Source organism: Gymnoscopelus braueri (assembly GCF_963280865.1).
Source record: "Gymnoscopelus braueri genome assembly, chromosome: 2".
NCBI classification, from domain to species: domain Eukaryota; kingdom Metazoa; phylum Chordata; class Actinopteri; order Myctophiformes; family Myctophidae; genus Gymnoscopelus; species Gymnoscopelus braueri.
The window spans coordinates 32,513,491-32,585,579 of NC_137604.1; the positions used below are offsets into that span (position 1 = coordinate 32,513,491).

The 72,089-nt window shown below is 43.1% G+C and overlaps 1 protein-coding gene across 1 annotated transcript; it reads right to left on the reverse strand.

Moving 5' to 3' along the window:
• Positions 1-22,924: 22,924 nt before the first annotated feature.
• Positions 22,925-43,347, reverse strand: pcdh10a (protocadherin 10a; the record flags this gene model as incomplete). The annotated part of the gene is given in 8 exon segments (XM_080448888.1): positions 22,925-23,403; positions 36,058-36,164; positions 37,701-37,756; positions 40,408-40,914; positions 40,916-41,091; positions 41,094-41,316; positions 41,318-42,001; positions 42,003-43,347. Coding segments are annotated over 8 exon segments (3,183 nt in total). The 5' UTR covers positions 42,954-43,347.
• Positions 43,348-72,089: the final 28,742 nt, after the last annotated feature.

The window sequence follows — 72,089 nt, forward strand, 5'->3', positions numbered from 1 at the left end:
AATTTTTTCCTTGGCCTTAGTGGGAATGTACTGTATGTGCAAAGTTTCACGGCAAGCGGACACGATGCGTTCGTGATTTGTTGCATTTTGTGCAAAACGGGCTACTCCCGCAAACTTTGGAAGTCAATTGGTTGCCAATCAGAATGGAATATGAAAAAATCTCACAGATACGTCTTGGTCACATGACTATAGAGATAATGTTGTGTACCTATTGTGCGAGTTAGATCATGTCCTGAAAGCAAGGGGGGTCACATGCCTTTGATTGCCTTCTAGGCCATCACCAGTGTTTTGTACTGGGTGTGGGCAACAACTGGAAGCCAGTGAAGAAAACGCATGAAGGACGTTGAAGACGAGGCATGCTGCTGGACCATTTCGAGGGGCTTCAGTTAGCATGCGGGAGACCAATAAGGAGTGCTAGCCAGGAGACAACTAAAGCCTGAATAAAGGGGCTGGGCAGACTCCTTGGTGAGGAAGGGCCTGACCCTTCGGATGTTGTTGTAAAGTATAAATCAACAGGATTGAGTGAACACCGCAACACTGCTGTCTATCCAGGACAACACCCTAGGCTCCTTTCTTGATCGAAATGGAAAGACCTTGCAGGGGGAATAAGGACTTACCCGGGAAGGAGAGAAGTTGTCTTGTTTCCATTGAGCTTGAGGTGGTGCGAAGACATCCACACTGTCAGATGTCAGCCAGACACGCAGCGATGTGCTCTTCTACCTGTGTGGCAAAGAGAGGGAAGGAGAAATGACCCGTCGTAAGAGTAAGTCCACTAAAAACATTTTGGCATAGCTCAGCTTTAGCTTTGGTTGACTGCTAACTGACTAAGTCCCACTAATGATTACTTAGTTATCTAGCACTCAAGTAACATGCTGACACCACAGAACGAGCTGCTTTTGGGAAGCTCACAATATTCAGTTGAGTAACTGGAGTGAAACTTCAGTTACTTGTGAGAGCATCGTTACCTAATAATGGCCTCATGTAAAAATATCATTTAAATTATGCACAGTCCACTCAACTATCAAGTTCACAGAGAAATATACAGTGCCCCCCCCTACACACACACACACACACACACACACACACACACACACACACACACACACACACACACACACACACACACACACACACACACACATATTTGGCTCCTCTTTCCCAGAGCTTCTCTCCTTTATCTAATCTGTGCTTTATTGAATATGGTAATTATAATGAAAGGCCTATGTGGTGCTTGGTTTAATTTGTTTTTGTGCCTTTCCCCCGCTCTCTCTTGCTCTCTCCCTCTGGTGCATGTATATGTGTGTGGGTGTGTGTATCTGTGTGTGACCAAGTGTGTGTGTGTGTGTGTGTGTGTGTGTGTGTGTGTGTGTGTGTGTGTGTGTGTGTGTGTGTGTGTGTGTGTGTGTGTGTGTGTGTGCGTGTGTGTGTGTGTGTGTGTGTGTGTGTGCGTGCGTGTGTGTGGGGTTGTGTGTGTTTGTGTGTGTCTCCATAATGAGACAGTAGTCCCCTGCTCTGACACTGTGCCTTAGAGTGGGGCTTCTCTAATAGGGAAATAAGACATGGCTGCCGATGTCACAAGGGTTTAACTGTGGCTCCCGGGAAAAGCACACTCTCACACGCCACGGGTGCGCACACACACACTCACACACACACACACACACACACACACACACACACACACACACACACACACACACACACACACACACACACACACACACACACACACACTTGCACGTTTGGCGCGGAATAACTTACACACATGCATGCACACATACAGAGTGCAGAACAGCCGATACGTCAACAGCGTTAGGCCTTTGGGGTTAGGGGGATTAAACACAACATGTAACCCTGGAGAGACTCCCGTGGTTGGTTGGCTGAAAGGGTTCAGCCCCTCAGTGCTGCTGTGGCCCCGGTCTGTTGTTCGCGTTCCATCGATAACGGCTAGCGTGTTTGATTACCGTGTGGGCTGGAGGCTGAACCACACACACCTCTGGTTCTCACACCCAGAGAAGAGATAGCATCACTGTCGAGCAGACACCTTGTATCTCCATATTAAATATGGAGATACAAGGTGTATGAATTAATTAATTAATGCCCTACTACGTTACACTACAGTGTAGTTGACACTAGTGTAACGAAGTAGGGCATTAATTAATGGAAAATAAAACTGTTGGGCAGACACCTTGTATCTCCATATTTGATATGGAGATACAAGGTGTCTGCCCGACAGTGATGCTATCTTTCTCTGGGTGTGAGAACCAGAGGTGTGTGCAAAGTAGCTAAAATTACCGTTCTACAAGCTCACACAGTGTTGAGATGCGATGCGTTCTGAGCTTGTAGAGCGGCTATAGCATTTTTTTAAAACATTTTGGAAAGTTAAATTGAAAGTGTTTGTGAGATTTATAAATATTAATGAAAAGTATTAACAAGAGCGTGTGACTAAATAATATTGGATAAATTGGAATAAAGTCTAATTAAAGTCTAAATATTTTTTTCAACGTTTTGGACATACAAGGTTTCCACCTGACAGCAACGATATGTCATGCACACACACGCACGCACACACTCACACACACGCACACGCAGTGTAGTGCATGTCCTCAAAACGGGAAATCAAGTTTCTATAAATGTAACAAAATCATTTCTTAACTTGGAAAGCGGACTGAAGAGTGCTTATAGGGCCAATTCTTTCAAGATGATCAATCCTCCCTCTCTCTCTCTCTCTCTTGAACCCTCTGTTAGAGTGACAACCTGTGAGTCTAATCAACAGAACTGCTTCTCCCCAGTAGGTAAAAGACCAGCTTTCACAATTCAATCACTGGTAAGCTGGCAGTCTGCTGTTCCCCGCCAAGATAATTCCTTCCTGGTTGTTCTAGTCTCTTTTAAGTGACTAATACGCAGTGGGAGATGTATAGTTTCTGTAATGTGTGGAGCCTTTGGTATAATGATTCCATTTCAGCAGGGCCCTGGAGAGCCCTGTTTGAGAGAGGAGGCATTAGCTTAAATGCTAAGGTATACCTATACTCATCACCTTGGATGTGAGCCAGCTGTGCACAGTAAAATCCAGGGTGTTGGTTTAACCCATTAAGAACTGAGGCTGATTCTACAAAATGTCTTCTAAATCCTAACAGTTTTCTGAAAAAAAACGTATGTTTCTTGTCAAGGACCCCCAAAATGTATTTGGCCGCGGGTCCCCATCTTAAAATATTTTGTAATATATTATATCATAATATATATTCAAAGATTTGCACAAATGTTCAGGATATTATTTTTCTTAGCAGATCTACAAGCTCATAGCGTTGGCACGAAGTGATGCGCTATGAGCTTGTATATCTGTATACAATGACAGATGCTTTCCCGGTTTTAATGGGTTAACTCTGGACCTTAAAGGGATAGTTCACCCATTTATTTATTTTTCTCTATCGATTAGTCACCCCATGGAGACTTGAATTCATGGATATATTTTTTTTGGCACATTCCTAAGCCAATAATTTGATGACCTGCTGACCGGTAGGTTGTGGTTCTCTTTTTGTCTCCTACCGGAACCTGCTGCCGCTGTTCATCAAATTATTGCCTTAGGAATACGACAAAAAAAAAAAAAAAAGTCTCCATGGGGTGACTAATCGATAGAAAAAAAGTCATTTTGGGGGTGAACTATCCCTTTAACAGGTCTATTTTACTGTATGGTACTGTAAGTATAGGAACCAGCTTTCATTCATAACAATTCTGTTTCACACTGTATACATCATTCTGTATGGGAGTCATTCTAGATAGATGAAACAGCACAACCTGCAAAATGCAAATATAATATCTGTGTGTGTGTGTGTGTGTGTGTGCGTGTGTGTGTGTGTGTGTGTATGTGTGTGTGTGTGTGTGTGTGTGTGTGTGTGTGTGTGTGTGTGTGTGTGTGTGTGTGTGTGTGTGTGTGTGTGTGTGTGTGTGTGTGTGTGTGTGTGTGTGCGTGTGTGTGTGTGTGCGTGCGTGCGTGCGTGCGTGCGTGCGTGCGTGCGTGCGTGCATATACGTACGTGGCTGTGCCTGGTTGGGTGTGCTGTAGGAAACTGGCTGCAGGGCCATCCATTAGCAAAGCCCTGATTCACTTCATCTGTTCCCAAGGGACCTTGAGTTGAAAACATACAGTAGCGCGCGCGCGCGCGTGTGTGTGTGTGTGTGTGTATGTGTGTGTGTGTGTGTGTGTGTGTGTGTGTGTGTGTGTGTGTGTGTGTGTGTGTGTGTGTGTGTGTGTGTGTGTGTGTGTGTGTGTGTGTGCGTGTGCGTGTGCGTGTGTGTTCGTGTGCACGTTGCAGAGGGTGAGCGGGGTGCGATGTCAGTGTAATGTACTGTAGCTGTACACAGCCTTCGCCTTTCAGTAAAATATTACGAGTTCTGTAGTGCTGCAGATTAAGCACTGCTCAGGCACGCACGCAGACACACAAACACACTTATCTTTGTTGGGAAAATCTCTCACCGCAAGAGTAGACCTTAGATACGGTGGGTCCCTGTGATTCATTCAGCATGTTGGTATTTTTTTGTATATGTGCAGGATGTTTCCCTGCAAATAAGAACCTGTGTGTTGGCTCGTGCACTCATTTTCTCTCACAGGATGTGGCCGATATCACCCCATTAGTAAAACAGGGCAGGGCGGCGTATGTGATGCGTGTGTGTGTCTGTGTTCTTGTATTACTATACTTGTACTATGCTTGAAATGTTCCCACAAGTATAGTAGAACTCGAGAAACTGACATTGTGAGGAAAAATTACCTGTTTCTCAAAAGATAAATTGTTGTTTAGTTTATGATTCAAAACAACTATTTGGGTTAGTTAGGCTTACAATGAGGAAAGTATTCAGGTTGAGGTTTGGATTAGGATTAGACATAATAGAGAGGTTAGGTTCAGAAATTAGGGTTGGCGTTATACCTGATTTATACTTGCGTGTGAGAGTCACGCACTGAAAATAGCTGATCTATTGTGAAACAATTTATTGCAATTGCAATATTTCAGTCATAGACCCTTCTTCAGGCGTCCTGAGGAAGGTCTCTGACCAAAACATTGCAATTTAATCAAACAAATACAAAATCTTTATTGAGCAAGCGAAGACAGAGTGCGGGTGTCTATCCTTCTCTTGTTGTGGCTGCTCCACCAACGCAGCTGTTGCTGAGCTTTTAATCAGGTGTGCAAAAGACCTTGATTTACTAATAATGGCATTCATAAAAAAAATGTATGCCCTCAAGTATAGTAATACAAATGTGCAGTGGTGGAAAGTAACTAAGTACATTTACTTAAGTACTGTACTTAAGTACAATTTGGAGGTATTTGTACTTTACTTGAGTATTTCCAATTTCCAATACTTTTACTTCTACTCCACTACATCTCAGAGGCAAATATTGTACTTTTACTCCACTACAATTATTTGAGAACTTTAGTTACTAGTTACTTTGCAGATATAAATTATGATATTATGAAACATACATTAACCACTTTAGCCCTGTTTTATACATAGGCTATTTGAAAATAGCAGATCTACAAGCTCACAACGCGTCGCGAAGCGACGCGTTGTGAGCTTGTAGATCTGCTATTTTGAAACATTTTAGTACTTTTACTTTTGGTACTTTAAGTACATTTTGATGCCAATACTTATGTACTTTTACTCTAGTAAATGTTTTATTCTGGACTTTTACTTGTAACAGAGTATTTTTATTTTGCAGTATTGGTACTTTTACTTAAGTAAAGAATTTGAGTACTTTTTTCACCACTGCAAATGTGTGTGCGTGCGTGAATATGCCTGCCTGCGTGTGTGTGTGTGTGTGTGCGTGCGTGGCGTGCATGTACGTGTGCGTGGTGATCGCTTCTGTTCTCCAGGCTACTGTTCCTCACAGTAGGGTGCTAGCTGCTCTACTTCTGGTATGCAGATGTATCTCACATTCAACAATGATGTAATGCCACGCAACAGATGAGCAGAAACAACTGATGTGTGCACACTCAATATTTCATATCTACGTGCATGTTATGTTGCGCATATCGTGTATTTGTGTTTTGGCGCGTTGTTGCTGTAGCTGTTGTTGTTGTTTTTTTTGCTCCAACACACCGCTGACGCCAGGGTCTTTCAGCTGAGGAGGACAGGCTGTTTCTGTCTGTTTTTCCCCCTAGTGCAGATATGACTTGTTTCCTCTTGTCTGCTCAAGCTATATGGAATAAGAGACCCAAGGGGTGTCACACAAGGGATTTGTCTCGCTTTGTGAATGACAGCATAACATTTCAATCTCTCCACCATATCCCCAACCTTCCTCCTTCTTTCTCTGCATGTCTCTCAAATCGGCTCCTATCTTATGTGTACTGTCATATATTCATGCACATCTTGTTATATTATCCGCTTAAAAACCTTTCTTTTTTTTACAACAAATTGCTAAAATATCAGATCTACAAGCTCACAATGCACCATGTGATGCATTTGTGAGCTTGTGGGTCTGCTATTTTAGCAATTTATGAAAATAAAAAACGATTTATTTATTTGTTTAAATATTTGTTGGTTTGTTTTGTATGTTTCTGAAAGCTTTCGTCTATAATGACACGCCCAAAACAGGGACACCAGTGTTAATGTTGTTAATGTGTAGGCTACAAATAACTACAAATAAATATCTATTTATAACAGTATTTTGTTGCCACTGTACCTACATTTGCTTTAGTAGACAAGTGTTACGACGCTCAGACAGATACCGATTTTAGAGATGTACGTCTATTGTGTCTCCGGCAATAACAAGCGTGTGAAGAAGTAACGGCTCGGCTTTGATCTCCCATTGGCATTTGTTAAACATCACAACGTTTGTCGGAAGTTAAAGAAAAATAATAATGTGCCCGTTTGTATACACTCCCTCCCAATTACCCATCTTTCTGCAAACAGTTTTCCATCCAAGGCCCCACTGACAATTCCTCGGGAAGGAAGGAAAGGAAGGAGAGAATGAGAGAGAGCGCACAGTGCCTTTAACCAAAACACCCAGGAGCCCAGGAGGAATTGCAGATTGCTGTTTAACACTCACTGTCTTATGGTGTAATCCAAGAGGTGCCGATGAAGACTCACTGCTAACTGTGCTGCAATAACGGGGGAGGATTTAATTAAGCGTGTAAAAAGACCGGTCTTCCGTTTTGTGTTTGTTGTTTTTGTCTCTGCAGCACCTTGAATGGTTTGTCGGTGTGTGCACGTGTTTTTGGACATAATCCAAGCGAGACACAAAAATAGACTCTGTGAAAGTGTGAAAATGGGACACTATGGACTTTACTGTGTGCGAAGACCTAGATCGTCTAGACTCAGAGCATGGGTCTTCAACAAGGGGTTCAGGACCCCTAGAGGTCCTCAGAGTTACTACAGAGGGGCCGCCAAATCGATGATTTTCTTCTTTTTTTTTTCAGTTCTTTTTACATTCACCGCTTTAACCCTATAGCATCCTTATTCTGGGGGGAATATTCATCAAAAATAAAATAGCTCATCTACAAGCTCACAACGCGTCTATTTCCAGCAAAGAGCTTTGGGTGTAGAGGGAAAAAAGAGAGTTTACAAACTACAGAAGTTTACAAAGTACAGGAAAATAATACACTGATGAAACAAGTCTATTTATGAAATGTATGAAAAGGTTTCATCTGAAGCGGTTCAGGCCGCCATGCGGCCCTCACACCTACGTCACACCGCCGATCCGACCGATATGCCCATGGAGATCTCTGTATCTGTCAGTCCTTGTCCCCTTTATGCCCATATATGGAGATCCCTGATGTCATCTGTATGCCCATATATGGGCATGCCCCCTTTTGTGCCCATATATGGAGTTAACTATTTGTTTGTGCCTGATGCCATGACGACACATTGAGATTAGACAAAACACTCCTTATTTGGACGTAGCTGCATTGGGAACTCCTTAAATGGGTATGGCCGAGTCATATTGACCTGAGCGCGACGACGTGGTCCGCCGGCCCGCCAGTCCTCCCTTAAGCCAATCTTAATATAGGATATATAGGGGTTGATAGATTGATTGATTCATTGAAAATAGTCAGACAGTCAGACATTAAGGCTAAAAGGATAACACAAAAAAGGACTTCCATTGTGTTCAATTCATCAACATCAGGCTAAAAATAACACAATAATACGTGTCATCAACAAATACAAAACACTATTATGTACAAAGGAGAAAAAGGAAAAAACGGCGGCAGTGAATGACACCTCCTTTCTATGGGAAAGGGTCTATGGGGTTCCTTCTTCATCTCTCTGTCAGCCAAAGGGGTTCTTGGCCTGAAAAGCTGTGTGTGTCACTGTGTGAGCTGTGTGTGTGTGTGTGTGTGTGTGTGTGTGTAAGGAGGGTTTTATATTCCACCTTTAGGAATTCCAGGCCACTTCAATGGCGGAGCATGCAGGCGTCGGGGGGGATTTCAGAGGGCCACGACGCACAGAGCCTCTCTGCGCTTTGGATCCGCTGATACGTGTTATCACAACCCGTCACTCATATGTTAAGCCCCCAGGTGTGTGTGTGTGTGTGTGTGTGTGTGTGTGTGCGTGCGCGTGTGTGCGTGCGTGCGCGTGTGCAGCGTGAGATATATTCTGGTTGCACTGAGGCTACACACACCTAAATACAACCACAGCCTTTTGCAGTGTGTATAAATAGGTACATTCAAACACACGTGCACAACAAGGTCATGTATGTGTTGGGTGCATGTGCACTGTATGTGGCGGTTGTGTGTGTGTGTGTGTGTGTGTGTGTGTGTGTGTGTGTGTGTGTGTGTGTGTGTGTGTGTGTGTGTGTGTGTGTGTGTGTGTGTGTGTGTGTGTGTGTGTGTGTGTGTGTGTGTGTGTGTGTGTGTGAAGGCCTCTGTTCTCCCCTTCCCTGCTCCCCAGGCAGAAGACCCCTGTCTCGCCTGCCATTTCTCACCCTGACAGCTGAGAGCTAGACAGCGGAACGAGAGAAGAAGGAGGAGGGGTGGGCAGGGAGGGAGGGAGGGAGGGAGGGGGGAGAGAAGATTGAGAGTTACAGGAGGGCCGAAAGTGGAGAGGGAGAGAGAGAGAGAGAGAGAGAGAGAGAGAGAGAGAGAGAGAGAGAGAGAGAGAGAGAGACAGAGAGAGAGAGAGAGAGAGGGAGAGCAGGCGCGATGACAAAATGAAAGGGGGCTATCATAAGATAACACACACACACACACACACACACGCACACGCACACGCACGCACACGCACACGCACACGCACACGCACACACGCACACACTCACCCTCCTCCCTTTGGGGACCAGGTGTTCTCCTTCTGAGAGGGCGCGACTGTGGGGAGAAGAAAAAGAAGCTTGCCATCGTGTTTCACTTAACATTTCTGCACCTGCAGCTGGTGGGGGGGGGGTGGTGGGGTGGTGTCGTGGGGGGTTGAGGGGTGCAAAGACAAGGCACCAGATAAGGTTTGTCTCCAGAGGGTTACCCGGCTCGGCTGTTACACCAACCTACATGCGACCCACCTGCCCTCGCCAACGCCATCGGGCTCCCGGCTGACACTCCAGCTCCAAATGAATGTCAGGCTCTGAGTGGTGAGACTTCCACCTTTCTTTTCCTCACAGACACAACTTTCTTTTCTTTTTTTTCTGTTTTTCACCGTGACTGTTCAGGTGTTCTCCGGCTCTTCTTGAAACTATTTTGAGGTATTATATCTTTTAAATCACTGGTTCTCAAAACCTTTTCATGTCAAGGACCCGTATATCTTTTAAATCAGTGGTTCTCACACTTTTTTCATGTCAAGGACCCCCAAATTATTATGTATTTGGCCACGGACTCCCGTCTGAAACTATTTGGTGCCATGGACCCCCACACAAGATTTGTGTTGTTGCATCAACAATTTAAAAAAAATTAAGATATTTTGAAAATAGCTGATCGTGTTGTGAGCTTGTAGATCTGCTATTTTCAATTAGCCGATGTATATGTTTGAAGTGGTTGAACTGACTTTGATGCCAAACTAACACATTTTGCTGGGGACCCCGTGGAACCCCCTCAAGGACCTCTGGGAGGTCCCCAGACCCCACTTTGAGAACAACTGTTTTAAATGGCAGAACACAATGGAAACAAGTCACCCGAACTTTTTTGTGTTATCCCTTTAGCCTAAATGTCTTAATGTACCTGCAGATCAACTATTTTCAAAATGTTTTCAAACAAGGCATAACCACTTAAACCCCATTATCCATATTGTGGGGAAAGCTTTTCACTGAAAATAGCCGATCGACAAGCTCACTGCGTTGCGTTTTTCAGCGAAAGCTTTCCCTACAACAGAAAACAGAAAAGAAAAGTGGTTAACATAGACTCTCTGTGGGCTTCCCCTTAATATGAAGTGGTGTACACAGGGCCAGTCAGGTGCTGAACCATGATCCGCTGTAATTGCTGTGGATTTAGCTTCATATTGAGTTAAAGCTCACAGTGCCTCACAGAAATTATGTAGAATGACATCAACGTACAGCCCATAGCTCTGCACACACGTCTTTTTGTTCCATTTTAAAACCCAATCCCCCTCGTGCATTGCGTGCACCGAGTGATATAGCTCACAGTGAGGTTATTTAACGTTCTTTTTAGAGTAGTCACACAGTGCTTTGAGGCGCGCTACGTCGCTTTGCTATTTGCTATGCATGCCTGTTTGTCCGTGTTATCCCCATGCTGTGCTGGAGGCTGCATGTGTGTCCTCTAGTCTACAGGGTCATCATACGCTCCAGGTCAAGGCGTTAGTCAGAGGCCTAATTCCGTCACCCCAGGTTACCCACTCACTACTGCTGCCCTGTCTAGAGCAAAGAGAATGGGGGCCCAGGGCCAAGCTATTCAGGATCTGTGTGTGTGTGTGTGTGTGTGTGTGTGTGTGTGTGTGTGTGTGTGTGTGTGTGTGTGTGTGTGTGTGTGTGTGTGTGTGTGTGTGTGTGTGTGTGTGTGTGTGCGCGTGTGCGTGCGTGTGTGTGTGTGTGACTCATGCTTGTCGCTTCAGTAATTTTTAAGGAAAGTAGGACTGTAAACCATAACAATTATGCATTGTTGTGTACCCCAAACATAAAGTATTTATTCTTCATGTGTCTTTAAAGGCAAATTCTGTATTTGTCACAGCACATGTTTAAAGTTATCATGTAGGACAAACACAACGGACTTCAAAGAGCCATGGCTTGTTTGGATTATGTTTTCCATTAAAATTCCATTGAAATAAACATCAAATAACAAAAAGATCTTCCATAGCTGATAGAAAGATAATAGCCTTAAAAGATAATACTCAGATAGATGATATTAATCTAATCTAATCTCCTTCCTTCCCTCCTTCCTTCCTTCCTTCCTTCCTTCCTTCCTTCCTTCCTTCCTTCCTTCCTTCCTTCCTTCCTTCCTTCCTTCCCTCCTTCCTTCCTCCCTCCCTCCCTCCCTCCTTTCTTTCTTTCTTTCTTTCTTTCTTTCTTTCTTCCAATACTCACTTCCACAAATGTTTCCATCTCCACCCTCTTACACTCTCTATCATTCATAAATGTCATCCTACCCTCCATAACTTGGTTAGCCTCATTCCACTTCTGGAAGCAGCCTCCTTTTGTTGACCTTTATTACGAATATAGTAAATATAGTATATAGAACCTCAGTTCTATATATGAACTGAGGTGAATGTTTTTTTGGTAAATGCTACTGCTACACAATCACCCCTCATTATAGATGTGCATGCTTTATACAGATTTGATTATATTTTGTGCCGTATTGATTTTACATACTGACTATGTGCCATTATTGTATTCATTACTGAATTATACTCTACATCGTAGCAAGAGTTCATAAGTGCAACTGTGTTATAATTGTGTACGTTTGACTTATCACTCTTAAACGTTGTCCATTAACATATTTACTTATATTGTTGTTTGTTGTGCTGTTGTTTTGTCCAGTTGTTTAAGTGTTGAATGTTTAATGGACCACAGTTGAAACAAACCCTAGTTTGTGTCTAATCCATTTGGTCAGGTTTTTAACTCGTTGTACTGCTGTGCCTTTAAAAATGTGTCAATACAATATCCAATGCAATTGATTAGACAGCATCATCAGTCTACACAATAGCCATGACATATTGCATTGTTAAAGTTCAAAGGTGACACACAGCCCAGAAAGCCCATTGGAAGACATGACTGAGAATAGATTCACATTAAAACTCTACATCTATATAATACCATAATTCTTGAATCTAACGTATAAACTTCCATTTAATATCATTTAACCCATTGAGACCTGGAACGCATCTGTGTCATTTTTTGATTTGAGCTAAAAAGCATTATTTTACACTTTGGCTATTCAAAAATAGCAGATGTACAAGCTCGTAGCGCGGCACTCGGTGCCGCACTACGAGCTTGTACATCTGCTATTTTTGAAAAATCGTGAAAATGTGTGCAAATTTAATATACATATTATTTTAAAGCGAACATTTTTAACTCAAATCTTTTCTTCTGGGGGTCCCTGGAACAAAACATTTTGAGATGGGGGTCGGCGGCCAAATACAGAAAAAGCTATGAGGGTAGCAAGAGATGGCCTACAGTATACCATCTCTTGCTACCCTCATAGCTTTCTCTCTCTCTCTACACTCTCCTATCTAAAGAAACTGTACAAAATCCTGGCTAAATAAAAAAAAGAGAAAAAGAAAATAACAACTTGAACACTGAAATTGGAAACCAGCCTCCATTCTGACGACCATTCTTCAGCCCATGTAATTGCCTCTTTTCTCATCCCTACATAACCCAAAATACACAGGGTGGGCGGATGGAGCAATTTATAGGCAGCACAAACAGTATGCAGGTCAGCAGGGGCAACGAGCGGGAGGTCTGGGGTCAATGGGCTGTTGCATGCCATGTCCGCCAGCCAGGATGAAGAGAGAGAGAGAGAGAGAGAGAGAGAGAGAGAGAGAGAGAGAGAGATGGAGGGATGGAATGAGGGCAGCCGTCTGCTCAGGCCTGATGATGAGGTGGTTTGGATGAAGGGGTCAAGACTGCTTGTGTGTGCGTGTGTGTGTGTGTGTGTGTGTGTGTGTGTGTGTGTGTGTGTGTGTGTGTGTGGGTAGATCTCTCTCTCTCTCTCTCTCTCACACACACACACACACACACACACACACACACACACACACACACACACACACACACACACACACACACACACACACACACACACAGAGTTTGTGTGTGCGTATGCGTGTGTGTGCGTGCGCGTGCGTGCAGTGGTGGAAAAAGTACTCACATTTCTTACTTAAGTAAAAGCATCAATACTGCATTGTAGAAATACTGTCACAGGTAAAAGTCTGGAATTCAAAATTTACTTGAGTAAAAGTACAAACGTATTGGTATAAAAATGTACTTAAAGTACCAAAAGTAAAAGTACTTAAATGTTTGAAAATAGCAGATCTACAAGCTCACGCGTTGTGAGCTTGTAGATCTGCTATTTTCAAATAGCCTATCTATAAAATAGGGCTAAAATGATTCAAGTATGTTTTATAATATAATCATTTATATTGACAAAGTAACTAGTAACTCAAGTTTTCAAAGAATTGTAGTGGAGTAAAAGTACAATATTTGCTTCTGAGATCTGAAAACTGGAAATACTCCAATTAAGTAAAAAATACCTCAAAATTGTACTTAAGTACAGTACAGTACAGTACGCGTGTGCGTGTGTTGATGAGGTGTGCATGGTGAAAGGCGATAGAGGCTAGCTGGGTAAACATGGGGCCAATGGGGTCTCTTGGAAGTCTATTTAGCCAGAGTAATGAAGTGTGTCTGCTGCTGAGGAATATATGAGGGACAGGCACGGAGGCTCAGGCTGGCAGACAGTTAGGTCACGTTGCTCCAACCTCGCCTGCAGTGAGGAGCCGAGATGGACAAGATGGCTCTGTTGTAATGACTGTCATTCTGCCCGTCTGCCATGGAAACGCCATGGAAGACAGGGAGATGAGGTCAACTCACAGCCACTGATAGAATGTCAGCTTAAGCCTTCAAGGTGTCAGGACGATCCAGTTCTTTTAGGTCTCTATATTTACAGCTCATTTTCATATACGTTTTCAATGTCTGTCTTTCTTTTGTTCTTTCTTTCTTTCTTTTTTTACACACAGACACACACACATGCACGCACGCACAGGCGCACACACATACACATACAGACACACACGCACACGCACACACACACACACACACACACACACACACACACACACACACACACACACACACACACACACACACATACACACACACACACACACACACACACACACACACACACACACACACACACACACACACACACACACACACACACACACACACACACACACACAAACACGCACAAACACGCACAAATACACACATACAGACACACGCGCACACACACACACACACACACACACACACACACACACACACACACACACACACACACTGGCTCGTTTGTTAGTATGGAGCCTTAAGGGTCATTCCTGTGGCCATTAGTGCATCGCAGTCACATGCAATTGATCGCGTGTCTCTGTTCGTTTTGGGGCTCATCTTATGACAGGCACGGTAAACAGAGCCTCTTTGTTGTTTAGCCTCTATGACCCCCAATCTTCTGACATCCAGACATCCCAGCATTCCACCGTGTCTGGATCTATGCACTTCTTCAGAAGCAGGGTCTGTCAATATGCAGTGGTGTGAAGTAACTAAGTACATTAACTCAAGTACTGTAGGCTACTTAGATACAATGTTGAGGTACTTTTACTTTACTGGAGTATTTCCAATTTTCTAACATTTTACTTCTACTCCACTACATCTCAGAGGCAAATATTGTACTTTTACTCCACTACAATTATTTGAAAACTTTAGTTACTAGTTACTTTGTAGATTTTGATTATTATTACAAAACATACATTACCCACTTCAGCCCTATAATAGCCGATCTACAAGCTCACAATGCGTGAGCAGAGCGACGCGTTGTGAGCTTGTAGATCTGCCATTTTCAAAAGATTTGGGTACATTTTATACATTTGAAAACTTTAGTAAGTACATTCCGGACTTTTACTTGTAATAGAGTATTTCTACATTGCGGTATTGATACTTTTACTTAAGTAAAACATTTGAGTACTTTTCCCACCACTGTCAATATGTGTGTCCGTGGGTGTGTGCGTGCGTGTGTGTGTTTGTGTGTTGCGCGTGCATGCGTGTGAGTTTAAAAAGACTGCCCTGCAAAATAAACTTAGCTGGTGTGTGATCCACTGCAGCCAACATTATGTCCATCTCTACACATCCAGATGTCCTTGTGGAAAACCTTAAAAAACCCTTCAAATCAGTTCGTTCGTTCCAAGCTGAAAGCATCAACCACATTCCTATAACGAACGGAGTGGTGGAAATGACTGCGACGGAGCCAGTGATTCAGGGAAATGGACACATTAATGGCGCCAAAGGCTTTCAAGAGATTATTTTCTCCTTTGATAGGGTCAAGGAGGAGGCTGACCTTACAGCACAGCAAAGAAGAAGAGCATCACTGAGGCCTACTTCTTGAGACTTCTTGAGACTCCACTGGGTAGAGGGGGTAGTGTTGAACCTGATGGATCCACTTCAATCCGGTGAACGCATCTCGTGTCATTTTTAGATTTCTTTGGCTATTCAAAAATAGCAGATCTACAAGCTCATGGCGCGGCACCGAGTGCCGTGCTATGGGCTTGTCGATCTGCTATATCTTTTTGAAAAATCATGAAAATATAGTGCAAATCTTTAAGTATATATATTTTAAAGCGAACATTTGTAAATTATTTCGTTCCCCCCCAGAAGCAAAGGTTTGAGTTACAAATGTTCACTTTAAAGAATATGTATTCAAAGATTTGCACACATTTTCACGTTTTTTCAACAAATAGCAGATCTACAAGCTCATTGCGCTGCACTCGGTGCCGCGCTATGAGCTTGTATTATCTGCTATTTTTGAATAGCCCAAAGAAATCTAAAGTGACACAGATGCGTCCCCAAACTGAATGGGTTAACCGATACAAGCCATTTCAGTCGAGTTTCCAAAAAAGCGATGCCTTTTTCCACTTAATTTGTTATTTGCTTAATTTCAAACTTTCAACTTTCAAAAAAAGTGATTTTGCAGTTATGCAAAATGCTAGTCGGTGTGAAAAGGCAGGGAGTTTGGATGGATGCGATGTGGGTCATGTGTTTAGAAAGACCACCCTGTAAACAAAAAGTCACAAGGTCGATTACGACGACAGCACCACTGTGCCTCGTGAACCTGTCCTCCAGCATGATGTTAAAAAAAATCTACCCGGTAACCTTATACTTAGTTCACCAGATTCCCAACGGTGCTATCCTAGGGCCCCGGCCTCTTGTTTTCGCTCCTACGCTATGTATGTTTGCCAAAAGTAGCAGATCTACAAGCTCACATGCATGTGGCCTTGCAACGCGTTGTGAGCTGGTAACTCTGAATTTTGCTCTGAATGTTAGCCCCAGAACAGGGATGCTATATATAGGTTAAAGTGATTAAGTCACTCAGGATGAGACATTGCATCTGTCCAATCATTGTCAGCACAGAACCTCGGAGGATCCATTTTATTGTGATTTCACAGCATGGTTTGTTTCTCATTAGCTACAACAGAGCTTTCCCAGGCTTATGGGAAGAAACACACAGTAAAAAAAAAGTTGAACGACACCATTTATTTATCACCATTTGACTTGACCTGTGTGTGCGTGTGTGTGTGTGTGTGTGTGTGTGTGTGTGTGTGTGTGTGTGTGTGTGTGTGTGTGTGTGTGTGTGTGTGTGCGTGCGCGCGCAGCGCGCGCGCGCGCGCGCGTGTGTGTGTGTGTGTGTGTGTGTGTGTGTGTGTGTGTGTGTGTGTGTGTGTGTGTGTGTGTGTGTGTGTGTGTGTGTGCGCGCGAGCGCGCACGCTGCGAGCGAGCACGCATACGTGTGTGAGTAGGCTATGTCTGCATATGTGCACAAAATGTGCAAATATACAAGCTTTTTTGCCATGTATGTCAGTATGAGTGTTCTAATGCATTTCTGTGTATGTCTCCCTCAGATGATTGTATGCGAACCTTTGATATCTAGCTTGATTAAGAGCACCCACCCACACCCCCTCCCGTACATGAAGACAAATACTCTGCTATTAACATTCACGACAGGCCAAGACAACTGAGTTGGTGTCATCTCTACACACAAAATAAGATCCAGCATCTGTAAACAGTGAAAAATAGCCATCAAATAAAATAAAATAAAACATCAACTTGATCCTTTTGTTTGGCGTGAGAGGAGCGGGGCTTGTCTTTAGTGTTTGAGGCAAACCCTCCCCCTTTGTTTTGAATTAATACAAGTCTTGATTTTTGAAGCACTTTGTAGCATCGGATTGAATGACATTATGGAGTAGAAACTAATCAATGGTTACACAGTTTTCAGAAAAAAGTATATTGTATATATAGATTTATATATAGATAGATTTATATCCATTTATAAGCTTTTTAAAATAGCACAGTAAACACTTTGCACACAATGATAGAAACCACTGAATGTCTCTGATTGTTTTATGTATAGGCCAATGGCATCTGTGGAGCCACATCCTCGTTAACCACTTTAACCAATTAACCACAAACACATTCTACATCATTTTGAAAATAGCCGATCTACAAGCTCACGGCGAGTCAACACCATGATGCGCTGTGCGCTTGTAGATCGATTTCTTTTTTGAAAAATCGACAAAAATTGTTTGAATTGTAAATATTAATTTTTGCCATTAAATGACATTCCCAAATGTGGGATGCCAGGGTTAAAGCGGTTAAGAGGTCATTGCACTTTCTCTCCAGTCAGTTCAGGAGGGCAACGGAGACGACTGTTCATGTTTTCAGATAATAGAACAATATTATTTTCTTTTTTATGCTTTTGCTGACATACTGAAGATGAGTAACATCTTGTGTCTAAATGTTTGGTTGTTGTTTTTGTTTTTTTCTTTAAAGGTGTGTTGAACTCTCCCTCCTGAAGTGGCTGAACTGAAAGAGGTCAGAACCCATCACTAAAGACTGGCTGTTCTTCGGTCTGTACCTGTAAAGTTGGAATACGTTAAGAGTCTGAACACTTTGACCACACAGAAAGAACAAAAGAAACAAAAAGAGAAGTTATAGAAAGACAGTCGAGTCGAAAAAACCGGAGATACTGAATTTATAGTAATGCACATCGTTTCTGATTTTTTTTCTTTTTTTTTCTCTCTCTCTCTCTCTCTTCTGGGTCTTTTCATACCTGTACAACATCTGCTCTCTCGTTCACTCTCTCTTTCTCTCTTATCTCTCTCATCCTTTTTTTTCTCCCTCTCGTTGGTCTAACCCAGCACGGCGTCTGTACAGTCGGCTTAGTGGTGACATAGTAGAAATAGCTAAAGGGTTCTGAGTGAACGTTGGTTGAAGTTTGTACAGAAATGTGAGTTTTCTCCTCGTGTAAACAGGCACACACACAGATCACCAGAGGGCGTGTACTCCAGCCTCAAACCCCCCTCACAGGACAAACTATTCTCTGTTTGAGTTCATCTGTCCGTCTTTTGTCTCCCTCGCTTCATATTCCGTCATTCACGTCGGTCAAGTTTCTCTGTTATGTCTGTTTGACAGCACGGTGATCTTCATTTCAATGGGCGTCATGTGCCTCAGTCTCAGGCCTGCTGAGAGGACTAAGGCCTTGGAATGGTCTACAGTTGCTTTCTCTTTCCCCTCCACACTGTCTCTCCCTTGGCTGCTGATGCTAAGGTTCTGTTACAGTTGGCCACCCAGGATAATGAAGCTGATAACAGGTTGTTGTTGCCGTTGTCATCCGTGATGCTGTTTATTTTGTGTCATGTTTGCTGTCTCTATAGCATCACTGTTGGCAGTCTAGTACAGAAATTCACGCTGTCTCCGATAGGTCCACACGGAATGAGCTAGCAAATCCTTTTGCGGGCTGGAAGGGGAGAGAACACACACTCGTTAAAATGAACGCCACCTTTCCCTCTGGACTTTTCAGTGACACGTCTTACTTTAAATACACTCTTAGGGGACGATCACACCGAGACGTGTCGCAAAGATTCAAGATGTCTTTCTTTGTCACTTCTGTCTGCAAGCATGTAGAAAACAAAATTGCGTTTCTCCTAAGAGACAGCGAAAGAATGAATAGTGCAGCTGAAGCTGTCAGATACCCTATTTTGCACTATTTGTCTGACTATGTGAGAGAATAAGTGTCACCAGCATTGTTTTCCTGTGGCACAGTGTGCCTTGCGTGCACTCCTCTCTTCTCTCACATTGTTGTAGCACGTTTTAAACACACATAAAAGTTTAAATATTCTCAACTTTTCACTGCAAGGCGTGGTTGTACCTCCCCTTCCTGTTTTGATGCTGATATGTGGTAGGAAGGGTGGGATAATGGCAAAATGCAGAGACTCAAGACTTGAATACATTTGTTCCCCTATTGATTCATTATTTGCGTCTGCACCTGTAGCGACACGTCAAGGTGTGATCTCCCCCTTATACGAATGTGATACGCCAAAAGGTTTAAGGAATAGTTCACCCAAAAAAAAAAAAAGTTATTTTCTATCAATTACACACCCCATGAAGCCTTGAATTCATGGATTCTTTTTTGTTTTTGTCGCATTCCTGAGCCAAGAATTTGATGACTGTGTGTATTTCCGGTAGGAGACACAAAGAGTCTCCTTTGTGTCTCCTACCGGATACATTAGCCGGTAGGAGACGGTAATCAAATTATTGGCTCAGGAATGTGACAAAAACTAAAACATGTCCATGAATTCAAGGCTTCATGGGGTGTGTATTTGATAGAAAATAAGTCATTTTTTGGGTGAACTACTCCTTTAAAGTGAACTGAAGTGGTAAGAGTTATTTATATTCCCCTAAGGCTGGTTTTCAACAGTCAGGAATGAGCTAAACGTCTCCATCAGCGAGGACAGATGCTCAAAAAACTTAAGCTGTATAATAAACCATGCGGGGCAAATCCAGAGGGTTCTAATTGTTTCATTAATTATCGATGAATAGATCATCAAACATTTATGCATCCTCTCATAGACCCTTTATTGGCCAGGCCTGATAAACAGAGTCCTCTAGTAGCAACGGATGCCATTTTCTAAAAACAGAGTGCTATGGAGTCTGTCTCGGACTGGCTCCGTTACTGATGTCTACTGTATTGTCACATTTTCCACAGATACAGTAATAAGAAAAATAAAATAAAATACACTTGAGGCAGCAGGGTGAGGGTCAATTCACTTCAATAGATTGGATGAATGGGAGAAGTTTTAACCCATTAAGACATGAAGCCGATTCTACCAAATGTCCGTTTTTAGAATGTCTTCTAAAAACTGTTTTTTTGAAAAAAAACGTATGTTAGCCTACTATGTCAGTGGTACGTTTTCATGTCAAGGGCGCCCAAAATTACATGTATTTGGCCACGGACCCCCATCTCAAAACATTTTGTTCCAGGGACCCCCAGAAGCAAACATTTGAGTTAAAAGTGTTCGCTTTAAAATAATATATATTCAAAGATTTTCACACATTTTCACGATTTTTCAAAAATAGTAGATCTACAAGCTCATAGCGTGGCACTCGGTGCCGCGCTATGAGCTTGTATATCTGCTATTTTTGAATAGCCAAAGTGAAAAATAATGCTTTTTTAGCTCAAATCAAAAAATGACACAGATGCGTTCCCGGTCTTAATGGGTTAAAGTAGAAAAAGGCCTTGGATTGACTGAATTTAGAGTGGAATTACCCCTAACCCTGCGAGGCAGAAGAAGATGAGCAGACACATGGGGAGCTATATTTGGAGCAAAGCAGCCTCTGGAGCTAAGAGCTAAACACCAATTATATTTCACATAGCTCTGTGATGTGCAATATTAGGAGACTGCTTGGCTCTCTGTCAAGCAAGTTACAGCAGAAAAAGCAGGTCATCATGCTCATTGTTTACCTGGGGACGATAAACCCACAGTCAGCATGCAGACCCGTGCAGGATGGTGGCTAACATGGTAGTGAGTTGACTGGAAATGACTTACACACTATTAAATGCCTACATCCAATCCTTTTCTTACTCTTAGACCAGTGGTTCTCAAACTTTTTCATGTCAAGGACCCCCAAATTGACACTTATTAGCCCGCGGACTCCCATTTGAAACAATATGCCAGGGACCCCAATAAGAGAAGGTTTTTTACGGCTCTCTAGCAGTGATTCTCATCCATTTTAATTTCAAGGACCCCCAGTTTGACATGCACTAGGCTACGGACCCCCATTTAATGGCATTCATACCTCTGGGACCCCAATTCATATTGTAAAATCAATGTTAATTTAACTCTGAGAGTGTACAAATGGAACCAAATGGACCCGTTAGGGTCCATTTGGTTCCATTTGTACACTCTCAGAGTTACGGACTCATAAGGGTCCATTCGGTTCCTGTCCATCATTTAGCTGGGGACTTTGAGAACCAATGTCTTAGACCTAATATAATATTCATGATGTAATGTGGCAACTTGGAAGAAATGAACTCAGAAGCAACTGATAGCAGCACTACACCCCCCAATGCACTGCTTTTCAGGTCAATCAGGTCTTTCTTTCTTTCTTTCTTTCTTTCTTTCTAGCATGAACTCCAAAACTATTATTAATATTTTGATAGTAGTTGGACCTGTGTTCTACCACAAGTCATTCGATTGCACTGTAAAATTCTCAGTGTTCATTTAACACGGAGAACGTAAAAAAGAAACCAAATGGACCCGTGTACACTCTCAGAGCTGTCTGTGTCTGCTGAATAGGGGTATCAACAAAGATATTCACTATACTCAATTGTTAACATTCCATTATGTGTGGCAGGTATATTTAGAACACGTAAATACTCTTGACAGCATGTGATAATAGACATTAAATGTGTGGGTATACATCAGTGACCTTTACTTATATGAGCATCAGATTAGAAGGTTATTTGAAGGGAAAGCTTGAGCACTTAGCAGGAGGGGAATTTAGGGAAAGAAATAAAAAGGTGGCCACAGCAGATTTCTTTGAATCCAATGGAGATTTGTTTTTATTATTGTTTTATAAAAGCAAAAACAAAACAAAAAAACATAAAAGAAGAAGAAGACAAAAAAAGAGAAGCTTGTAGACAATAAATAGGGTTAGTATTCGGTTAAGAATATTTCTCAAGCGTGGGTGTCAGAAAGGGAATTTAGCAAAATAAACAAATGAGCAACGAGCCAAAATAAAATGCTATAATTATACAAAGTTAGAAAACAAACAAACACAAAAATAAAGCCATATTTGTCAACTCAAGGAAATAAACGTGAAATAAATGTGAAAATAAATAAAATAATTTTTATTAAGTCCAAATCAGAATCAAGACGGATTGGCCTTCCTCCTGTCTTTATTATCTATACTGGACCAGACCAAAGTGTCTTTAGTATCTATACTGGACCAGACCAAAGTGTCTTTAGTATCTATACTGGACCAGACCAAAGTGTCTTTAATATCTATACTGGACCGGACCAAAGTGTCTTTAGTATCTATACTGGACCAGACCAAAGTGTCTTTAGTATCTATACTGGACCAGACCAAAGTGTCTTTAATATCTATACTGGACCGGACCAAAGTGTCTTTAGTATCTATACTGGACCAGACCAAAGTGTCTTTAGTATCTATACTGGACCAGACCAAAGTGTCTTTAGTATCTATACTGGACCAGACCAAAGTGTCTTTAGTATCTATACTGGACCCATACCAAAGTGTCTTTAGTATCTATACTGGACCAGACCAGAGTGTCTTTAGTATCTATACTGGACCAGACCAGAGTGTCTTTAGTATCTATACTGGACCAGACCAAAGTGTCTTTAGTATCTATACTGGACCAGACCAAAGTGTCTTTAGTATCTATACTGGACCAGACCAAAGTGTCTTTTAGTATCTATACTGGACCAGACCAAAGTGTCTTTTAGTATCTATACTGGACCAGACCAAAGTCGTAGGGTCCCAGTGAACTCTCGTACTGATACTCACAGAGAAAGGTCGGTTTGTACGGCAGGGTTCCCCTATCATACTCTTTCCTGTCCAGCGTGCTGGAGCTGTACTGCTGCTGCTGTGGCGGAGGAGGAGGAGGAGGATGGAGGTGATGGTGGAGACTGTGGTGTGACTGTGACCTCTGACCGTCCTTGCCAAAGGTGGAGAATGACCTATCATAGTTGGACGGTTGGACGGTGGATGAGGTCATGGCAAGCCGGAGGTGGTCGGACGGGTCGGCGGAGGAGGGTACCTCAGTGTCGGGCAGCGTGGCGTCCATGCCGGGCACGTGCAGGTTGCTGCGGTAGTCCGGCCCCTGGCGCCCGTCGGACGGCACGAAGGACGGCATCCAGCAGCGGTCGGAGTGGCCCAGGGCCTTGCACTCCTCTGTGCAGTTGGAGAACAGATCGGTACCTGGGCGAGAGGCAGAGGAAACGTACAGCACACAGGAGAGAGAGAGAGGGAAAAGAGGAGTGACGAGGAAGGTAAGGTGACAGCAGTGGAGGAGGAGAGCAGGAAAGGAGAAGAGGAAGTGAAGAAAAGAGGGAGAAGAAGAGATAACGCAAGTTAGCGAATCATTTGCCAATGTCGAAAGCTGAAGAAACAACAAAAAAAAGGCAGCGGCAAAAGCTATTCATCAAACAGACACGGCCAACGTTGATGAAGTGAATTGTTTGTTTGTCTGGCTCTTCTCCTCATTCATTCTGAACCAAATGTGCAATCAAAGCGATGTGGCGTTGGAAGAGAACATTTCAACCCTCTCCTCACATCAGAATAATCTGGCTCACAGTCGATTCCCCAACACCAGAGGACAACAACACAAGAGAAAATTGTGGTTCCTTATTCTGCCTCACCCGTAGAAAAGAATAAGACGCAATTATCAAAGGCAACGTGAAACTAGAAAAAAACTATGGAATGTTTTGCCGATTGCTGATTCACGCTCCTTTAGTCCTTCAACCAGATGCGAAATGACAAGAAACACAGCTGACACTGAGGCTCCACCAAAGAAAACAAAACACTAGAACACACACGAAGAGAAGAAATGATCATCATACTGTAGATGCTACGATGAATACCACACACACGCACGCGCACACGCACACGCACACGCACACGCACACGCACACGCACACGCACACGCACATACACACACACACTTACAGTAGACACGCACAGCATGAAAGAGGTACCAGTTAAGTCAATTATGCTCTCTTTGAGTGAATAAAGAGAGGAATATAAGAAGCAAAGGGGGGGGGGGCATGAGAGTAGAGAAAAAAAGAGAGAGAGAGAGAGAGAGGAACACCAGTCATCATAATAATGGAAGCCTCAAGTCATTCTAGTTTGTCTGCTGATTGGATTTGCGGTCTTCCCGGTTCTTTTTTTCTCCAGTGGAGCCATGGACAATGTGAGAGCATAGGAATGGCATGATCAAAGGAGATGAGCAACTAGCCACAGTGGTGGAAAAAGTACTCAAATTCTTTACTTAAGTAAAAGTTACCAATACTGCAATATAGAAATACTCTGTTACAACTAAAAGCCCAGAATTCAAAATTTACCTGAGAAAAAGTACAAAAGTATTGGCATCAAAATGTACTTAAAGTACCAAAAGTAAAAGTACTAAAATGTTTGAAAATAGCAGATCTCAAGCTCACAACGCGTCGCGATGCGACGCGTTGTGAGCTTGTAGATCGGCTATTTTCAAATAGCCTAGGTGTAAGCTAGGGCTAAAGTGGTTAATGTATGTTTTATAATGTAATAATGTAGTATATCTGCAAAGTAACTAGTAACTAAAGTTTTCAAATAATTGTAGTGGAGTAAAAGTACAATATTTGCCTCTGAGATGTAGTGGAGTAGAAGTAAAAGTATTGGATATTGGAAATACTCAAGTAAAGTACAAATACCTCAAAATTGTACTTAAGTACAGTACTTAAGTAAATATACTCAGTTACTTTCCACCACTGGCAGCTAGCCAGGGTAAAAGACAGAGATGATGCATTGCACTGAGAGAGAGTAAAGGGCCGTTCACACTGAGCACTATAACTATAACGATAACTATAATGTTCACCAAAACACTATATTTTATAGTTATACGTAGTTATAGTTAACTATAACTATAAAAGGGACATTATACTTAGTTGTGCGCCGGTGTTGCACACTGAAAAAAGCACAAATAAGTATAAATCAGGCTTGAGATAGATAGGGAGAGAGAGAAAGAGAGACAGACAGAGAGAGAGAGAGAGAGGGATGCAATCTATTATTCCATCAGACTGTGAGGGCTTCAGATCAAAGGGTCTCCTAATGCAAATATATGCTACTGATAATAACACTGTTGCTGTAGTACTTACAGAACAAGTGCACACGCACGCACGCACACGCACACACACACACACACACACACACACACACACACACACACCCCCACACACACACACACACACACACACACACACACACACACACACACGTCACACACACACACACACACACACACACACACACACACACACACACACACACACACACACACACACACGTCACACACACACACACACACACACACACACACACACACACACACACACACACACACACACACACACACACACACACACACACACAGACATCAGAGTGAAGATGTAGGTGTAGCAGAAATCTCAGGCTCTGTACACACACTTGCAAATTCTCTGTGCATGCAAAGTACACAATGCAAACACACAAACAAATCAGGCACAGGACAATGCAGGCGTCATAACAGACACAAATGCAGATGTGTGTAGACAAAGACCACACATGCGCGCACAATATGCCGCACGCGCACGCGCATGCGCACACACACACACACACACACACACACACACACACACACACACACGTACACGTAGATCAGAGTGAAGATGTAGGTGTAGAAATCTCTGTGCATGCAAAGTACACAATGCATGTCCCCACAAAAACAAACAAATCAGGCAAAGGACAATGCGGGAGCCATAACAGACACAAATGCAGGTGTGTGTAGACAAAGACCCCCCGCCACACACACACACACACACACAAACACACACACGCACACCCACAAAAAAACACACACAGAAAACCACAAAACACACAAACACACATACATGCAAACTTACATACATCCCTTTCATGTCAAAGATTTAAGAGGGAGGCTACAAAGCAAAACAAAAGGCTATTTTTCCCCAATTTCTTTTGTTTGTAACCTGGGGCCTGTTCCTCAAAAGGTGAATTAGACTAATTAACTAAAGCCTGGCTTTACCACCTATCCTGGCTTAATTTAGCCAGGATTAGAGCTGAGTCGGTTCCTCAAAAGGTGAATTATCTTGAAGATTAGTTTAGCCAGTTCACCCTGGCTAAGTTTAGCCTTATCCGATTCCTCAAAAGAGAATTGAAGCAAGCCTAGCTTAGTTACCATGGCAATTTAGCTGTGAAGTTAGCCTGGTCAGGAGCAGGCTAACAGCCAAGCTTTATTAATCCAGTGCCTTGTTCTTCAAGTTTTGTGAAATAGCTGTTAGTCCAATGACTCCAATCATAAACCAATGAGTTTTTCTACACTTATTCAATTCTTATGCAAAAATCAAAGATCTACAAGCCCGAAATGTTTTTGTCTTATGGCGGCCGGGGGTCCCCGGCCCCCCATGGACCCCCGCCCCCGTGGACCCCCGCCCCCGTGGACCCCCGGCCCCCTGTGTACCTCCGGACCCCCGTGGACCCCCATGGACCCCCGGACCCCCGTGGACCCCCGGACCCCCATGGACCTCCGGACCCCCGTGGACCCCCGCCCCCGTGGACCCCCGTATACCCCAGACCTCTGTTGGGGGTCAACGGGGGTCCGGGAGTACACGGGGGGCCCGGCCCCCCGTGTACTCCCGGACCCCCGTTGACCCCCGTTGACCCCGGACCCCCGGCCGCCAAAAGGCAAGCTTTTCCCTTGTAGATCTTCGATTTTAGAAATTTGAAATTTGAAAATTATTCTAAGTGTTTATAATTATAATTCCAACATTCACTTAAACTCCTTATGTTTAAACCTAACTGAATTATATATTTATGGATTTGTATATAAATTAATTGCATATTTTTGGACAACTTGTGCATTTAATTTGTCGGCAATACTTTGCCACGCTTTCTCCCTGGATCTATATTTATTGGGGCCGTGTTTCCTTTCTTGCTTATTATAAATTTTACTTCCTTGTAAGATTCCATGAGCTGCTGCAGTGCTGCTGTTCAGCCACAGAGAAGAACGCCGCTCTGGTTTTGGGCTCCATGATTGGTCAAGTTCAAGGATTCTGCTATCGACTTTCATGGTCTTTTATAGAAATAAGTGAAGCCTGGCTTCATTATCCTGGCTCGACACAGCCTGGCTTGACAAGGCCTAGCTCGACAAAGTCGCTCCTTTTCAGCCTGGCTTGGCGTTCCAGGAACCGAATAAACCAGGCTATACGGACCCGACTTTGTCAAGCCTGGATTTGACTTAAATCCAGGCTTATTTAATTCAACTTTCGAGGAACAGGCCCCTGAGCTCTGTTTTTAGATCCTTTGGCCATGCGTTCCTCTGGACATTTTGCGTACAAGGCGGCAAGAGCAAGACGGTAATTTAAACTTTTTGTTTTGGATTGTTTTCGTTTTGCCCCAGAGACAACTGAAATAATGTTTTCACACAGTGTTTGGATCTTTCAAAAATGTTTGCTCAACCATATAATTTAACAATTATTTAAAGAAATATAGAAAATGTATGAATAAAATGTAAAAATGTATGAAATGTATGTTTATAAGTCAGATTATTTAGACCCATTATTACTTTCACCAGTACTTTTACTTAAGTGACCTAAAAGTCTTGACACACAGATGTAAGAATATAACCCCGTATTTAGCACAAAATAAAGCCTGATTTGAATTACCAGCCTGCCTCTCCCTCTGCAGGCAAAACGTCTGCAGGGAAAACAAATGGTCCACATAGGGGCCCAGGTTTAAACAAAAAACAAATTCCAACTTTAACACTTGCTGTGATTCTGCTGTGATATTTTACATATCTCTATCTCTATCGATGCATGATCCATGCAGGTGTGACAGCACACAGTAGAGCAGAGATGGTTGTGTATACTGTAAATAAAGCTACAGAGCACAGAGCCCTGTCATTATGTCTATGTCTGCTCTCACCAACAGCAACATGATCATCACTGTATGCATACAGGTGTTGCACAAACACGTGCACATATACTACATGTGTACAAACATACACACACACACACACACACACACACACACACACACACACACACACACACACACACACACACACACACACACACACACACACACACACACACACACACACACACACACACACACACACACACACACACACACACACACACACACACACCTCCTTATCCAGGCAGGGGAAGCAAACAACAACCAAAAATGACTGGCAATGACAGGCTCTGCCAGCCAGCAGCCCTGTCTCTCACTGTGACCTCGTCAGACGGCACAGGCACACACACACACACACACACACACACACACACACACACACACACACACACACACACACACACACACACACACACACACACACACACACACACACACACACACACACACACACACACACACACACAGAAAACCAGAGGGAGACTGCAAGAATGGCAAGCAACCCAAACAAACTATCTACTTGCTAATAAGCAATCAGCAGTTCCATTCTCATTTTCTCCCCCTGCCTGTTGTTCTCTTCCACATTACATCTGTGCTCGGTCCTGGAATCCCAAACTAGTGTGATTTGACTAATTGCATTGCCTGACACGCACACACTCCCAGAGACAGTGTGCATGGAAATGAGCAAAACAAAACCTCAGCAAGAAAACATGCACTCCTAAGACCTGTGCTTTTTGTGTTTGCGCCCTCTCTATCTCTCCCTCTCTCTCTCTCACACACACACGCGCACTCACGCGTGCGTGCGCGCACACACACACACACACAAACACACACACACACACACACACACACATAATGGTGTTTTTGCACCTGCCATCACCTTTTCGGCTCACTGCACCGGCGTACAGCCATGTATGAATCAGCCTTAATCCTCACCTAAACCTGGTGAAACTGCAGTGAATGTGGCCCACGCTACGAACACGCACACACACCCACACACACACACACACGCACACACGCACACACACACACACACACACACGTTATTCCTCAGGAGGAGCATTTCCAACTCCTCTGTCCCATACCACTGTTATTCATCTTAGATGCGCTTCAACTCCAGCGAGGATAAGAGACAGGAAACGTCAATATTTGGACAGCAAGGCAGAGTGACAGCGGCCTCCGTGCACGGGGTGGGCCGGTGGGACGGTGATGAGTAAACCAGAGACCTCTCAAAGCCAAAATAGATGAAGATGCCCCCGCCATATGCGCTGATGACAGACAGAGTGATACTGTAGCTGTGTGTCTGAGGGGGGACGGCTTGCTTTTTCCTCATGTTTGCAACAGTGGCATGTTGCCTCAGAGTGAAGTTCAATGTGGCTGCTTGCCATAACACTGCCGCCTTTGATTAATGTAATTTCTTATGAGGGCCGAGGCCCTGAATGACCAGTCATTATTGATCTGTGTTTTCTGTGCTTTTCATCACTTGATCTCAGTCCCTCAAATGCAGCGCTACAAGCCCACACACAGCTAATAATCTTGACACAGACACAAATCGCATATAGGCCACCGGGGGAGGCCTTAGGCTAAGGTTCACACTGTAAGATATCAAATATACAAAGATACAAAGCAAAGCAGCATAATTATCTGTCTTGTAAGATATTGTTCGATTGTTGCACCAGCTTGCTGATGTCATCAAACGTGCGTCGGCAAGCAAGAAAGATATATAGGAAAATAAAGCCTGGGGTTAAAAAGAACATGGACCTAGCGGACAGAAATAATGATTCCCCCCCCCCATTACAAACAGGAATTGTGTGGAGAGCAAAGGCGAGTGGGGGTGAGAGGGTTAACACTTTGTGGTTTTGTAGCTCTGAAGCAGAAGTTGAAGCCAGCTCAACTTGGATTTGTAGCTTTGTATCCGTTTGTATCTGCTTTTGTAGCAGCTACTGTACAAAGGTCAGATGTCCTTGCATCTCCATGTCACTGGCCTCCATTTAAAAATGAATGGTAGACCGTAGCTTTGTATCCGCCCGGTGTGAACGCAGCGCTATACTCAAGGCCTTAACGGTGAAGAGGGAGGGCAAAGTGGAAGGCATGTTGCCTGCAGGTGTCATTTTCTTTGCTTTTGTGAATGTAAAGTCGTGTTATTAGGTCACGGAGGCGACTCGCAGACATCTGTGCCTGAGACAAGACAACGAGCCCCAGAGGTTAATATGAAAGCAGACCGTTTTGGCTGGAGGCTTGGTATTGCAGATAGGGCCTTTAGAGTGGCTTGGAACAGATGTTCTGTAAAGCCGGGTCCCCTGCCAGCGCAATTGGTTTGCATGTTATATGAGCAGACAAGGACTGCTCATGTCTCACAGGGACTTGCAAAAAGACTGTCATTGCCTATTGGCTCACATATCACTTCATTAATGAACAATCAAAAGCCTTGTTTGAGGGAATCTTTTTCACACTATTAAGTTTGATGCTTCGGCTCATTCTGGGCCTATAGATACCGGATGTCAGTGGAGGAAAGTCTTTGCGTTTGCTATTCCTTCGTTTCAGAACTGTAGTTTCAGAGCTGTCACTTCATTTGCTCATCATTCCATTGAGGAAATCGTTGCTGACGAGCGAAAACCTTGTATGTCCAAAACTATTACTTTTCCGGAAATGGAAAACATGAACCTCTGTTCCAAATTAATGGATCCAATGTAGTTATTTAGTCACAATATCTTGTTTACTTTTCATTTGGTTAAATATGTATAAAACTCACAACCAAGCATGGCAACCTAACCTCCCTATATAGTGCCTTTTCAAAACGTTTACATTGTTTAATTCTATTCAAACGCATCACAAAAAATATCTTTAATTCTACTGAAAACTTTTCGGTTTCACGTAATGTTCTGTCAGGTTTAGCTCCGCCCCCAGATGCACTGCACCCCACCCCACTTCACCTCCAATCCTCTTCCCATTTTTGCAACCGTGTTGCAGATGGGCCACGTGCTATAACATGTTAACTATGCAATGAAATGCCCCCTTTTGAGCCATTAAATATGGGGAACAGAATCCCAAATGCTCAAGAGAAATAAATCAGCTGACTTAACCCATTCAGACCGGGAACGCATCTGTGTGTCATTTTTAGATTTCTTTGGGCTATTCAAAAATAGCAGATCTACAAGCTCATAGCGTGGCACCGAGTGCCACGCTATGAGCTTGTAGATCTGCTATTTTTTGAAAAATCATGAAAATGTGTGCAAATCTTTGAATATACATTTTTCTAAAGCGAACTTTTTTAATCTGTTACAACTTCTGGGGGGTCCATGGAACAACATATTTTGAGATGGGGGTCCGCGGCCAAAATACATATCATTTTGAGGGTCCTTGACATGAAAAAGGTTTGAGAACCACTGATATTATAGCAACATAATTATTTTTCAAAAAACTGTTAGGATTTAGAAGACATTTGTAGAATCCCTCAGAAGCAAAGATTTGAGTTACAAATGTTTGCTTTAAATATATATATATATATTCAAAGATTTGCAAACATTTTCACGATTTTTCAAAAATAGCAGATCTACAAGCTCGTAGGCGCCGCACTATGAGCTTGTAGATCTGCTATTTTTTAATAGCCAAAGAAATCTAAAAATGACACAGATTCTTTCCCGGTCTTAATGGGTTAATGAAAGCGGCAGTCCATCTCACTTCCTCGCAAAGTTTGATAAAGACGCGCTAAACGCTCTCTGAATTCTCACCCCACACTGACGTCAGAAACGAGAGGCCTGTGGGAGACGCTCAGAATGCTGCATGTTAAATCGCTCTGACAGCCCACTGACATGGCAAAGCACCATGCACCGCTCCGCCACTAATTCATAATCAGCCATCTAATACACCGTTGCCACGGCGATTTAATTGTCTCATTTGTCACGGGCTGTTGTTCTCGGCAAAACAAACGTCCGGATAATGATCATTTCAAACATAAAGGCACGACGTTCCCCCTCAAAACCGCAGCGTGCTGCGTACGTCTCCTCCAAGGGTTCAAAGTCCCTCAATCTTTTCCCATTGATGAATATTTCATCCTCTCCTCTCTCTTATCTGTCACCTTTTGTCTGGCTCTCGCACACCAGCCGCCGTGTGCGATTAGGATGACGGGGCGGGGAAATAATGAGGAAAACAGACTCTAATTTGAATCAAACTGCCTAGAAAAAGGGGTTACATTGTGGGAGAATTAGGCAAAGCCAGTCAATCTATGACATTTTGGCTCCTGACGCAGCAGTGCCTCGCTTTTTCTTGAACCAACTCCAAATGCGTCACTTTCAGAAAAGCCACTCATCCACATTTTAAAGGTATCTGGCAATATCCAAGCCACCGCGGCGGTGTCCCTTTGATTTAGAACCACGTCAGGAGACTTATTTTCGAAAGTGTCAAGCAAGCGGTCGAGCGGGAAGCTACGGCAGGTGTAGTTGATGATATGCCAACTGGAAATGGTTTTTCCCCCTGATTTGAAATATTCCGAGCTGCAACCAAAAGGGAGAGAGTGTGCCACGACGCCGTCCCATGAGGAATCCTTGCCTCTAACCTTCCCTTTGATAATTGCTATGCAAAGGGTTCTGGAAATGAATTACTGATCAGCCGAGTGTTGCAGAGAGCTAACGTGTGGGGGAGACAGAATGAAGGATGAGACCCTGCTACGAGAGCTGAAAAGAAGGTATAGTATGTGCATGTTTGTGTGTGTGTGTGTGTGTGTGTGTGTGTGTGTGTGTGTGTGTGTGTGTGTGTGTGTGTGTGTGTGTGTGTGTGTGTGTGTGTGTGTGTGTGTGTGTGTGTGTGTGTGTGTGTGTGTGTGTGTCTGAGTGTGTCTGAGTGTGTGTGTGTCTGAGTGTGTGTGTGTGTGTGTGTGTGTGTGTGTGTGTGTGTGTGTGTGTGTGTGTGTGTGTGTGTGTGTGTGTGTGTGTGTGTGTGTGTGTGTGTGCCTGCATGCATGCGCGTGCGTGCACGCTTGCATACAATGCACAAGTAGATACAAAAACACAAAGCTGCACAACTGCCCTGCCTCAGAATCTTTTGCCTCATGTATGCATGGTGTGTGAAATGATGCACATTTACCAACACAAGGATCTGACGTAATATCTAAGTCACGTGTCACATGCACATGCCCAGGTGCACCCATGCACTGACGCATACACGTTCACACACCAGGCTTAGGGCATAGCTAGATGTATTGTCATCCTTTTAATGCATGCGGTTACCTCACACATGCGCACAATCGTGCGTGCACACACACACACACACAGATACACAGCAGGGCATTAGTTGTCTATATGGAGGCAGTATACAGCTGGACGAATGCCAAGCCTTTCTCTCATTCCTTACAGAACATCAGTTAAGGTCCCCACAGCATCATCTCAGTGGACGACTCCCAACAAACAAACACGTACGCACAACACTCACTGAAATAGACAAAAGCTTGTAAACACAAACATTAAATCAGATCATATAGCTCCACACACACCGTCTGGTTATGTTTACAAAAGCTTGTACATCTCAAGTCTCTCTCCAGAATACCAGACATGCGATATTGCCTCCCATGGAGAACTAAGCTGTTCCCTTAATGAATCCAAACATGAGAAACAAATATTCACCCTCCTTATGAACTATGATGCCGTGTACAGCACCAACTGTGGAATGTCCTCGGCCGGTGCCAAAGACAACTCACGCTCCGCTAAAGGTTTGCTATTGGTTTATAATACTTTCGTGGGCCAGCATGAGCATACTCCTGCTGGCAAACCACTTGCTGCGACCAAACAAGATGTGAGGTGTCCCTGCCATGTTCCATATAAGGAAATGGGATCACGGAAATATAGTTACGAGCCAGCCATGAAGCATAATGTCGGGGACAATTTCTGCTCCAGGTTTTTGAGCTTCAGAAGGCTCCCTGCTGGCTCAGCGGGGCCAACATTGAGCTGTGTTACCAGCTGGTCCCGTGGTCATGGCTGAGTCTGACTCATGTCCTGTGTCACCTAGCGTTCGCCTTGCCTTCCTGCCGCTCTCCACTGTGTGTTGCGGGTCAGTGGTGGAAAGTAACTAAGTACATTTACTCAAGTACTGTACTTAAGCACAATTTTGAGGTATTTTTTACTTTACTGGAGTATTTCCAATTTTCAGTACTTTTACTTCTACTCCACTACATCTCAGAGGTAAATATTGTTGTGCTTTTACTCCACTACAATTATTTGAACACTTCAGTTACTAGTTACTTTGCAGATATAAATTATTACATTATAAAACATACATTAACCACTTTAGCCCTATTTTATACATGGGCTGTTTGAAAATAGCCGATCTACAAGCTCACAACGCGTCGCGGTGCGACACGTTGTGAGCTTGTAGATCTGCTATTTTCAAACATTTTACTACTTTTACTTTAGGTACTATTAGTATATTTTGACGCCAATACTTTAGTACTTTTAACTCAAGTAACATTTTGAACACAGGCCTTTTACTTGTAACAGAGTATTTTTATATTGCGGTATTGCTACTTTTACTTAAGTAAAATATCTGAGTACTTCGTCACGAAGCAGGGGATGCCTTGAACGTTCCAAGCTCCTACCTGAGCTTTTTCTCCTCGGATAGTATTTGATTACACCCAGGTGGAAGGCGTCCAAGTCGGAACGCATGGGTAAATGACCCTGCTAATACAAATTTCACCCCGAATTTTCCTTATTGATGAAAAAGACAGAGTCTTGGATTTCATCCAGCGCCGCATTCTCCAGCCCTGCAATAGTTTTGACCTTCCCGGCTCATTTCACCAGCGAGGGTAAAATGGCTACTACTAGCATCACATATCAAAATTTGATTTGGTTCATTAAAAGTGTCAAACACCATAGAGTCCAATCAGGACCATTCACTATCCTACAACACCTAACTAATCGGCTGCATTTGTATTCCACGGTGCTCATATGGTATTTGGCAGGCTCGTGTCTAGACAGAGGTCTAACATGGGTCTGCGTTGGAACGATCTCTGCAGAGGAAAAGGGCAATTCAATATGGAATAAGATTTTGTGTTTTGGTCTGACTCCACCTTGATCAATAAACAGGTGCTAACCTTATGGAATTTGTAAAAGAACATAGGGACGGCTTAGGATAAGATCCCATGCCTTGTCTAAAACAAATGCCACAATGTAAAGGCCCAAGACTGAAATATGGGGCAACAAAGTAGAGTAGACGGTGTGTGATTTTGTGTGATTTTGTGTGCGTGTGTGTGTGTGTGTGTGTGTGTGTGTGTGTGTGTGTGTGTGTGTGTGTGTGTGTGTGTGTGTGTGTGTGCTTGCGCGTGTGTGGCTTTGCAAGTATCTGTTGGTGCTCGTATTGAAACTGAAATCCAGATGTTCTGACGTTCGGAGAAAAAAATGAGGAAAATCATACAAACTGATTGGAACAAATGCACGTCATTATAGTATCATTCATTTAGCTTCCAACCCCTTTTGTCTCCGGCCGAGTGAATCTATTGATTAGTGCCAGCAAAGACCCACTCATTCTGCCTCATGCTGCCTCCCTGGAAGTCGCTGTCCTTTCAGCACCACAGGCCATGTGAGACAACACGAGTTCAAGAGAGAAAGAGGGAGACAAAGAGAAAGCAGAGAGAGATAGAGATGGTGCAGATATGATTCCCCGATTCCCTGAATATTTCTCCCCTTCACCCTGGTGTGAAATACAATCAACACCTCTGCTCTGCCGCTCAGCATTCATGGCAGCCATGCCGGTGATCCGAGCCCCAGCCCCCCAACCACTCCGCACATTCTCAAATTAAGGAAATTAAAAGTCACCGGTCCGCACCGACAATCCAGCATTATCCCGTTCACAAACATGCCACTGAAGCGAAGGGGAGGAATGGAATGACAGAGTAATTATACGGTGCAAGGAACTCACCAGCCGAGTGACCCCGGTTGGTGGCGTCGTGGTCACTGTCGCCCTGTTCGCTGTCACCGTGCCCACTGTCTTTGGAACTGACAATGTCCGCTTCTTGGAAAGCCGAGCTGAAAATAGAGCAAAAAAATGTGGAACGGAGAGAGAGAGAGAGAGAGAGAGAGAGAGAGAGAGAGAGAGAGAGAGAGAGAGAGAGAGAGAGAGAGAGAGAGCGGCAGAGACAGTTGACAGAAAACAAACAAAATAAATAAATAAAAATAACCAGGGGATTGGTGAATAGGGTCAGGTGGAAAGAAGAGAAAGAGGCAGGTAGCAAGAGGCAGGTGGGAAGGGAGCGGAAGAGACAGGTGTCAAAAAACAGACCAAAAAGTAAATAAATAAATAAATAACCGGGGGATTGGTGAATAGGGTCAGATGGAGAGAAGAGGAAGAAGCAGGTAGAAAAGGGGGATGGGAAAGAGAGAGAAATCGAGGAAGGGAGGAAGATAAGAGGGCAAGGTGTTGGCATATTATGGTGATGGCAGGGGAGGGGAGGAATGGATATGGGGGGGGGAGAGAGAGAGAGAGAGAGAGAGAGAGAGAGAGAGATAGAGAGAGAGAGAGAGAGAGAGAGAGAGAGAGAGAGAGAGAGAGAGAGAGAGAGAGAGAGAGAGAGAGAGAGAGAGAGAGAGAGGAGAGAGAGAGAGAGAGAGAGAGAAAGAGAGAGAGGACATGTTAATGTGTTCGCAGTGGCCATCAAGTGTCTAAATTGGATGTTACACTTGACATGTAATGAAATCCAGCATCATGACTTTAATAGGCACCGCACTGTCAGTTACAGGCCTGGGCCAAATTAAGGGTGAATATTATGATATATTGTGGATGATGCTGCCTCTCCGAGCCACAATGAATGATGCCGAATATATGGGAATCCTATCCCTGAGTGGAATATTGGATGTTATGGATCTTCGATTAGGCTCGCCTGCATGTCTGCAGCAAATATTGGATGTTATGGGTATTATCTCAAAATGATTGGCTATGTGGCTTATAGGATATTGCACAGGTCAATACTACAACTGTTCACAATGCATAACAACCAGTGTTGGAAAGTAACCAAGTAACATTTTTCTCAAGTACTGTACTTAAGTACATTTTTTAGGTACTTTTACTTTACTGGAGTATTTCCAATTTTCGGTACTTTAACTTCTACTCCACTACATCTCAGAGACAAATATTGTACTTTTACTCCACTACAATTATTTGAAAACTTTAGTTACTAGGTTACTTTGTAAATTTGGATTATTATCACAAAACATACCACTTCAGCTGTATATGCATTTCGGCCATTTGAAAAAAGCCGATCTACTAACTCACAATGCGTGGCGAAGCATTGTGAGCTTGTAGATCCGCTTTTTTTTCAAAATATTTGTATACATTTCATACATTTGAAAACTTGTGAAACGAGTACTTTCTACTTTTGGTACTTTAAGTACATGTTGATAACAATACTTTAGTAATTTTACTCAAGTACAGACTTGAGTAAAATTCAAGACTTTTACTTGTGTTTCTACATTGCAATATTGATACTTTTACTTTAGTAAAAAAATTTGAGTACTTTTTCCACCAATGATAACCAGTGCAGGGTTAAGTTATATGTGTGTCCTTACCTGTTGACGCGTCTCGGTCTGTCCACCATATAGCTGAGCTCTCGCTGGTGTTTTGTCTAGAAAAACAAAACGTATTTCTTAATACGGTAATACTCACTTTTAGTAAATGAATAAGAGCAACAGAAAAACAAAAACAAAAAGAGGTGATAGTCTGTAGTAATACAATAAGACAATAATGATTAAAGTTCAAAATGATAAAAGGTTTGACATGATGTGGTGTCAAGGAGAAAGATAATCCCAATAGGCTGCAGAATTGGTTCTCAAACGTTTTGATGTGAAGGACATCTGACAATATGTTGTGCTAGGGGGACCCCCATACAAGGTTCTTGTTGTTAAAACGTTCAGAAATATTCAAAAATCTTTCAAATTATTACAAGGTTTTTGAAAATAGCTCACAAAGTTCACAACCCATTGCATTGCGATGCGATGTGTTGTGAGCTTGCAGAGGTAGGTTTAACCCATTATAAGACCTGAGGCAATCCTAAAAAAAAAAATCAAGATTTTTCAAAAATAGCAGATCTACAAGCTCATAGCGCGGCACTCGGTGCCGCGCTATGAGCTTGTAGATCTGCTGTTTTTGAACAGCCAAAGAAACCTAAAGTGACACAGATGCGTTCCAGGTCTTAAAGGGTTAAAGTGGATAAACTGATTATGATGCCATATAATAAACTACTTTAGCTGGAAAACCCCTGCAAGACCCCCTTCAAAGATCCCTGGGGGTCCCTGGACCCCATGTTTGAGATTGGGAGCCACTGGGCTACAAGGCTACTGCGTAGGAAACATGTATAAAGAAAGAGTGGCATGACGCAGGCGGATTGACTCAGTAGCCTGTACATGTATCCAATTGAGTGAGTGGGGGATGGCAGGCGAGAGCAGGAGAGAGTGGGTTAGGAGGCGATTGAATGCGTAAATGATTGAGCCGCTCGCCACTGAAACACTGAACAACCTTTGTTCGCGGTGCTGCCGTGCAAGGCCGTGCGCGGCATACTTAACGCACAGGCATGCCAATACTGCCTAACTAACTGGCCAGGGTGGATTTGCCTGCCTCTAATCACCCGGCAACAGCAAAAGTTCAAGTCCACAGCCACCAGAGCAGCAGGCGTATGTACAGTCAATATGGCTAATGAATGTAAGACATGCAACATGCCACAAAGCTATAATTCAGTGACGGACCAAAAACCAAGAACATCATCAACCCCCAGTCAAATGCACTAGGCCTACATGCCAAACCATCTGCTCATCACTGACATGTATAAAGAATGGGCCCATACAATTGTGTTAGGCCTATAGTCTTTAGATGGCTCATAAACTGAATATGAATCACTATATAGGCCATGTTTCTATATATTGGTATAGCCACATGCAGGCACATTCCTTCCAAAGCATCAGGTATATATTACATTGAATAAATTAAGAAATAACTTGAAAAAATAGACAGCAATATAAAAAGGTGTCATCCTTCATTTTACAAGACTACAAGTAGGCTCAGAACACTTGCCACTCTTTGCCACCAGAATATTAACTAGTTACACATGTTTGACTTTCCTTTTCAATATGTTGTTGTCTTTGATAATATTCTGGAATTTCAGAGTATATATTATATATATATATATATTATATATATATATATTATATATATATATATATATATATATATATATATTATATATATATATATATATATATATATATATATATATATATATATATATATATATATATATATATATATATAGTGTGTGTGTGTGTGTGTGTGTGTGTGTGTGTGTGTGTGTGTGTGTGTGTGTGTGTGTGTGTGGTGTGTGTGTGTGTGTGTGTGTGTGTGTTTATTTATTTATTTTCCCTCCAGATGTACAGGTATAGGGTACTTGTAAACAAATTAATATTTAACTCAACAGTCCATAGTTATTCCACATGCGAGTAATCCTTTTACACACGATATAGTTCCAAACAGACAGTTATGCACAAAAAATAAATGATTCATCAACTGACATCAAGCCATTTACTTATGCATGATGGCAAACGAGCGTTACTGAATTAATAGTGTTGCTGGCCAGAAACTGATGCTGCTCTACAGGTTTTCGCACATCATTACGCACGACAGAGTATAGAGGGAAATGCTTCACATGGGCGATAATAATGTATAATAACCATGTCATTACAGTGGTTCTCAACCAGTGGTCCGGGGACCACCAGTGGTCCTTGAGGGGGTTCCAGGTGGTCCCCAGCTAAATGATGGAGAGTTGGTACCAAATTGACCCTTGTAGATCGTTAACTCTTGAGAGTGTAAAATGAAACCAAATGGACCCTGATGGGTCCATTTGGTTTCATTTTACACTCTCAAGAGTTACATTATTGTTAAATATCTGCATTAATTAAATAATTGTTATTTTGATCAACGCCTGTTTATCTCTCCTAATGGTACCACATCAACACAGCATGGAATTGTGGACAAAACCTTATCCAAAGATAACAAAATATTCAAAGTTTTGGTTCTGAGAGGCAACATCTCATCAAATGGTGAATAAGAATGGACCTTGACATGAAAAAGGTTGAAAACCACTGCTCTAAAGCCATTATCTTTGTAATTAACCCAATTAGAATCAACAGCTTTTTACTCCACTGCCTCCTTAGGCTAAACATTTGACAAATAGAAAAAGTGCCCCCAGGGCACTGAAGCTGATGGCCTCTCTCAGGCCTCTCTTACCTCATTAGATAGAATGCTGCCATTGGATATGATGTCCGGCTGCTGCTCACTGTATGTGACTATGGCGCCACAGGGGTTGGTGTGCTCCGTGTCGGTGCTGCGGGACGGGCTGCACGGCTTGAGGAACATCAGGTCCGTCTTGGCGGACTCAGGCGTCAGACACACCTGGTAGCAGTAGGAGTTCTGGGTCTGGTGGAGGTGCGAGCCGAACCCTCCCCCCACCCCGCCGACCCCCGACTCCTCCACGGGCACCTGGCCCACGGGGCCGACCCCCGACGTCACGTTGGTGCTCTGGACCAGCATGATGTCCGACTTGCTCAGCTTCTTCTGCTTGCGGCCGCGACCTCGACTGCAACACGCGCTGCAGCACAGGCAGCAGTCGCCGGACATCAGACAGGTGTAGAGATTGAGCTTTTTGTCCTTCTGGCAGCGCACGGCCAGCACGATCATGGCCAGGAGGAAGATGAAAGAGACGGAGCCCAGGGCGATGATGAGGATGAGCGTGAGGGTCCAGGGAGGTCTCCTTGGTCTTGGAGGTCGAGCCGCCGCGGTCCCCGCTGCGGCCCTCCACCACGCTGTCCACTAGGACGACGCTGACGCTGGCCGAGGACGAGAGAGGCGGCTGGCCGTGGTCCCGCACCTCGATCAGCAGGTCGTAGAAGCCCTGGGGGTCGCGTTTGGGGAGACCCTCCTGGCAGTCCTCAGTTCCCCCGTCCTCCAGTCCATGCGGAACATGCCCATCTCGTTGCCGCGCAGGATGCTGTAGGAGAGCCGCGCGTTCTCGCCGTCGTCGGCGTCCATCGCCACGACGCGCGTCACGAGGTAGCCGGGCTCCGCGGACCGCGGCAGGTGTTCCTTCGCCGTGCCATTTTTACCGATAGGAGCGATCACAGTGGGAGCGTTGTCGTTTTTGGTCCACGATGATGACGTTAACGGTGGTGTTGGACAAGAGCTCGGGGTCGCCTGAGTCCTTCGCCTGCACCGCAAAACTAAACTCTTTCAGCTGCTCGTAGTCAAAAGAGCGCAGCGCGTAAAGGTAGCCAGTGTCCTGGTTTATCGACACGTACGTGTCCACGGACATGCCCTGTATATCACACTCCAATATGGAATAGGTAATCAGCGCATTCGGCCCCACGTCGGGATCCAGCGCGCTCACGGCGTGGATGAAAGCACCGGGCACGTTGTTTTCGGTCACGTACACGTCGTAAACAGCCTGAGTGAAGCGGGGAGCGTTGTCGTTTTCGTCCGAGACGTGCACTTTGATGGACTTGCTGGTGGCGAGCGAGGGCTGCCCCTTGTCCTTCGCCACCACGGTGATCGTGTACGAGTCCGTGCTCTCCCTGTCCAGCGGCCCGTCCGTCACGATGGTGTAGTAGTTCTTAAACGAGGACTTGAGCTTGAAGGGAACGTCTCCCAGTATCTCGCAGCTCATCTGGCCGTTATCGGCCGAGTCCCGGTCGGACACGCTGAACAGCGCGATCACGTTGCCCGGGGCGTCCTGCTCGCTCACAGACTCGGTCACCGTGCTGAAGCCTATCTCCGGCGTGTTGTCGTTCACGTCGACGAGCTTCACCAGCACCTTGCAGTGCGCGGGGCACCGCGTTGGCCCCCAGGTCCTTCGCCTGGACGTATATCTGGTGCGTATTGCTCTCCTCGTAGTCCACCTCGCCCGCCACCTCGATCCTGCCCGTCCTCGCGTCGATGCTGAACAAGTCCTTTATCCTCGGGGTGTTGTGACTGCTAAAAGAATACACGATCTCGCCGTTCTGACCCTCGTCGACGTCCGTGGCGTTTAGCTGGATAACCAGGGTCCCCACGGGGGAGTTTTCCGGCAGGTTTATAGAGTACACGGACTGGTCGAAGGTGGGCGCGTTGTCGTTCGAATCCAAAACTTTGACGACCAGCAGAGCCGTGCCGGTCCGCTGCGGGATGCCCCCGTCCACCGCGGTCAGCACGTAGCGGTGCACCGCCTGCTGCTCCCGGTCCAGCGGCTTCTCCAGCACCAGCTCGGCGAACTTGTTCCCGTCGCTCTGCGTCTGAACGTCCAGGTAAAAGTAATTATTGTTCGTGATCGCGTAGGTGCTGAGCGCGTTCGTGCCCACGTCGGGATCGAAGGCGTTCTCCACCGGGAAGCGCGTCCCGGGAACGGCGCTCTCCGATATCTCCACGGAAATGTCCGTCTCGGGGAAGCCGGGCGGGTTGTCGTTAATATCCAGGACCTCGATTTCCACCCGAAAGAGCTCGAGTGGGTTCTCCAGGAACACCTCCAAGTGCAGCAGGCACGGGCTGGTCTGCTTGCATATCTCCTCCCGGTCGATTTTCTCCTTGACGAGGAGCGCGCCGTTCTCCAGGTTCACCTCGAGGTACGGCGTCCGTGAGCTCGGCACCGTCTGGAAGCGACGGGCAGAAAGTTTTGTGATGTCGAGCCCCAGATCCTCCGCGATATTCCCCACGACGGAGCCGGGCTCCTGTTCCTCCGGAACGGAATAGTGTAGCTGGGAAACAGCCCCATTCAGGATGGAGAGCAGGAGGACTAACCGAATCATATCTCCCCCTCTCTCAAAGTGCACTTGGTAAAAAAAAAAATGAAACGAAATCGTATTATTCCTTTTTATCACCAGCAATGAGCATCACTGTCCTCTCTGCCCGTAAAAAGGCAACGAAGTAAACAGCAGCGACAACAAGGCTGCCCAAATCTGAAAATCCTCTCCTGCGCGTTAAGTCACTGGGACACTGTGCCGCTTCAGTCGTGAGAAGCACAGCCATTTGATCCCAGCTTCTCTCTTTTTAATCAATTCTGCCCCGGCGTGTGAGTTTTGGCGTCAGAGCAAACATTGCTGGATATTATAGAGCCCAGAGATGCACAGCACTCCTTGTGTGCACTGATACAAGACGCTCCCTTCACATAAAGTCACAAGCAAAAAATAGGAAATCCCACACGAGTAGAAAAAAAGAGAAAAAGGAAAAAAAAAAGTCCCATAAAAGCACCACGAAAGACGCAATAAAACTTCTCTCAAATGCAATGAAAAATAAACACTGACAAATAACACCGACTTTTCTCTCTCTCTATCCCTATCCGTTGATACCATGTAATCACTGCGCCTAAGCGCTCAAAGAGGATGATGTTCTCAGCTCGGCTTCTGTAAGGCGAGTGTGGGGAGCGGGGATGGTTTTGCGCACAGAGCCTTTCCCCACCAGCCAATGGTATCCACATTCACCGGGTGCGATGGCACCTGATTGGGGCTCCGCGATGCCAGGCAGGGTGCATATAGTGGCCCTTTGTAATAATACAACCAGTAAAGCGCCGCTGCGCTCCCTCACTCCTCTTTTTTTTATCCCTCTCTCATCCAACCACAGCCTCAGTTATAGGAGGGAAATTAAATGTTTTACACATCTAGTGAATAAAAAAAAGAAGAATAAAAGTCGAACAGTGGGCGACAGTTAAGCACTGGGCAGAGCACAGCTGCAGTTAATATATCCCAAAGTAAATGATATCCGAGCGGAAGCTGATGCTAGAGGTCATATTGCAGAGAAATGCATATTGTTGATGATGATTTTCATCAATACGATGAAGCGGCCAACTGATGTCCTGAAACTCCATGACCTCCATGAAGTAAGCGAAATAATGTTTAATGTCCCTCATCCAATTATTTCCGCAGTTTGCTGTGGAACCATTGCATGATGAGTAAGAGAATGAACTAAAGCTGCCCAGAGCCAAAGACCACCATGTGAATGGGCTGCGCAAGTTTAAAGGCAGCTAGTGACGCAATAGCCTACAGCGCCATGACCATTCAGTTCACCCCCCCCCCCTCTCTCTCTCTCTCTCTCTCTCTCTCTCTCTTTCTCTCTCCTCTCTCTCTCTCTCTCTCTCTCTCTCTCTCTCTCTCTCTCTCTCTCTCTCTCTCTCTCTCTTCTCTCTCTCTCTCTCTCTCTCTCTCTCTCTCTCTCTCTCTCTCTCTCTCCCCATAACAACACAAATGTAGCAATGGAAGGAATATAAACCATGCTTTATTTTTAAACCATTAATTGGCATCGCCTTGTTTGGAAGCGAATTATCATTATAATGTGACTACAGGATCACACTTGAGTTACTTTAAATCAGTGCAACGAAGTGGCATACATTAGTGCCTACCGTGTTGCTAATAGCCTCGAGCCTATTAGTTATCCTGTCTTCACGTTTTCATCATTAACCCTCTCCGATGCCGACCTTAACTTTAATGCAATTGCATCATGTACTAATTGAATTCATAAGGCAGAAATTAATATGCTAATTAAATGGTTATAACGGAGATGAAAATGGTGGCGTAGCCTACTTGTGAACCATTTGGAGGATGATGACAAATACATGAAAAGGAGTGTAAATGGAGCCAATTAGCATATCCTATGTCTCTATATATTTCCAATGTCGGGCTAATATACATGTGTGCAACAATAGTGGCCATATATAATGCAAACAGACGTGCCTATTGTGAAGTGGATTAAACAGGGGGCGATGTGTGATTATGTGTCTCATCATACAAGTCACGGGGAAACAAAGCGGGGACGTTAGATCAATTTTCATCCATGTCTGAGCGGGATCTGTGTGACTGAATGGAGCTGACACTCTGCTGCAGAGCGCTGCCCTCAGACGGATAGAAGCACCCCTCTCCTCTCCTCTCCTCTCCTCTCCTCTCCTCTCCTCTCCTCTCCCCTCCCCTCCCCTCCCCTCCTCTCCTCTCCTCTCCTCTCCTCTGTGTGAGCCTTCCAGAGACCGACGTCGCCCCCTTGCGAGTGGTAACGGTACTCGAGGTTCCAAGAGGCAGCGCGTACATGTATAGGGCTAGCTATTGACAGTGGTGTAAAGTAACTAAGTACATTTACTCAAGTACTGTAGGCTACTTAAGTACAATGTTGAGGTATTTTGACTTTAGTGGAGTATTTCCAATTTTCAACGCTTTTACTTCTACTCCCCTACATCTCAGAGGCAAATATTGTACTTTTACTCCACTGCAATTATTTGAAAACTTTAGGTACGAGTTACTTTGCAGATATCAATTATTATATTATAAAACATACATTAACCACTTTAGCCCTATTTTGTACATAGGCTATTTGAAAATAGCCGATCTAAAAGCTCACAACGCGTTGCATCGTGATGCGTTGTGAGATTGTAGATCTGCTATTTTCAAACATATTAGTACTTGGTACTTGTAGTATATTTTGATTGATTGATGTACTTTTATTTAGTAAGACATGAGAATAACAGTACATGGAAGTACAAATTCACAATACAAGGTCTACTAAACTGGAAGACTCATTAAGCACTGAGCTTGTTTAAGATGAGAACCCCATGCACACAAATCATGATGACATATAAGGGACAGACAGATATACACAAATATTTTGATACCGATACTTTTTAACTCTTACTCAAGTAACATTTTGAACACAGGCCGTTTACTTGTAACAGAGTATTTTTATATTGTGGTATTGCTACTTTTACTTAAGTAAAATATCTGAGTACCTTTTCCACCACTGGCTATTGAGCCTTTGCCATTTCACGAGTAAGGTCAAGGAGAAAGGGAGAAATGTGATCCAAGGTGTGTGGTTTTAAGACTCTATTATTCATTAAGAAACATGTCAGTGGTTTTATCTCTTATGATGTGACACCATGTATAATTTAGTGGTTCTGTAATGATAAATCGGGACATCATGATTTGACAAATGGTATCATAACTAGTCTCTGTGTGACTAACTGACATGTTGAGGACAGTGTGTAGGGAAGCTGATGATGGGGGTTCAGCGTGGGCATTAATATTTAATTTTATGAACAAAAAAGGCAATTAAGACATCATTAAGAGTGTTTAGTACCACGGGGAGATACACCTCAAGTGTGTTGCTGCACCCTGGCCTGCTATTTATTGAGCTAAATGGTTTAAGAATGCACTTCAGTGTCTGCAGTGAGGCCAGGGGAGTTAGGTGGCATCAATGTAAAACTGAAGGACTGTGTGGAGGGCAGCTGGTATTGATGTTCGTCTTAAAACCTTGACCTAATAAAAAAGGAAGTATTAAGTAATATTATCAAGGTTATAGTTGGAATGTAGCATAACTTTGAAAGCACTGAAACACAGAAAATTGAGACGATTCTATCTATCTATCTGTCTATCTGTCTGTCTGTCTGTCTGTCTGTCTGTCTGTCTGTCTGTCTGTCTGTCTGTCTGTCTGTCTGTCTGTCTGTCTGTCTGTCTGTCTGTCTGTCTGACTGTCTGTCTGTCTGTCTGTCTGTCTTTTTATTTTATATAGAATTATGTTCAGTCCATATTCCGGTGTTGTTCTATTGAAAACACCAGATCTACAAGCTCACAACGGGTTACGATGCGACTCTCTGTGAGCTTGTCGATCGGCTAATTCCGGGCACGCGGCACTTGAACGACGAAGTATACATCCGACCTATAACTGCATCAGACAGTGAGCGTATATATACACTGTACAATGTTGTGCAGTGATGAGCACAGGGAGATAGTGTATAGAATGGATGGCTGTGGCCTTAGCCCAGTGTGTGTGTGTGTGTGTGTGTGTGTGTGTGTGTGTGTGTGTGTGTGTGTGTGTGTGTGTGTGTGTGTGTGTGTGTGTGTGTGCGTGTGCGTGCGTGTGCGTGTGTGATATCAGTGTCTGCCCCAGACAGCTGCAGGGTGACTCCCTGACCTGACGACCATTACTCAGCCTGATGGATGGAGGGTGAGGATAGGGAGGGGTGCAGTGTAAGGGTAGAGGGGAGGAGAGTGGACAATGGACTGTAGGGGGGGGGGGGGGGGGCATGGGATGGACGCTGAGAAAGTGGATGGAGGGGACGGGAGGAGGAGGAATGGGACTCCACGCATTGGGGGGGCGTGCCGTCATATGATTCTAAACGTATTACGGTCATGACATCAAAAACGCTGTTAGGGCGTTAAGTGTCTTGCTGTGGGACACGTTAATAAGTAGACATGGGCGGGCAGGGAGGCCAACTGGTGACATTGTGATTATCAGGCAGCCTCTGCACCCACTCAGCCACGGCTGCGAAGATAATAATGAACTTCACTTGTGAGGTAGTATGACAATGACAATTAAAAAATAATAACTATAATAATGATGACGAAAATGATGACTTTATTTACGTTTATGTAGCTAGCATGATCACAGGTTAAAAAAGACAGGTCCATTCAAAAACACTTAATAATTAGCTGATTACAATATAAAACTTCAATCTCAATTTCATCAAAGTTCAGAGTCTAAAATGTGCAGTTGTCTATCTAAAAATCTAATAACCTAAAACACAAATATAAAATCTGAAATCCACTATCACGTCTGTACATAATGGGATTTTGTATCTCTCAGTTTGGCATCTTGGGGTGTCCAGTGTGTTTGGAGGGGGGGGGGGGGGATCCAGATCCAGCCAATTTCTGAAGTTGGACTTAAACAGTTTCCTGGCAAAGTGGAGACACAGTTGAGTGCACCTCTCTGCTAGGGTGCACAATGCGAGGGTGCGGAGAGCCTCTGTGTAACCCACCTCTGGCCAAGTATGATTTTGCAAGCCTGTTTCTGAACTCACGATGATGATGATGATGATGATGATGATGATGATGATGATGGCCATGCTGATTATACATCAAAGCTGATAACATTGAAATATTACATTTGACAACCGACAAAATATTGCATGGCATTGCATATTTGATTTGACTCTGTGCCTTCCTGTCATTTGACTTGCTTCCTGTTTCCTATCCTCTCTATGATATTCTTTCTTTTCTCTCTATTCTAACTAATTAATGACTAAAATAATTTCACCCAATTCGTGTGATGTGACAATAAAGTTGATTCTGATTCTGAAATAGCGTGCAAGACACAAACACAAGTAGACAGCAACATTATGTCAAACTTGAAAACTCCACTACAACAGCAACACAAAAGGCAGAGAAATGAAGGCTGAGTTATACTTGGTTGTACATCGTGTCTCGCACCAAAATAGCCAATCTACAAGCTCAGATGTAGATGGGCTATTTTCGGTTATCGTTGTTGTTGTTGATGATGTTGATGATGTTGTTGTTGATGATGATGATGATGATGATGATGATGATGATGATGATGCTGATGATGATGATGATAACAGCAATAAGAATCCGGTTGACCTGATTATTCCAAGTGAAACAAATTCATAGGAAGTTCTCTTGTTGGAGAAATAGATGGACCTGTCTACTTGCAGAGCAATACGCATACAGTATAGGTACTGTAGTAGGCTACCTATGATGATGAGAGTAGAAAAGGTGACACCAACAAGAGATGGAGGAAGACGACGAAGATGAGGAGGACAGACAGAGTGTGTAAACCAGTATGGGATCCTAACAGAGTGCACTACTATAGCATTGGCCATTACATAACCAGAGGAGAGTCAGTATACAACTCCCGTCTCCTCATGGCACACCCTCCAAACATTTCATAGACTGTCAGAGCGAGCGGAAGAGAGAGGAAGCTATTCTGAGAGGGGGATAGCAAAAACACTCATTTTCAGCCACACGCGGAATATACCATCTCTCTAAAAACAGCTCAATAAGCAATCTGTATCTGCCTCTGCTTGGCCCGTGGCTCTGATGTGCTCTGCTCAGCGTCTGTTTGGTTATGCAGTGATTGCCTCCCTTCTCTGCCCTCCTTACTCCCTGCCTGCCCCCCCCCCCAGCTTACTGGCCTCAGCTATACACAAAACTGCATTTCTGAAGGTCCCCAGACAATAGAGCAATCTACGTGCTTATATTCTTCTTAGCTGGAACTGATCTGTTCTCTGTCTAATGCACTGGCCTTTCCTCCGAGGTTAGGTGGGACCCCCCCCCGGCATGCATTCCCATCCCCCACCATGATATTCCTCGTCCTCCCACTCCCACTCCCACTCCCTCCTCTCTCTCTCTCTCTCTCTCTCTCTCTCTCTCTCTCTCTCTCTCTCTCTCTCTCTCTCTCTCTCTCTCTCTCTCTCTCTCTCTCTCTCTCTCTCTCTCTCTCTCTCTCAGTGGTTGAAAGGTTTAATCCAGTGAATATGGATGCAGGAACACACAAGTGTACACATCCAGATCCAAATACACACAGATGTGCGTGTGTGTGCAGTGTGTTAATTCAACGGCGCATCGTTACACTCGCACAGTTCAGTTGACACTTGTTTTCCGTTTTAGCTGTGCACATGCAAGCACATATAGGCTTATGTGAACGCGCACGCACGCGCAGCGCGCGCACACACACACACACACACACACACACACACACACACACACACACACACACACACACACACACACACACACACCCACACACACACACACACACACACACACACACACACACACACACACACACACAAACCACACACACACACACACACACACACACACACACACACACACACACACAGACGCGCACGCGCACGCACACGCACGCGCGCGCACGCACACACACACACACACACACACACACACACACACACACACACACACACACACACACACACACACACACACACACACACACACACACACACACACACACACACACACACACACACACACACACACACACACACACACACACACCCCAGTGTGATTGACAGAGAGATAGGGAGAGCGATCCCCTTATTGTCAGAGTCAAGGGAAAATAGTTGAAAGCTGCAGTCAGGGGAATGGTTTCCATCAAATCCCCTTTTAAAAATGGATGAGTGGTCTAAATGACTCTAGAGGCCATGGGGCTCCATTTCATCCCCCCATCAGAAAATACATGTTTTTGTTCAATATTCACCACCTGGTCATAACTCCATTCCCTCCTGCAGTTTTCTAATGTGGTTGGCATAATAAGTCGTGATCAATCGATCTCATCAGCCCCATATAACAATTAAGCCCTTTATACTTTGTCATAGGTGTTGTGAGCTTGTAGATCTGCTATTGTCAACATTTCTGTAAAAATATCCTCGCTGCTATGTTAACTACAAAACTTTGCACTCTACATGGACAGGAAAAATGACACATTATTTGAGTTAACAAGGCGTCAGGCTATGTGGGTAATGCTTTAAGCATTGAAGGAGTTAGGCAAAGTATGAATGCCATTTCAGATATCTGTGCTGGATATTTTTCCTCTTTCCTCTGGGCTTCTTTTTTTAATGTTTGAGCACCACTTTGTTGATCCAGTGTAGCATTCAAAGTTCATGACATTGAATTGGTTCTGCAAGGATGTGCTGCTTGTAATGCAGTCTATCCCCAAACCTCATAATCACCAAGGTACAGCTTGCTTCTTTGCCGCATTAAAGCCTCAAAACTCCTGGCACTCAATTAGGGCCCGCAGTGTGTGTCAACGAAGCGAGTACAGTTTGCTTGCTGATATTATGGCTAATTAGCTCGACTCAGCTCCCCCAAGACGGAGAGCGAGACACTGAGGTATTGTTGTGGTTTCAGTGACGTTCCAGGCAGAATCTCTTAAAGGGGAAATCCACCCATTTTCAATATTTAACTATGTCATTAATATAGCATAAAGGAGTTGTGTGGAAATAAGAAAAAATTAAAAAAAAAATTAACATTGCAAAAAAATGTAACATTGCAAAAAAATTAACATTGCAAATTACACCATGATGAGTCATCACAGTGTAATTTGCAATGTTAATTTTTTTGCAATGTTACATTTTTTTGCAATGTTATTTTTTTTTTTAATTTTTTCTTATTTCCACACAACTCCTTTATGCTATATTAATGACATAGTTAAATATTGAAAATGGGTGGATTTCCCCTTTAAGTCTTTACTGCATAATCCTCTCCATAACACTGCTTTAGTCGTACAAAATGGAAATGGTCTACAGGGCTGAAATATGGGAAATGTCTCTCTGAGATGTTGGCAAACTGACGTGGTTGGATTTCAGTTGTCCTAATACTCTATCTGTTCCTCCCTGCACTGAGACAATGGGGGTTTCTGTGAAGCATTCTGGTGAAGTCTTGGAGCCAAATGAAGCATCTATGACAGAAGTCTACTTGACAACCACAATGGTACTGTATACGCTTTCATCTTCAAAGTCAGCTGACTTAAAGGCACAAGGGAGAGTTCCTATGTGACAATGCCATGTAGGCCTATACACTATACAGTATGAGGAGTTTAATCTATACACTCTTTTTAGATGTTTTTGTGGGGCTTTTGTCTTTATTGATAGGATAGTAGTCTGACAGGATATGGGGAGAGAGATGGGGAGTGACACGCAAAGGCCTCGGGACTCGAACCTGCAACGCGCTGTCAGGCGAGAGAGAGAGAGAGAGAGAGAGAGAGAGAGAGAGAGAGAGAGAGAGAGAGAGAGAGAGAGAGAGAGAGAGAGAGAGAGAGAGACAGAGATTTATACTTGACGCCTGTGATCATTATTTGTTGAACACTAAGCAGCAGGTACAGAGAATACAACCCTGTATCACAGTAGGTTGATGTAAAATTAATTATATAGTATATTTATGTAACCGAGGTGAGAAAAATAGATTAAATGTGCAAAATCTACCCACACTAATGTCTCTCTGTTCCTGAGATAGGGACGGTAAAAGCCTCGACCACTTTAGTAGAGGTTTGGGATGTGTTACCTTGCCATGATGGAACTCCAAAGGTGGTCAAGAAATCAAAAATAATTGCTCCATTGATTAGAAATTGATAATTCAAAATATGCTCCCCATTGACTCATTGTACAGTGAAAAGGCTCAGGAGGAGCTCTTTTAGCCCATAAACGAAGGCAAACAAAGCTGATTCTGACAATATAGAACGTCACCAAACTCAGAACTATAATTTATTTTAATAAAAATGTCAACTTCCTGTTGATTTTGCTATTTTTATTAGGAATAAAACCTGGACTGGATCCACAGATCTGGATCCAGATATTCAAATAGTCAAATCAACAGGAAGTTGACACATGTATGAAAAAATAAATAAAAAAAAACAAGCAAATAGTGCCCGGTTTGGTGATGTTCTTTATTGTCAGAATCAACTTTGCTTGCCTTCGTTTATGGGCTAAAAGAGCTCCTTGAGCCTCTTCTTTTATCAATGTCTAATCAATGGAGCAATTATGTTTTGGCAAGGTAACTACACAACCCAAACCTCTATCAAAGTGGTCTAGCCCTTTAACATTGATTGTGACCTTTTCCATGTCCTTTTCAACTCACATTTCTCATCTCTCCGAGGCAACCTACTGATCATTTTCACCAAGTTAAATTAAAATCTGCCCATCTGCTCTCAATTTTGACCTTGACCTTAATTGTGACCTTGACCTGTGACCTTTTCAACCTATTTGGCTAACAGTCTGACACAGATGACAGGCACACACAGAAACTAACAATATTCCAAAAACCCTGACAGACATTCCTGCAAGCAGAGTAATTAGCTCAAATACATAAAAAAAACACACACACAAAAACAGATGAATTAGAACATCAAGTTCAAACTGTTAGTTAAATTCAAACACCATCTTTCATCGAGATTGTTAAGCTGAAATCAACATTTAAATGCACCATTTTAAAATAATGTGTGTTGGGCACATTTACATTAAGAATGCTGCGTAATCACTCACTGGCTGCAATTACAGAGAAGAGCTGGACAGAGACACCTGGCTAGGGTGAACGAAAGATTAAAACGCTAAGCATTATTCATATAGGCAGTGGTGGAAGAAGTACTCAGATATTTTACTTAAAGGGGTGGTGCCATGATTTTGCACTTTTTCTGTTTTTCATGTGTCTATGAGGTTGATAGAACTTCATTAAGCCCCCTGGTGGTGTTTTTATGGTGTTTTATGTCTTCTCTGACTATTTTGAGTTTCTACCTGGAGGCTGAAACCTTGAGGGTCAAACGTGCCAATAGAAAAACAGCCCTTTAGTGACATAGTAAAATTGTACCGTCCCCCTCATTATCATAACACAACAGGTGTGGGCATGAGGAGGAGGAGGGACTAGGACAGGTGGGTGGTGCTAAGGTGGTGGAGGAGGTGCTAAGGTGAGAACCAGGTATACTTAATGAACTGGAGGCGTGTCCACATAAAACATAATTTTAACCATTTCTGTACACTTTTTTGAAAAAATCTTCCTCCTAGTATAACCATAAAACCTGATGATTATGTTTTAGGGGGGGGGGGGAATCACTGAAAATCACGGCACCCCGTCTTTAAGTACAAGTAGCAATACCACAATATAAAAATACTCTGTTACAAGTAAAAGGCCTGTGTTCAAAATGTTACTTGAGTAAAAGTACAAAAGTATTGGCATCAAAATATACTTAAAGTACCAAAAGTAGAAGTACTGAAATGTTTGAAAATAGCAGGTCTACAAGCTCACAACGCGTCGCATCGCAACGCGTTGTGAGCTTGTAGACCTGCTATTTTCAAATAGCCTATGTATAAAATAGGGCTGAAGTGGTTAATGTGTGTTTTATAATATAATAATAAAGTACAGTACTTGTACTTTAAATGTAAATGTACTTCATTACTTTACACCACTGCATATATATATATACTGAATGTAATAGCAGCAGCCACACATGCAGCAGATAATCAATCCCCTCCTCCCGACCATAAAGCATGTGAATGTGAACGAGTCAACTGGCCCTGTTGTGACATGTTCCTGACTCAGAATAACTGTGATCCGACATCACTTGAAAGCACCATTATATCCATACTTGAATTATTTGTATTTGTGTAATAAGATACTGTATCGTTATTGTAATGAGTGTTTAACCCATACAAGCTCATAGCGCAGCACTGAGTGCCGTGCTATGAGCTTGTAGATCTGCTATTAACTAGCTATGTAACAGCAACATTACAATCAAAACAAGACATTTGTAGAATCCCCAGAAGCAAAGATTTGAGTTAAAATCTTTCACATTAAAAATCAAAGATTTGCACAACATTTCATCATAAAAATAATTTAATTAATAGCAGATCTACAAGCTCGTAGCGCGATCACAAAACCTGACTTATGAGCTTGTATCTGCTATTTTTGAATAGCCCAAAATATAAAATAATGGTCATAGCTAAAAAAAAATCTAAAATAACACAGTATGCGTTCCCAGGCCTAAACTAAAAGGCCCACATTATAGAAATCCAATTTACTTGATAGAGGTACATAGACAGTCAACCATTAACTCCAGCCAGCCATGGCAAGAAAAGAAGAGAAAAAAACGAACAGACAAATCATTAAATCCAGGATGGGCTGTGCACAGACATTTGAGAGGGCAGGTGCCCTAAATAGGCACACCCAAAATAGTCTATTCAAGATCACAACTAGAGCTACAAGTGATTTCCTCTCTCATTTATAATATAGGCTATGGCATCATGTTTAAGTTGCATCACAGCCCCACTTTAAGGGCAACCTAAGCACATTTTATGCATGATGCGTTTCATAGAAAGTGCATAGCGAACCTTAATTGACACAGTCTTTCTGTTTTGAACCACAGATGCGGTTCCCACCACTATTCTTCCTCGATGACCACAGCTCTGCCACCCTCCATTATCTCCCTTCGTCTGGCCTGTCTACCTTTGCCACAGAACTGCCACCATCTAGCACTGGCCTTCTTTCTTCTGCCACTCTTGCTCCATGGGAGGCCAGACTGTGTGGCCCAATCTCAACGTCCCTGAGCACTGAACCCTCACAGACTTTAATTAATGTCACCTGCATGCTTGTTCAGCCTAAATTGGCGAGTGCAAGAGGGTGCAAGGGCTCCAAATGTAATACATATGAAGGACGGTACGGCACTTTGTGACATCACGTTACCGTGACAATGGCAGTTGGTTACTATCAACAATAGAGATAGAAGTGAGGCTCATAGTCCGTACATAATTAATTGCATGCCATCAGGACAAACAACTAAACAATGGCTGGCTATGAATCACAAGTGAGCTTTGTGTTGCTAATTGCATGTAAACGCGCGGGCTTCGTCTGTCATCCCGCTGTTTTTAACATCACAACGCAATGAATTGTGGGCTATATTGCCTCCAGCAAAGTCTGCAGCGACGTGGAGTTATGGAAAGTGTGCATACGGGGCACAAAATGACAACGAGGGAGCCTTCATGTACACGGATGGATTTCACTGTAGGACAGCTCTGAGCCCTTGCAGAGTTATCAGGAACGATCATCAACATCCGCGAGTGTGGACATGGAGACGGGCCCTCTGTTTTTAATTGACTTGATTTGTCAGCACTTTAGTGACAATGATACAAATCTGCCAAAATCCTTGGCTGAGCTGGGAGCTTGAGTGTGAATGCCCGAGGCAAAAAAAAGCACTTTTGGATGGAACCTTACAGAGCAGAACCACACAGACGGTTCCATTCGCAGTTCAGGCTTAGGTGGCAAGCAAATAAGCAATGCATCACTATAAGATGCTCAAAAAAAGTGAGACGGTTGCAGGCCAGAGGTGTCAGTACATTTGAATTATTTGCTGACATGGAAGTACTGATTGGAGGTCAACATGATTTCCATTCATAGGTATATACTGCTATTGGTCAGGGAAAAAATAGGCACTTAGAAGAAGGGATATTTCAAGAGTTCTCCCATACCACATCAGCCATCTCGGCAGCATTTATCAACCACCATCGGCACTGCCACCATCTGTCATCTCCAGAACTGCCAACTTCCACTGGACCCTTACAAGAAAATTCCACCCTCTGTGTAATAACATTTTTTGGTGATACAATTTTCACAAAACTTTGTCAACTTCTTCTTCAGTTAGCAGTTTCCTTCATTCCCCAGAATGCCTTTCAACAATCCGTCTAATCATGGTCATGGCAGCAAACTTGATTGATTGATAGTGGGTGTAAAAAATGGCCTCATTAACAAACCTGTGGCCTAGTTATACAGGCCTATGGAAATATCACTTTTTGGGTCTGTTAATCTTCAGCAGTATTGATAGTCATTGACAATCAGCTGACACGTGGCACTGTTTTTTTTTGGTTCATCTCCTTCACCTTGAAGCACAGTCCCCAGGGTCAGTCCTGAGTCATTTGCCTGAAAGATTGTAAGGCCGCTTGAAGTCCAGGCTTTGCAACAATGGGTCATGACAGACAGCCTCACAGCCCCGTCCGTATTAAAGTCACAAACATTTCATATTCTCCAGCAGCTTACAGTGGCAGTAAGGTCACCTAGGAGAAGGTAACAGGGTTGTTGTCCCAGCAGCTGTGTCTCGAGAATCCAGGACACTGTGGACACCATTCTTGATGCCCAAGGACATCACACAGTGTCCATTGCTTTGCGGATGATATTAAAAGGACAGGTGTGTTATTTGTATCTAGCTTTTAAGTATTACTCTTTAATTTGATGTGTAATTTATATATTGTAAATGTTTAACATATTATTGCTTACTTCATTAGGTATTTGAAATTAGGTTGCACCGTTGTTTTGTACTAAAAACCAAAAGGTATTTTAATTGTAAATGTTTTTCTTTTCTGAGATCACATGAGGTCCATCCAGATGCCTTGTGCACTTTGTTTTACAGTCATGAACATAGTGAATTGCTCATTCCCCAATGGACAGTGAGCTTCAGCTTGAGGGTGAAGCTGAAGCTAAACTTAATAGTTGCATGCCGGTGTTGCACACCAGAAATAGCTGTTTCGGTGCACAACACACACAGACCGTGCATCTAAGTATAAATGATGCTTTAGGTCCGGTAGGAGACAGCGCTGTTAGCATAGACATATTTTGTTAATGTTGGAGACCACGTAAGTAGTTAGAAAGTATGTGACAGATCGCAGGTGTATTTATACTGTGGTGATTGCAACAGGGATTGGCTGTTGATAAGGGAAGGTAGGTGTTGTTGATAAGGTGATAGTGAACAGGGAGTGTCCGTGATAAGCAGAGGGTGGTCCCTACGCCTGAATATGCCTTGAACACAATTTCATTAGTTGATGAAAATGGCATGGTCGCTGTCCGTGGTGCTGAACCCTTACTCTCAAATGCTTTGAATTTGTGGGAGAAAAATGTAGTCTTGTAAGCCCAGTTACGAACACCTATTCTTTTTTAAAGGTAGTATTATTTAGCACCATGTAACAGTGTCAGTAGCCATAGCGCTTTTCTGAACCTGGCTTGTCCACCGCGCACGGGACTGTGCAATACAGCATCATGTACTCTGACACCCAGCCTGGTGTTGAACCTGTTCTGTCACTGTATCCAATTACCTTATGTATTCAGTATCGAACAAATGGCCCTTTTCATGACTGAAATGAACACTTGAAGCTTCTGTACATGTATAGAACATGAGAACATGTGTGCTCTAAATATTTTAAGACCTAAAAACACAACGTATCATAGACACAACCTGACTGATTACAAACATGATTTACTGCAAGGCATTAATTTGCAGGTAAGGCATGCATATTGTTTCTGATACACAAACAGCTTTGAATCTGGACCACAGCACTGTGAGTCGATTGCCTGTTTTTTCTTGTGAGGTACTTGGTAGTTCATGGAGTTCATACAGCCAAGTATTTATCTTTATAAATATGAACAAGCATCTGTTTGTATCACATCAAGTAACACCACATACATACTTAGTTACATACTTATGTAAAATATGTGATTGTCATTGCAGTCTTTTCAGCTCAATTTAGCTGACATTTGCAAGTAATGATCCAATTGTCCAAGTCAAGCGCTAATTTAGTTTGTTGGCAGCTCGCCAAAGGAGGCTATAATTCGCTAGGCCAGCTACATAGTTTGGTAGTTTCTCTGGTGTTCTTTGGTGATTTGCTTACACAGATCAATACAGTATGCCATTACTCCAACAAACAAAGAACATAATTATTATTTCCTTTTTTATGTGACGTGTAGACTAGTTACAGTACAAGTACTGTATAATCAGTAACTTTAATGTTTCAGTTAAAGTACATTACCCGATATTGACTTTGGTGAGCTAATCCTCCATACGTGCTGTCCATGTCAATTATACTGACATTCTTGCATCCTACCATTGACGAAACGTGGCTACCAGCTGTTATTCCTGTTTCGACTGAGGTTCCTAATTTCTGCCATAAAGCAGTACACTTCCCATAAAATTGTATACCTGGGAACATAAAATTAACTGATTGAATGCAACACAGTCTAAACCAATTTTCGTTTGTCATATTTTTTAACAAACGTTTATGCTATCCAAATGAATTTGAGGATGATATCATCATATAAAAATAGGGGGTTTAAGTGAAGGCATGCATGGCTGATGTGTCTCTTTCCTTGGCAGTTGGTTGGAGCCCGACTTCGGGTCAAATCAGTTAAAGGGGCAGCTCAGGTGGCACTCATTTTGGTACAAATGGTCAGTGCAACCCATTCTAGATGAATAAAGGACTTGAGGTCTGGCTTTTCGCAGGGACAAGGACAGTCCCTCATGGCATGCACTTCGTGATAGAGGCACAAATCACTCCAAGGTCCAGTAATAAACCCACATACACTGCCTTCGTGTTGGTTAAAGGAATACTCATTGGGCTGTACAGTTAAACCTGCGTGAAAGAGGCAGACAGTAGAGTATTTTGGAAATGCTGCACATAGTCTTCTCAAGAGCTTTTTCCTTCAGGCTATCAGAGCCCTGAACAATGACTAAACTGCCGGGTCAGCTGTCTTTAATCTGTAAATCTCTCTCACCAAACAGAGCACACACACAGTATTTTTATTTTTCCACATTTTGGAACAATGTCTTTGCACATCTCCTCATGGGAGTCTCAGAATCGCTACAGTTCAGCACATGATATTTTAGGCTAATTTGCATGATATTACATCCTCCTTCTGCTGCATGTATGTATTTTCTCTATATCCCAGTTTGCTTTCATTCTCCCATTTATATTCTGTATATTCTATTTTCTGTATCCCTCTGGCTGCATCACTATAGTTATAGCCTACGTTACTAACCCAGAGGAGATGCAATTCCAATTCTAAATGGTCTGTGTAAATTGATACTATTTTGTTTATGTTCTACACTTGACACACTGATGCACTGAAACACTTGATACAATTAACAATTGTATTATTTAATGCTGCTCACCCTGTGCATAACGTTAATTAATATTATTATATCATATTATATTATATCTTGTGTTTTGTATCATATCTTATTATCATACACATATTGTTAGCACTGGTGGAGCATTCCACACCAACCTTTCACTGCATATCCTTGAGCAGTGAAATGTTGGTATGGCAAATACATCGTCTTGAATCTTGAAGGCTGTAAGTAATGTTGTATGCAGCTGACAAAGGACTCTGAAGGACTCTGTACTCTCTAAAGGCCTCTACGCACCAAAGTGTTGTCGGAATCATAGTAGTTTGTGCAATGTGTCATGCACCGTTGCCGGTAGTCAGGCATTAAGCTTGGGTATGGCTTGTTGGTGGTATGGGCCAACACAGAGTAGCCCAATCGCAGCGCAACTGTGTACACGCACACGCTGGTGCCAGAGCAGAACCTCTGCCCCAAATGTTTCACGTGGGCCTTTTATAGTGCCACTAGGAGGCCGACTTTTTATATTACTCCTCCAGATTGCATCTGAATATCATGCAAATGGATACACATAATCTATATAATTATGATCAGGACGGATTGGTCAGATTTTTCATAGTCCATCCTGATTGGCTAAGATTGGCATCTAAAGTTTGCAGGAGTGGCCCGTTTGGAGCAAAATGCCTCAAATCATAAACGCAGCGTCCGATTGCTGTGAAACGTTGCACGCACATTCCCACTATGTTGAGGAACAAATGCCACCCTTTTCACATTGCCCTATTATAGCACCTCCAGGAGGCCGATTTTTGCAAAACACATTTTGTCATCACGCAAATCGGTACGCATTATCTCTATGGTCATGTGATCAAGGCGGATCTGTCCGATTTTTCCTATTTCATCCTGATTGGCAAATTCCGAACATTGCTGGCCCACAATAACCTACCTGACCTGGCGGAGACCTGCGCTCTGAGGAGCACTTTTTATAGTTTGTATTAAATCTATCTTAAATTTTTCTATCACAGTCTAGCAGGGCCAAACCACTGTGAATGTGTGACACCTTGAAACTATTTCAGGGTTGCCACTAAGATCACAGGTTATGCCTTACCTCCCGTGGAATCAAACCACCTACAGTAAGATGGATCACTGCCAAATCCCCAATCATCATATCGGACCCCTCCCACCCTGCCAGTTCCCATTTGTCCCCTTTTTTTCTGGGAAAAGATTCAACTATCACACAGGAAACTAAAAGCTTTCATAGTAGCACTCATCCTGAGGCAGTCAGCGCTATCAACTCTTGTCAGTTACACTTTCTACACTTTTACCACAACTGTGGTGATACTATATGGTGCTGTGAGCTCTTATTTCTCTGATCTATTCACGTTTATTGTATTAATTTAAAGTTCACCAATGTTCAGCCTACTATCAATCACATTGTTCTGATGTGAGATCAATAATATAGTGTGACAAAAAATACTCTGTCTTCTGTGTATTTCTCTGTGAAATAGTGACATTGTGAAATGATGGTGTCAAACGCATCGTTTCACATACTCAGACTTATATTCCACACAGAATAAGCTTACTACACATGTTTTTGTGGCTATAATGTAGTGACCTAGTGACGGGTTAAAAGAAAGAGAGCAACAAAAGCAACAATGGAGAAGTGTCCAGGAACCAGTTTCAGGGGGAGTTGGAGCTAGTAGTGGTGGAAGACAAATTTGTCAACCAATTTTGAAAATAGCAGATCTACAAACTCTCAACGCGTCGTGATGTGACGCGTTGTGAGCTTGTTAGTGAGGCGCGGGTCGGGTTTTTTCATGACCCGCCCCGCCCCGCCACGGAACCCAACCCGCCTCAAACCGCCCCGCGAACCCATATATAAATGTATGGCTCAACCCGCCCCACGACCCGCGGGCCGGGTTGAGCCCCGCGGGTCGTACCTATAATTCTGTAAAATCATGGTTAGAAAATAATCCCCAAGTGTATTCAAACTGTTTTATTGTTATTATTCTTATTCTTATTAGGAATAAAGACAAAACAAGAGCATGTGATTTTTTATTAATTTTTTGCGTGTGAGAGCGGCTGACCCGCTCACCCGCAGCCCGCATAATTGCCTCTGAAATTCTGACTCGACCCACCCGCGCCGCGGGTTGACCCGCGGGTCCCGCGGGTTACGGGTCAACCCGCACATCACTAGCTTGTACATCGGATATTTTCAAATTGCCACACAATTACATATGGTTTAAGTGGTTAATAGGTTATAATTTTTCGTATTAATAATCGAAATCTACAAAGCAACTAGCAGCTAAAATATTTGCCTCCGAGATGCAGTCGAATATCACAAATTGGAAATACTCATGTACAGTAAAAGTACCACAAAATGTAAAATATACTAGGTTACGGTGGGAGCTTGGAGCAAGGCAGCCCAGAGGAAATGGGATCATCACCGGGGTCTCAACCTGACAGGGAGCCTCCGCCTCCAGGTGATAACCTTTGTGTCTCAGCAGGACCCTCTCTGGATCAGAGCCATCGTTCCAAAATTAGAAGATGGAGATGATACTGAGCTTTCTTTCTTTCCTCTTTCTTTTTCCTTTATTTTATTCAGGGAAACCCAGAAGAAAGAAGAAGAAAAAGCATTGTTTTACACTTTGGCTATTCAAAAATAGCAGATCTACAATCTGCTATTTTTGAAAAATCATGAAAATGTGTGCAAATCTTTGAAGATATATTGTTTTAAAGCGAACATTTGTAACTCAAATCTTTGCTTTTGGGGGGTCCCTGGAACAACATATTTTGAGATGGGGGTCGGTGGTTAAATACATATCATTTTGGGGGTCCTTGACGTGAAAAAGTTTAAGATCCAAGTTTGAGAGCTAAATCTGACAACGGTTGAGCGACTAGATGGCCCTTGTGTTTAGTTTTCTATCTCAGTGGTAAGGCAAGGAGTGCCTATATGTTGCTACAGTATGGACGTGACAGAGTCAATGCAATGAACTGAATCCATTGGGGCTAAACATGAAATGACCATGTTGAAAATAACCAGTGGTGGAAGAAGTACTCAGATATTTTACTTCAGTAAAAGTAGCAATACCACAATATAAAAATACTCTGTTATACTCTGGTGTTCAAAATGTTACTTGAGTACTTGAGTAAGTACAAAAGTATTGGCTTCAAAATATACTTAAAGTGCCAAACGTAAAAGTAGTAATGTTGGAAAATAGCAGATCTACAAGCTCACAACGCGTCGCCATCGGCTATTTTAAAATAGCCTATGCATAGGGCTAAAGCGGTTAATTTCATAATACAGTAATTTATATCTACAAAGTAACTAGTAACTAAAGCTTTCAAATAATTGTAGTGGAGTAAAAGTACAATATTTGCCTGAGATGTAGTGGAGTAGAAGTAAAAGTATTGAAAATTGGAAATACTCTAGTAAAGTAAAAAGTAAAAATTGTACTTAAGTACATGTACTTACTTTCCACCACTGAATAACAGACCCAGCCCAGGGGACAGTCCTTATGACTTACAATCGTCTGAACCACTTTAACCCCAGCACCCGTATTCTGGGAAACCTTTCACAGAAAATAGCCGATCGACAAGCTAACACCGCGTTGTTATTGGTATTTAATGTAGAGCAAAAATAGAAAAGTCACTATAGAGCCCTGAGGGACTACGCTCGACAACATGGGGTTTAAGTGGTTAAAGGCCTTTACTAGAAATGGTAACTAAAAAGATGGCTGAGGAAGTATAGGAGAAGGTTCAAGGTCTTTATTGCTAAGCCAACATAAAGAAAGTTTAAGTGGAACTCCTCAACATATATCTACAAGTACAAACATACACACAAAGGTGCAAATACGCTGTGCAGAGGGAAACGTTGGACCTGAATGTGTTTTTTGTTTGTTTGTTTGTTTCTCTTCTTTTTCAGGGAGTAGCCTTTACATCACTACAGACAGAGACTGTAAGTAAGGAACATTTTCTGTAGATTTATACGAGCTCCAACAAGCGTGCCAACGGTGGTCCTGCAGACTTATATAAACTACAACCCTGGCTATCTATTTATTTTTGTGTAGAGGTTTGGGTTGTGTCGAATAAATACACACACACTGTCCTTTGTTGTTAGTTCTCTGAGTGTATTAAGGTTGGGGGCTCAAGGGCTAATGTTTTGTTGCACATTTCTTTAGCAACAATGCTGCATCCCTGTGACTATACTGTACCTGATCGAGGTCTCTTTTGTCACCCTTGTGAGAACCTATAGGGTGACAGAGGCGTAGGCCGCTTGTGAAACAGACAGTTTCCAGTTCGGTTCCCAGTTCGATTCCCGGCTCCCCCTGGGTTAGTCTCGAAGTGTTCTTGAGCAAGACACTGACCAGTGGTGTAAAGTAAAAAATAACTAAGTATATGTACTCAAGTACTGTACTTAAGTACCATTTTGAGGTATTTTAACTCTGGAGTTATTTCCAATTTTCAGTACTTTTACTTCTACTCCATTACATCTCAGAGGCAAATATTGTACTTTTACTAAACTACAATTATTTGAAAACTTTTGTTGCTAGTTACTTTGTACATTTTTATTATTGTTACAAAACTACTGATTTAGAATGCATTTTTAGAATCGACTTGGTCTTAATTGTTCAAATAGTCCATATATCAGAAGATCTGAATACACTCCTCCCTGATAAAGAAGGCCCACCAGCGTCTCTTTTTCTTGAGGAGATTGAGGAAAGTCAAACTATCTCACCTGACTCTGGAAAACCATTGAAAGTACCCTCACCTACTGGATCACATGGTATGGAAATTGTACTGTTTTGGAGCGGAAATCACTGCAGAGGGTGGTGAAAACTGCTCAGCGTATATCATAGGCTCTTCATTACCATCAATCAAGTCTATCTACAGACGACGCTGTCAGTCTAAGGCCCTTAGTATATTGTATAATCAAGGATGCCTCCCACCCCAACAATAGACCCCCCGCTCACAGAGGTCTCAAGACCTCAACCACCAGATCCAGGAACGGCTTTTTCCCCTCAGTTATTATTTTGTAATACATAATGCTGCTATTAACATCTATGCATTATGTTGCTCCTTTTGCATTGGATTGATGCCGTCAAGTACATTTCGTTGTACACTTGTGTTCAATGACAAAATAAAACCATCCATCCATCCATCCATCCATCCATCCATCCATGCATTTTCCAGTGCCAATGAAAATAAAACATCCCACCATGACCACCAACTGTAGTATTAAAAGTATGGAGCACCACAAAAGTTGTAGCAACCACAGAAGGTTGAAGAGTTTTATTAACAATGATGCAATGGTAGGGTAACAAAACATGCAGTCCCAGGAAAGTTAAACAAAACAAACTTAGAGCATAATATTAACTGAAATCAATAAATAACTGAAATAACACCACAGCCTCACGGCAATTTGTTACCAACTCGTATAAACCTATACCAAAACCAGAATGATCTTGGTCCCAATGCAAAATAAACCATACTAACTCCACAGGTGAGGTCAGGGGTAAATTAACGAGGTCTATAAGGACAAAGTAAAATACAACGTTGTTATTGTGTCTGATGATAAGTCACTAAACAAGCATCACTAGACGTTTCAAGGGAGGGTCCCCCTCCCCTCGTTATGTTAACACTGCCCATGCACCGCCTAAATAGAGGAATGCATTCCAAACCCCCGCACGTCCTTTCACTCTGGCACCGATGATGCATAGATGACTCACCAGCAGCACTGTAAGTAACAAGACTAAAGCCCCTTTCCCAATGGACAAAAAAAATCCTCTAACACCCGCAGTCAAATCTGGCTTTTGTCTTTGGTGGGAAAGGATACAATTGGCAAATGACTCTGCAGTAGTCTTTATTATTTATTGGCTCCAGCTCCGATCGGCAACGATGGAAACATGACACCCTGGTAGACATAGGTTACACATTTTCTTTTCTGGCACAATGCTATGAGAGAGCTTCTCCTGTTTTGAGGGGAAGCGTGTGAGCTACAGTGCGAGTATTTCACTAGCATTTACCCTTACAAATTGAAACGTGCGAACCATAACAAATATAATAATCTTTTCAACCCGAAAGTAAAAGAGAATTAATTTAATAACTATAAATATTTTTTGTAATGAGAACATCCACACCCCTGCCTTTTCATAAGGACAAGCAATCCCAAAACTATTGTCATGGGTTTGAATAGCTGTAATCACATATTGCCTCTAGACAGCATGTGCCTCCCGATAGAGAGGAAGACCGAGAGAGGCGGAAAGTGAATGTGTGGGGAGAGAGAGGAGGGGGGGGGGGGGGAAGAGAGAGAGAGAGAATGAGAGATGCTTGAGAGCTTCTGGCACTTCACTGGCCAACACGATCTCATTAGCAAACGTACCATGGATAAGTAATGACCACACCATGAAAACGTGCATAGATTAAGTTAAGTCGCGAAATACGTAACATATTTACTGCCGATACTTACATTTGCTACGTTTCCCCAGTAGCCTATGTATTACGTGTTCAAAAATGTGAAACATATGTTAAGTGTTTGAAGTGACGTTTTCTCATGGCAAAACACATAAAGCTCAGACTTTGAATTGAATTGGGACGTGCGGCCGTGCGTGAACATATATATGTCTCACAGGCCGCACACGGACGATCCGGTCACGTCCGAGCGCATTCATACAGTATAAATGCATTGATGGCTGCTGTGACCAGGTTTGGCGAGAACAGTCGCCACACACACACACACACACACACACACACACACACACACACACACACACACACACACACACACACACACACAAACACACACACACACACACACACACACACACACACACACACACACACACACACACACACACACACACACACACAAACAAACACACACACACACACTTCTCCAGAGGGTCCAGTCCATGCAACACAACAGACACAGTAAAGGCAAGCACAAAGGACAACAGTAGAGACATCATTTGAATGGTCAAAGGTCTTGACCTACAGTAACATAATGTAAGTGTCACTGTTGTGGGTGGTTCATGTTCATGGAGATTGCCCTTTGAATCTTGACCCTGAGACATGCACCTTTGAAGCCCTATATGTCAGTAACACAACGTGTTAGAGACATGGGGTCAGCTGATTTGGAAAGCTCTTGACCTCAACTATAATACCTGTGTCACTGGATAGGGGGAAAATATAATTGCACCCGCTTACACCTCAGAAATCTAAAATCTGACTAAATAGAACCCCCCCCCCTTCTCTGTCTCTCAATTCAATTCATTTCAAATAGCTTCATTGGCATGAATGTAAACAGTCACAATATTGCCAAGTAGAACTTTCTCTATATATACCTTTCTCTGTCTGTCTGTCTGTCTGTCTGTCTGTCTGTCTGTCTGTCTGTCTGTCTGTCTGTCTGTCTGTCTGTCTGTCTGTCTGTCTGTCTGTCTGTCTGTCTGTCTGTCTGTCTGTGTGTGTGTGTGTGTGTGTGTGTGTGTGTGTGTGTGTGTGTGTGTGTGTGTGTGTGTGTGTGTGTGTGTGTGTGTGTGTGTGTGTGTGTGTCACTTTAAACACTTAAGTTAGCATACATATGTTTTACATTTAGAATACGTAATATAAATATTGGGGAAACATAACAAATGTAAGTATTGGCAGTAAATATGTTACGTATTTCGTGATCTAACTCACGGGGGGGGGGGGGGTCATTACTTAATTGTCTTAGATGTTGAACGTGACTCACCCCCAAACAATAAGAAGAAGCAGAACGGCAAACTCTCCTACTGGCAGTATTGGCAAAAAAGAGCAAAGAAGTGTCAATGATTTTATTAGAGATTATTCTTTCGATACATTTTTTTGTTAATCGAATAATTAGTACAAATATATACATATCAGTGAATTGAGTATAATCCATCAAATCAATTAGCCTGATTAACAACTTAAGCCCTATCATATACTTAATCGTAAAACCGTTTAGCACAAAAGTAGCAAAAACCGCAATGCGGCTCAATGCGATGCATGAGCTCTTAGGTCTGCTATTTTAAAACTAAATTCAAAGTAAAAAAGGAAGATTAAAACTTCCCCCACAGAATTGATACGTTTTTATTCAAATCGATTATGGATTCTTTTTTTACACTCAATTACATCGGTTAGTTCAATCAAACCCCAGAATCTCAGTTTCAAAGAGAGAACAGAAGATGATGAAACAGGGATGACACACTGTAGTTTTGGTTGGCTGAGTGGGATGAAGGGAGGGGGAGGGAAAGACGTGGAGAAGCTTGGTATAGTGCTTAATAATAATATCGTCACACCCGGGTAGAAAACTGATACGTCCAAAACTGTTACTTTTCAGTAAATGGAAAAAAAGAACCTGTGTTCCAATGGATCCAATGTAGTTGTCTAGTCACAAGCTGTTGTTTCACTGGTTAAACATAAAAAAATAAAAACACAGAGAAACTTGACCACTTCCAACATTTTGACCCATACATAAGCTCTGCTATTTTCGCTACTTTTGTGCGACACACTCTTATGAAGAAGTTGGGCATTAATGTATCAAAACAAAACAGGTGGAATATGGAGATACAATGTTTCTGCAGGACTGTGACGATATAATCCATCACATGACGGTGTCATGTGACGATCTATAAGCTCAAATCGTTGTGAGCTTGTGCAATACCTATTTTAAGTATAAATCGGCAAACCTTAAGGCAAAGGGAAGCAATGTGTAGGAGGGATAAGGAAGTGAACCCTCCCCCCACATACACACACACACACACACACACACACACACAGGCACGCACACGCACGCACACACTCACACACACACACACACACACTTGGAGGCCTTAGCTAATGGTACCGCAGTAATTGGGATGGCATATGGATAGTGAGCTTGTGTTGTTTTCAATTAAGTGGAATTGGCAATGCACGTAAATGCATTAGATGGTACGCATGTGCACCAGCCGAAACAGTGCCTTTGCAATGCTGATGTCACAGTAAACGTACCAGGGCAATTGCTTTTTGCCTCACTGCCTGTAGTAGTCAGTCTAAATGTTTATGTATATGTGCAGATGAGCACACCTGCGTGCCTTTGTGCGTGCGTGCGTGTGTGTGTGTGTGTGTGTGTGTGTGTGTGTGTGTCAGTGGTGGAAAAAAGCTGTTTTACTTAAGTAAAAGTATCAATACTGCAATATAGAAATACTTTGTTACAAGTAAAAGTCCAGAATTCAAAATGTACTAAAAGTACAAAATTATTGGCATCAAAATGTACTTAAAATACCAAAAGTAAAAGTACTCATCATGAAGGCTGAAGTGGTTAATGTATGTTTTGTAATAATAATCAAAATCTACAAAGTAACTAGTTACTAAAGATTTCAAATAATTGTAGTGGAGTAAAAGTAAAACAAAAATCTCTGAGATGTAGTGGAGTAGAGGTAAAAGTATTGAAAATTGGAAATACTCAAGTAAAGTAAAAATACCTCAAAATTGTACTTAAGTACTGTAGGCTACTTGAGTAAATGTACTTAGTTACTTTACACCACTGGTGTGTGTGTGTGTGTGTGTGTGTGCGTGCATGCCTGCCTGACTGCCTGCGTGCGTGTGTGTGTGCGCGCGCGCGCGTGTGTGTGTGTGTATGTGTGTGTATGAGTGTGCGATTATCACAAGAGTAACAATCAACAAGGGGGCAATCCATCAGCTGTCAGCCCCACTGTGAAGTTTTAATTAATTACATGGACGGAGACAAGGTCAGTGCTGCACACCACGCCGGTTTACCAGTCCCCCCCTCTCTACAGGAGATCAATAGGACTTTATACGCATCTGTAGACTTCTTCACAGAGTTATTAAGGAACTGGGACCGGGCCCATTGTGTGCCTCCACCAGCTCTCTGTCTGAGTGAGCGGGCGGAAGAGATGTCGAGTCGGTTTGTTTAGGTGTCACAGTTGGAGGGAGTGTGAATGGGACTTAATGGAGCTAATGGAATCTGGAAAGTGGGAGTGTAAGAAAAGCAGACGGACAAGGTAAGGAGATGTACATAGAGGTGGGCTAATGTAGTGCGGCACAGCCTGGGAGTCGACTTGTTTGGGAAGTAGCTGTAGGATTTCACATCAACTTGTCGGCAGACTTGAGAAACCCGTGGCAACACGTGCCAGTGGATTACATCAGTGGCTATCAAGGACGCCCAAACCGATACATTATTTGAACCACATTTGAAAAAGATAAGAGGAGAATATTTCAACCTGGCATCCTTATTTTGTGCTTTTCATTATAGGTGAAAATATTACAAGAAAAACATCTGATGCATTTCTCAAAAAAAAAAAATCTTTTAAACTATGTAAGCAATTTTCTAAAATATTTTCACAAACAAAATAATTGGTGGCAAGCAGACTGACACTGTGGGAGGCCAACCCAGGGCACAGCCAGGACAGGAAAGAGGCACACCACCTATGTAGATACAGTACCCTGCGGCCGCCACGACATTGGAGCTAACAACAGAACTCAAGACCCTGATGCTAGACAGGAGGGTTTGGAGGGCAGCGATTCAGGAATCCCGAGTTGTGTTGCCAGGTCTGCTTATTATAATTCCCCCCCAAGAGTTTATTTGAAAATAGCAGATCTACAAGCTCACAACGCGTCGAACCGCCGCATTTACATTTTGCACTGTTTCTTCCTCTCCTTCTGCATGTTTTCCAAGAAGAGGCACTTATACAGTACATGAGAGAGAAGAGGTGTGCAACCTAAAAACAAACTAACAGTTGTTAAGCATGCGTTAACTGGCCTCCCTGCATTTCAAGGGGACTGTTTAGCTTGCTCAGCTGCATGCCCTTCCTCATCATGCAGCCTCGGCGGATTGTTAAGCGAAAATGAAGTGGCGCTCTCGGAGAGAGATCGAGACCTTCACTTTATTATGAAGTGCAAAGGTATGAAAACACTTGAGACACTCCGCATAACGGCGTGCATCACAAACACCGTGGGCGAGAGGGCAAGAGCGAGGCTAAAGCCGGATTTATACTTACAGTAGTTGTGCGCCGGGTGTTGCACGCCGAAAATAGCAGATCTACAGGAAAAATAGATCTACAAGAAAATAGCTAGCATTGCGATACGTGGTGAACTTGTAGGTCTGCTGTCCCCGGTGCACGACACCACACGCAACGAAGTATATCAAAGCCCTTAAGAAAGGGTGAGAGCGAGCAGGAGAGAGAGTGAGAGTGAAGCCGGATTGAAGAGCAAATGCATTATTCATTGCAGTAAAGCACACAGCCCATTGATTAAATGGAAATACAATTCTTATCTTTAGATCTCTGAAGACACAGACCCTATTCCTAACCATATGTCACTGTCTGATTGGATAATGCTCTGAGTGACAGACAGGGACAGTAAATGTCAACTCCCCGTAAATGGTCATTGCCTGTAATCGGATAGCTGACTATATCATCCAGTATTGTCTACTCCTGCATGAAGACCGGAGCCCTGCGAGGAGAATGTGTCACCTCAGCAGTTTTTGGTGAACACGGAAATGCAGTTTTTCCATAATAAATCATACAGGCCGTGTATTGATGGACCTTTGTCTTTCTCTGAATGTGTGTTTCAACTGTGTGTTGAAAACAGACAATCCAGTAACGTTGTGTTGCTTGTCATTTTGTTTGAGCACAGGAGTGATATTATCTTGTTTTATTTCACAAAATTATATCCATTGAGCTGATTAACGTTTGCAGGCTACTGAAGACAATCTAGACATTCCGATACTGGTAACCAAATCTCCTGTAACTAGGGCTAGCAACTATAGCAGCTATTAAGTATTGGGACACTTGCCACCCTCCCTTTGCATTGGTTGCACTTTTTAAACATTTCTAATTTAGGAGTAAGGTAGCTAGCTACTTACTGAAGCTACTTTGAAGTGAATAGAAAGCTAATACAGTGTAGGGATTTGGCAGACAAGAGAGCATATTGAGCACCCTATTACAACTGGACTACAAGGGAAACCCTGCAGAGAAAGTTAGGTCAAGGACTTGTCGGTAGCCTACAATGAAAGAAGTGTTTTCCAAACAATGGGTTGGGACTCATTTTGGGGTCGCGGCTTTTTCCAACGTGTCACGAATCACAAACACGTTGTTAGCTTATAGATCTGCTATTTTCACTGGGTCTTAAGTGGTTCATTCATAAAGTATTTCTGTAAGTTAGGGTCACGGGGAGACACTGAATGTATCTTTTGGGTCTTCAGACCTGGGACCCTATCTTGTGTGCCGCCTTACCCCTTACGCATAAACATTTTAGGCATTTTATTGTTTTACTATTTTGAAAAACGTTTTAAAACAGTTCGATATAGTCGATCTACAAGCTCACAACCTGTCTATGTAGATCGGCTATTTGAACTATTTAAGAACAAAATCGTAAAATAGTAAAAACAAAAATGCCTCAAAAGATTAGGCATTAGGGGTAAGGCTTTGTGGGAAGCCCTAGTCTAAGCTGTTTATTCAGTCCAGGTTTGAACATGCAGGATTATATTCCGAGAGAGTGTGTTCCCTTCACGTCAATATTGACAGATGCAGTCAGATGTTTGGCTCCGGCGGGGTTTAGCTAGTCTTAGACGCACCAAAGCGAGAAGAGCCATGGGGCGATGCTCAAGTGTCTGTCTTTTAATCGTACACTGGAACTCATAGAAACGCAGATGCAACACTCGCATGCACAGAGATGCCTGTCTCTGTGGTGTCTCTCTCTCCCTTTCGCTCACTCACTCACTC